The 53,793-nt window shown below is 35.1% G+C and overlaps 3 protein-coding genes, 1 non-coding gene and 2 pseudogenes across 19 annotated transcripts; 3 read left to right on the top strand and 3 right to left on the bottom strand.

Moving 5' to 3' along the window:
• The first annotated feature begins 8,952 nt into the window (after positions 1-8,952).
• LOC112282517 (protein SUPPRESSOR OF GENE SILENCING 3 homolog) lies at positions 8,953-14,289 on the top strand. 2 transcript variants are annotated; one of them, XM_024520182.3, is made up of 9 exons: positions 8,953-10,120; positions 10,270-10,332; positions 10,887-10,901; positions 11,057-11,689; positions 11,904-12,451; positions 12,588-12,885; positions 13,006-13,229; positions 13,374-13,549; positions 13,788-14,289. In XM_024520182.3, exons 2-9 carry the CDS (start codon positions 10,299-10,301, stop codon positions 14,005-14,007), a joined length of 2,148 nt encoding a protein of 715 aa, XP_024375950.1. In that variant the 5' UTR covers positions 8,953-10,120; positions 10,270-10,298; the 3' UTR covers positions 14,008-14,289. The 2 variants fall into 2 exon arrangements, with proteins under 2 accessions (XP_024375950.1, XP_024375949.1); XM_024520181.3 differs by having other exon boundaries at positions 10,887-10,931.
• Positions 14,290-22,718: 8,429 nt separating this feature from the next.
• Positions 22,719-22,800, bottom strand: TRNAS-GCU (transfer RNA serine (anticodon GCU)). The gene has a single exon. It is a non-coding gene; the product is annotated as a tRNA-Ser (tRNA).
• A 161-nt stretch (positions 22,801-22,961) lies between these two features.
• On the bottom strand, positions 22,962-23,253 carry LOC112283039 (small nucleolar RNA U3; annotated as a pseudogene).
• Positions 23,254-25,017: 1,764 nt separating this feature from the next.
• On the bottom strand, positions 25,018-31,518 carry LOC112282307 (uncharacterized). 5 transcript variants are annotated; one of them, XM_090250496.1, is made up of 12 exons: positions 29,850-31,518; positions 29,002-29,167; positions 28,742-28,853; positions 28,199-28,294; positions 27,781-27,937; positions 27,208-27,679; positions 26,957-27,081; positions 26,602-26,838; positions 26,276-26,483; positions 26,016-26,112; positions 25,635-25,804; positions 25,018-25,412 (listed from the first exon to the last, which is right to left on the bottom strand). In XM_090250496.1, the coding sequence occupies exons 6-11, from the start codon at positions 27,439-27,441 to the stop codon at positions 25,722-25,724; spliced, it is 984 nt and encodes a 327-aa protein (XP_090106622.1). In that variant the 5' UTR covers positions 27,442-27,679; positions 27,781-27,937; positions 28,199-28,294; positions 28,742-28,853; positions 29,002-29,167; positions 29,850-31,518; the 3' UTR covers positions 25,018-25,412; positions 25,635-25,721. The 5 variants fall into 5 exon arrangements, with proteins under 5 accessions (XP_090106622.1, XP_090106623.1, XP_024375522.1 ...); XM_090250497.1 differs by having other exon boundaries at positions 29,023-29,167; XM_024519754.3 differs by having other exon boundaries at positions 28,742-29,167.
• Positions 31,519-34,883: 3,365 nt separating this feature from the next.
• LOC112282942 (casein kinase II subunit beta-1) lies at positions 34,884-38,316 on the top strand. 11 transcript variants are annotated; one of them, XM_090250493.1, is made up of 7 exons: positions 34,884-35,114; positions 35,411-35,550; positions 35,835-36,147; positions 36,749-36,967; positions 37,388-37,497; positions 37,626-37,791; positions 38,047-38,316. In XM_090250493.1, exons 3-7 carry the CDS (start codon positions 35,889-35,891, stop codon positions 38,181-38,183), a joined length of 891 nt encoding a protein of 296 aa, XP_090106619.1. In that variant the 5' UTR covers positions 34,884-35,114; positions 35,411-35,550; positions 35,835-35,888; the 3' UTR covers positions 38,184-38,316. The 11 variants fall into 11 exon arrangements, with proteins under 11 accessions (XP_090106619.1, XP_090106617.1, XP_090106618.1 ...); XM_090250491.1 differs by having other exon boundaries at positions 36,740-36,967; XM_090250492.1 differs by having other exon boundaries at positions 35,832-36,147.
• A 1,773-nt stretch (positions 38,317-40,089) lies between these two features.
• Positions 40,090-40,806, top strand: LOC112282330 (chlorophyll a-b binding protein, chloroplastic-like; annotated as a pseudogene).
• Positions 40,807-53,793: the final 12,987 nt, after the last annotated feature.

The following is a 53,793-nucleotide window of genomic DNA, read 5'->3' as shown; positions in this document are numbered from 1 at the left end:
TTGTCCCACCTTTGCCGTGAATCCAGCACCTTTTCAACCTCGTATTCCTCGTGGTTCTCGATCTCAATACTAGAAGGTGGACATTACACTCTTCTAGGAAAAGACGACTCTCGATAAGGCTCCAACAGAGAAACATGAAAGACTGGATGTACCTTCATAGAAGCCGATAATTCCAGACGGTACGCCACTGGATTGATTTGCTTCTGGATGATAAATGGTTCCAATCTTCGATAGTCCAACTTATCACATGGTCGCTTGGTCTTGATATTCCGTCTAAGAAGCCATGCTTTATCTCCAATTTTGAAAGTAGGTGCTTGATTTCGAAATCTATCTACAGACGCCTTGTAGGATTCTTGAGCGGATTGTAATTGAAGCTTCAACGTATTTTGAAGCTTTGATAGTTATTTCGCAAATCCTTCAGCTGTTGGATTGTTATTTGCTGATGAACTTAATAAATCAAGCTTCGGATGATAGCCATAGTTGGAAAAGAATGGTGTGTATTGAATCGACGCATAGAGGGTGTTGTTATATGCAAACTCGGCTAGCGGCAGATATGTGGTCCAATTGTCTTGCTGATAGTTGATGCTGCATCGTAAGTATTATTCCAAGATTTGGTTCACCCGTTCCGTTTGGCCATCAATTTGAGGATGAAAAGCCGAAGAAGGCTTGATATCCACCTTCAGTATCTCAAAGAGAGATCTCCAAAACTTTGATACAAACTGGATTCCTCAATCTGATACGATATCATCTGATAGTCCATGATATCGATACACATTATCGAGAAAGAGCCTTGCTGTGACTTCACTGGGTGATGTCTTCTTGCAAGGGACAAAGTGCGCCATCTTTGTAAGCCGATCTACCATGACAAAGATGCTGTCAAATGAATTCGATGATGGCAGGTTCATGATGAAGTCCATGGAAATTGAAGACCATGGTCGACGTGGAATCGGCAATGGCTGTAGGAGTCCATAAGTACGATGCCGAGGATTCTTAGATCTTGAACAGATGTCATAGGAGAAGACAAAAACTTTCACATCCTTCTACATTTGGGGCCACTAAAAATCTCAAGAAATAAGCTCCAAGGTCTTGCTGAATCCAAAATATCCCGCTGCTAGAAAATCGTGGCGAGATTAAAGAACTCGGAGTCGTACTGGTCCTTTTGGGATATATAATCGCTCCTCAAAATATAAAAGATCTACCTCCACCTTGAACTTGTCGTCATTGGTACGCTGCTTAATATCAATGGTTATTGAATCTTCAATGGTTACGACACATACGTGATTCAGGAAGTCAGCATCAATTGGCACAATAGTAGCGCAAAGCCGAAATTGCTCTGGCTTCAACAACGTCATACATTGTTGATCAAACACTGCTTCTCCAGCCTTTGGTACAAGATACGATCTCCTCGATAAGGCATCAAATAGTCCTTGCTGCTTTCCAGGTTGATAAGTGATAACAAAATCAAACCTAGATAGCAACATACTCCACCGAGCTTGACGTCGATTTAGAACTCGAGCAGACATGAAATACTCCAAATTCTTGTGATCTGTATATACGGTCACTGGGTGTGCAGTTCCTTCAAGAAAATGATGCCATTCTTGGAAAGAATCCACTATAGCAAGAAGTTTTTTATCGTAGATCTCATAATTGATTTCAGTAGTAGAAAACTTTCGAGAATACAATGCAACCAGATAGAGCTTCTTGCCTTCTCCCATTTGTGAAAGTACAACTCCCAAAGCAAAATCCGAAGCATCAGTTTCTGAATAAAAGGCCTTTGTAAGGTTTGGATGTATCAAGATTGGAGCTGTAGTAAATGCGATCTTCAGGTCTTGAAACGCCTTCTCCGCTAGAGGTCTCCATTCTAGCTTATCCTTGTATGTCAACCGAGTGAGAGGAGCAGCAACTTGAGAATAATTCTTGATGAAGATCCGATAGAAGTTGGCAAAACCAAGAAAGCATTATACATCTCTAACCGTCTTCGAAACCTCCCAGGACACGATTGCTTCCACCTTCTTGGGATCCATCTTCAAGCCTTCCGTAGTCACAACGAATCCTAAAAACTCCATTTCTATTTGGTGAAATAAACACTTCTCCAACTTGGCATATAGTCCTCGCTCGCGTAGTTTCTCCAAGACCAAACGAACGTGCTTTTCATGCTCTTCCTCATTTTTGGAGAATATCAAAATATCATCCAAATATATGACAACAAAATCGTCAAGGTGCTCTTAAAAAATGTCATTCATCATATGTTAAAAGACCATTGGAGCATTGATAAGACCAAAGGACATGACATTATACTCAAAATGGCCATACCTTGTACGGAACGTTGTCTTCCACTCATCTCCTTCCTTCATTCGTATGAGGTTATAAGCTTCTCTTTGATCAATTTTTGTAAAGATCCTTGCACGTCCAAGTTGTTCTAAGAGACCAGAAATCAAGGGTAATGGATAAGATTCTTCTTTGTTACCTTATTGAGGCCTCGATAGTCCACGCACATCTGCAATGAGCCATCTTTCTTCTTCACAAATAAGATGGGTGCTCCAGCTGACGATTTTGAATGACGGATGAAGTTCTTGGCTAGATTCTCATCGATGTACTTCTGCAACTCCGCCAACTCTATCTGCGATAGATTGTAGATTGGGCCAAAAGGCGGTTGTGCTCCTTCCTCTAAGTCTATGGCGCAATCATATGGTCAATGTTCTGGTAGCATGTCGGCATTTTTTTTTTGAAATACGTCTTTAAAATCCTTATATTGCTCCAATATACTTGTTGTCGAGATCTTCTCCCTGGTAGTTGGAGCTGCATAAATGACAAATGGTGTGCCTTCCTTGGACGATCTTATAAACGCTCTTGCTCCAATAAATAAGGATTTCTCTATTCGGGGTTTTCTACTAGGCTTACTCTTGGGTGGTTTTATGAGAAAGGTCATCTTCTGTAATCTCTAATCTATGGATGGGTTATGCTTTTTTAACCAAGAAAGATCGAAAATAACAGGATTTGATGGGGTTCTAATAATATTGAATATAATATAACTACTATGGCCCTTAAAGGTCACTTCTATAGGTTCTGATTCATGGGTGACACTACTTGACAATAAAGGTCGCCCATCTTTGACCTCAACGTGAATAAGTTCGGATTTTTGTACTAAATGAATCTTATGATGCTTTATAAATTCTTCGTCTAAGAAACAAGCAGATGCTCGTGAATCTAATAATGCTAAGGTTCTCAATTTCTGAGGGCCAATAAGCAAAGGGATTATAAAGCAAAGGGTAGGTTGAGCGGAAAGAAAGGAACCTGGTTGTTGTTGCGATGTTTCACTGTCCAGCCGCACGGTTCCTATTGTGGCTGGGAATCCTCGTTTTCCTGAACAAACGCACCCCTAGTCTTGATAATACGTCGATTTTGCTTCTTGGGATAGTTTCTAACTTTGTGGCCTTCTTCACCACAATACAAGCATAGATCTTCCTCCATACGCCGCTTTTTTTCTTCTAGAGTAAGAGATTTGACATGTACTGCATCAATTTGCATATTTTCTACCTCTGAATGTGAATTCACATTGCTTGTCGACATAGTTGGGGCGTGGCAAACCATATGTTGTTTTGAATGTTGGTCTTGGCGGTGTTGGAATAGGTGGTTATCGCACTTCATAGCTTGGCTAATAGCTTTGTTGAGCGTTTGCGGATTAGAAAGAGTTAACAGCAAAATCTTCACATCATCTCTTAAATTCCAATAGAATTGACTCATCAACGCTTCTTCATCCCAATTGATGTCGCATGCTAATTGCTTGAAGTTCGATGCATAGACTGATATAGAGCGCATCCCTTGTCGTAGTGATCAGATCTTTGTTGTAGTCCATTGAACCTTGTCGTATTTACTAAATGCTTCCGCAAACGCCTCCAAAAAGATTTCAAAGTTGTTTAGTATGGACGATCGTTTCTCAAACAAAGGAGAAAATCATGATAGAACTTGCCCTGTAAGTAAGGTTCCAACCAGTCCAACATGTGATTCCTCTGTTGAATAGTGTTCGGGCTGTAAAACTATTATTAACCTGATTTGATTGACGAATCCTCGAAACTTGGAACACGTACCATCGAACTTATCCGGAAGGCTAACTCGGAGCTCCTTACGTTATAGAACCAACGGTGCTTGTCGAACCTGAGGCAAAGTTGTTTCTCCAAGTACAAAAGTTTGAGGTTGGTGCAACCTAGATTGTGCCATCCCAGATGCTCCATCATTATGAAGCCTTGCCACGACTCCTTCAATCTCTGCAGTTCTTTGCGATAACGTAGCGAGGGCATTCATGATAGTATCCAACTTGGACTCCGAACTTTTTGTCATACTGATGTCTTGGCCCTCGGCCATTCTAAGAGAAGGACAGAAATGACTACAAGAAGACAATATTGGTTTAGAGGAGGGTACTCCGCAACCTCTAAAATGCCTTAAGAGCTTCAAGAAAAGGGATAATCCACTCTCTCCAAGAAGAATAAGACTCCAATATTATAACAAAAGAAGTATAAGTTTAGAGAAGGATAATCCATAGCCTCTAAAATGCTAGTACACTTCCAAGCAGAGGGGTAATCCACACTCTAACGAGGAAGAAACTAGCTCTAATATTTGAGGTGAGTGAAGTCTCGACAAACTATCACGGACATAGAAATACAGCCGCGAGATCTAAGAAGAAGTTCAAGAAGAACTGGCAAGAAGTAGATTAATTAGATGAATACAAGAACAACACCAGAGAGGTGAGCTAGAGCTCCAAGAGATGTGTTGTTGAAACTGAAGAACTCTTCATCATCGATTCCAATATATACTCCTATTTAGGAAGCTTCTCAAGCAACTTCTACCAACTAGGAAGCTTCTAGAAGGTTCCAGAGACTTGCTTTTAGAAGGTTCCAGAGACTTGCTTCTAGAAGGTTCTAAGGACTATATCCCTAATATCTTCTATCAACTAAGAATCTTTTAGAAGGTTCCAAAGACTTGTTTCTAGAAGGTTCTAGAAACTTGTCTCTAGAAGGTTCTAAAGACTATATCCCTAACACCTTCCAATACTCTATAATTAATTTTGGCATATTGATATATGGTCGAGCACAATGGATCACTTGTACACTAGATAAAAAAATTATAGGCTTTTTAAACTTGTATTCTTCTAATAAGAATTGGAGAGAGATAAGTTTTTTTTAAAAAAAATCAATAATAGTATCATAGAAGGTGATTTGTGATTGATTAGTCGTAATTTTAATATGATTGAATATCCTTAGGATAGAAGTAAGAAAATAAAAAAAAAAAACTTACAATAGACAAATATGAAGCTTAAGACACTTTAATATTCAAGCTTAGTTTTATGGATACTTAGCTTTTAAATGACTTTAAATATCCAATTTTATTATTATTCTCATAATTTAGTAAATAAAAGGACCATATACTTGTTTTAGTTTAACTAAATTGTATTTATACAAGTGATAGGGTCAAGGCAAGGAGAGGCTAAGTCTAAATTTTAGGTGGATATGAAACTCTCTTGGACCATCTCTTACTCTTGATCATACTCTCTAAGCTCAACGACCACCATACAAAAATTAAAAAATTTTAATTTAATAATTCTTCTCTAAAAGATTTGACATTTTTTAATTCATTTCAAGAGAATTTGCTTAAAAAACCTTCATTTGCCTAAAGAGATTAGAAATGGCTAATATGGCTTATCCAAGCACTAGCTCAGATCAAATTATTTTGCTAACAAGGCAATACTAGACGAATCAAAGTTGCAAAAAAATATGTATAATATCTCTACTCTACTTTCATCTTTGTTAAAAAAATTATTGCAATATAACTTGATAAATCTTTTTTTCTACAAAGTCCATAACAAGGCCATTCAAGAACTTCTAAAAATAAATATGAAGGCAAAAACATAAAAATTGTTATACTTTTTAGTCAAATAGTCTTAATTTGAGGATGGAATGAAGGAATTTTTGTTGAAAGTATAAAAGATTAAAACAACACCTCCCATCCAACAAAGCAATGAGAAGTAATATACCACAAAGGTGATAATATCTAGTTATGAAAATGGATACTATAAAGCATTAAAGTCTTATATCTATCATATTATTTAACTAACCCAACATGCTTCTTAAAATATAGAAGTATTATTGATAATATTTTCTTAGTCTTTGAAATAATGGACTAGGCTATTAAATCTTGTCAACTTTTAGTTATATTTTTACTAGATTTTAAAAAGACATATATTAGAATAGAATAATACTTTCTAAAAGAAACTAGATTAAAAATGGGATTTGATTTCTAGTGGTTCTTTTAGACCAAATCTTTCTATATTGACTCTTAGCACTTTATAAGGCTCAATATAGTTATTAGCCAATCTTTTAAATTTATTTGATTTATTAGATAAGGTTTTTTTTTTTTTCATTTTTTTTTTTACTTGTTCATAGCAGATTGTCAAAGTTATAGTCTAAAAAGTGACTTAGATATAAAAGAATTCTTTCTTCTTAGATGTTCTAAAATCATAGATTAGAAATTTGTAGATAATAGAAATTTAGATAATCTTAACAAAATCAAGATTATACTTGATATTTTCTTATTAATAGGAAGAATTTAAATTACTTAGAATAAATCTCACGTTATTTGAATTTCAAATAATTTAATGTCATTTTGTTGGAATAAAGTAAATTTTATGTGGCTTGCTTTTGGAAAAACTCTTATTATGTAGGTCTCTAAGTGGAGTTAAGGATTCTAGCAAAAATCCAATTTGAGGCAGCTTTGAAGATATTGAAGCAAAAACTTGCTTATCAGGAAATAATAAATTTTTTTCTAATAAGTTGAGTGTTGATTGCCAAATAGGTTTTGCTAGTTTGAATTTGATATGTAGATTCTAATTAGACTCTACACCTACATTCTATCAACAAGGTGCAAACCTTACTTCAAAAGTACATTTGTTGAAGAAAGTTTAAAAAACAAGCTTACAAAGCTAAAGTTGCATAGATGTCATTAATCCTCTTCTAAAAATTGAGAAGACTAAAGCTACTTGATCATGAACTATAAATACAAGCCTCATTGGAGTCAAAGACATGAATTAAAAGAAGATGCATAAACCTAAAAAATCTATATTAAAAAAAAAACGACAAAATAGTAATAAAGTAGTATGTATATTAAAAAGAAACTAGAATGGCTATTGCCAAAAGAAGCTTGGTCTTTTAGACTTAATCTTGTGCCATTGGAATATGATCCAATCCCTTATTTTTCTCGAGTATAAATAGGTGGCCTCAAAGACACCTATTAGGCTTTTTCAAAATTTATATCAGCTTAATGGGCAACACATAGGCGCCAAATACATTCAACTCCATCCAAATTTCTTTTACAAGCATTCCAGACCTTTGTAGGACATCACATGGTTGGAATTACGCTCTACAAGAGTTACCACAACAAATGGAAATCTTAAAATGACAACAATTAATCCACCAAAGAAATATTTTAGCCGCATCTGGTTATTTGGGTTGGTCCAAGACTCGACCTTCAATCTCCTTGAATAGCAATGGACTCCACTGACTCCTCTTCATACCACAGTTTTTTTAAACTAATCAACCTGCAAAGGCTACATGATTGCCTTAGCAATTAAACCATAAGCTACTTCCATGCAAATTAAACAACAAAAGCTTGAGTTGTCTCAAGGGGAGACAACTAGATTTATCACTTTGATATGAGATAAAAATAAGCCAGGCAGGTTGCAGACATTCTTATGGCAAATCAACTCAGGAGGACTGCCTACAAGAAGTTGGTGCAAGGTAATGGGATCTCCTGCTACTTGCATTTGCTTCAACAGGTGATCAAAGAAATCCTTGAGCATTGACTTAGAGGATGCAAATTTGCATGGTGAGTTTGGAAGGCATATGACTGAGCTTAGAGGACACTCCATTGCCCCCCCAATTCAAGCATGGAGAGAGTTAATTACCTGTATACCCCCAAAAACCTAACACCCCACAAGGGCATATCACCTCAACACCAGGCCCTTTGCACCTAAGGGTTATGAGCAGCCATCTTATGGCACCTCTGGTGTGCTAAATGCTGCTTGGTGTTCTCATAAGAACACATCAATGCTTATTGTATATGTCATCTAGCCAAGAAGGAAACCATCTTTGCTGGCATAGCTAATAGAAACCACATTCTGAGTCATTTATATATATATATATATATATATATACATACATGTGGTGAAACCAAAAAGGCAAAAATCATTCTTGCCTTTGAGGACACCTGGTGTTCTCAAGACATTTTTTTTTGTTCAGGAGGATTATTCTCTCCTGGACGGCACCTATCCCCCACACATTCATCTGCCAACCAGTGAATGGGACCCAGATTGAGCTGTGTCATATTTCTTTATATAAAACACATTTACTTTTATAAATTAAAAATAAAAAATCCACAGTTCATGTGGAAGTTCAAGGGGATAACTTGGCCATCCCCAAACACCACCTACAGTCTAAATTCGAGACCAGCATCAATATCACATGCCTGAAAATTGGAAAGCTTCAAAAGTGATACCATGACATGGACACCAGTTTAAATTGAACCACAAATAGAACTATTTACTCTCACTAAACCCAACTCAGGATGGGACGGGGGTGCCCTCACCACTACGCAGTTGCCACCTGGGAAACTACCACCAAAAAAACCATGCCACGTGTCCAGATAGCATCTAAGGGTTTGACCGTTCGTCGTCGTCGTCGTTCCGTCGTCGTTAGGAGGGGGGGGTTCTAGTCAAAGGCCACCATCAATCTCACGGGACCCGTTTTCGTTCGACGCGACGGATCGCCACGAGAGAGGGAGGATCCGTCGATCGTCATCGCCCACATCCAGGCACGAGCATCTCGCTTGCAAGCTCTGCGTCCGTCGCATGGGAATCCCAAGGAAGGCAAGCAGGCAAGCAAGCAAGCCTGGGATGACACAAATCCTGGGCTTAACCTAGTTAGTGTGGAACGAGGATCCGGATGACTGACTGATTGACTGACTATTTGAGCGTCTTCTCCCTCCCTCCCTGCTTCCCTCCTCTAGGTTGGCGGTATCTTAGGCGGCTGTTTGTCTCTGTCCGACTGCAAAGGTGTCGGTCCTCCGCTAGATTTTTATCGTAATCACGCGCCGGGGACGGGGGTTGGGGGAGTGGCGAGGGAGCAAGGGTTTTCGTGGGGATGTGTTGAAAGGCAAACGCTTTGGTGTTGGTGAGAGATTAGTGAGCTGCGGAAAAGGTGGTCTGCGTGTTCGTTTGCCTTCGTGATTCGGATCGAGTGGCCTTGAGTGTTCGTTTCCGTGTGGCAGATAGTTTTGTGTTACATTGCGGTGATGGTGGCATCTGTCTGGTAGAGTCTTCTTCTTTCTCGTGAGTAGCGGCAATGGACGTGAGGTTGTTTTAGTGGGTGGTGTTACAGTTTGCAAGATACTCTCTCTTTACAGTCTCCGCGATCCTTTGTAAATGGAGCTTATTTTCTGCCCACGGTGCTCTGGGGTTTTTGGGCAGCTGTTTTGAACCACCATTTGTTTTTGGAGAACCTTTTGATCGGTATTGGAATCTTTTGAAGTAGATCACTTTGTTGTCTCAAGGTTTCGTCGTGTAATCCCCATTGCCTTTGCATCACAATAGGAATCTTTACCTTGGTTCTTCGATTACCTCCACTTGGTCGGCACTACAGTACCGCCAGTTACCAATTAGTGCCCCCCCCCCCCCCCAACAGTTTCTGCACACATCTTCCAAGTTCCGATCACCCTATTTCTTCTTCCAAGTTGAGGTGCCTCTGTTGGTCTCCCAGCTTGTGCTCTCTCTCGAACTCTGTCAAAGCAATGCTGTCGTCCTCTCCAGCGTTTGTCACTGTGTGCAGGGGCCGGCCATTAGTACAGCGTGTCCCCAATTCTCACCTACTTAATGTGTGACCCGGTTGGTCTTTGATCCGCGCGTTGTGCCAGTACTCTTGATCTTCTCCCGCAATATTCAAGCTTCTCTTTTCAATACTCATCGTCGCAGTGATCGAGACACAATTTCATTGTGCTCGCACTTTAAAGCTTCTATTCTGACAACCAAATTTGGCACTTTTTTTCTTTTTATATATACTTCTCCAACTGTTTCGAGGTTAGTACGTTGCGATCATTTTCCCTTTGAAGTACTTCACATGCAAGGGTTAATTGCTAGCCTGTGTCCCGTAGGTGACTCATGTTAGGGTTGAATGGACAAAACTCTTCTGAGTGTTGCTTAGAGTCTCATATCTTTTGTATGAACAGGCAGTGGAAGTGAACAAAGAGCGCCCACAATGGCAGGTGCTAGTGGTTCTGCGTCAACCGGAAGTAAGATTTGATCCCTAATAACCAATGGTTTTTTTTTTTTTTTTTTTTTTGTTAATTAATTTATTTTAAATTGACGGAGAGAAAGGAATCCTGATCACGTCTAATTTTGCACTGTTCAAAACTGTTGGTGGATTTGCCTGTATGGATACAAAGTTAAACTGTGCTCTTCATTCTGTTTCAAGGTGTTTCTTCATTTTCTGTTTGGGGTACTTGTGAGCTGAGAGATGGATGAGAGCTCTACCGCCAGTCTTTACAGCTCTAGGGCATACATTACCGCACAGAGGTTTTGGTTGTTGCAGCTTTCGTCTTTAGAGAAGCGTCTCGTATAGGACGAAGCCATCACTTAAGTACTTCATTATGAATCTGGACATGGATGTTAAAATTGTGATGGGTTACGAAACATGAGCTCTTGGTGTTGTAGTTATAGAAGATCTTGAGAATTCCATAACCTTTGGGATGTCTGTTGGAGTAATGTCGTCGAAACTGTTGCAGTGATTAATCGGTCACTCTGTTTTCGTGTATGTCTACCTAAATCGCTGTGGTCTTTCCTTCAGATGGTGGAAATTATGGTGCGGATTCGAACTGGACGATGAACTCTGGTATTGGATATATTCAGGGCATTTGCACTTCGAGTCAGAAATAAGTGTGTTGAAACAAATGGACGAAATAGGATAATATTTGGTGCTATCCACCGCAATCATTCTGATTATAGTCCACTTTGCAGGACCATCTCACGTAACCAACGGATGGGACGACCCAGTTGATGGCTGGCAGTTCCAACCCGCGTACAACAGTTCCTATGGAGACAAGAACGGAAAAAGCCTTTATGATAACGCATCTAACAGATCAGGCTCGTCTTCTAAAGCGAGGTCACGTAAGGGAAACTCAATGAATAGGCAAGACTCTGGTTCCCCTCAGTCTGGAAGAGGTGGAGGAAGACAAGGATCGAACAGGAACAACGGCGGCTCTGAGAGGAGCCCTGGACAGGGTGAAGCAGGTAGAGGAGGAAGAGGAGGAAGAGGGCGTCGAGGAGAAGGACGAGGAGGAAGAGGTAAATTCAACGGAGGAAGAGGTGAATTCAATGGAGAAAGAGGTGCATCCAACAAACCTCAAGGTGGTTGGGGTCAGCATAATAACTTCAGGCAGTACGAGGCAGCGCCGAATGCGGATTACGGTGGAAGAGGAGGGTGGGATGGTCAAGGGCCGCTTTTGAGTCCTGAAAATGGTTGGCAGCAGGTTAGTAGTAAGAGTAGGAATGGTTCAGAAAGCTCTTCTCGAAGTGGGGCTCCAGGCATCACCAATAAAGCCTGGCATCAGGGGGCCAAGGCATCGACACAACTCGTTTCTGGGTCATCAAGTGAGTAGCCTTACTGCTCTGATGATGAGCTGGTTTTGTGTAGTTAAAGTTGCCAGTTTTGAAACTGGGTTCTTCTGATTGTGTTGTCAGTTGACAGCTTTCTGCTGGCTTATTAGCTGAATATTCTTTTTGTAAATAGCTGGTCATCTGTGTCGCCCATGAGCTCAGTTAGTACGTAATAGCCTATTTTCTGTGGCTTTTTCCTGTTTGGCAGGTAATCTTTATCAGCAAGGTGACACTGGGACCGACTTAGCGTTGGAGTATCCAGCCAGTCCTTACTCGGATAGCCAGTGCTCTGACTTGGATCATGTAGAGGACGATAGTGACGATGGTTTCTTCAGTGATGATTCTTTTGCACAGGAGAGCCATGAGGACCAGAAGAAGATCAAGTGGTTCCGCGACTTCTTTCAGGACCTTGACAGCATGACAGACGCCCAGCTCAACGAGCATGACCGGCAATGGCATTGTCCTGCTTGCAAGGGCGGTCCCGGTGCGATCGACTGGTTCCGAGGCCTGGTTCCTCTCGCTACCCATGCACGCACCATGAGATCCAGGCGAGTCAAGCTCCACCGCAAATTCGCAGAGATTTTGGAGGAGGAGCTACGCATTCGGCGATCGGCACAACCGAACGTTGAATTGCAGAGCACGTTTGGGAAATGGAATGGACTTAGCGAGGATACTGAGTCGCAACAGAAAATGATAATATGGCCTCCGATTCTGGTCATCCAGAATACTCAGCTGGAGCAAGACGACGAAGGAAAGGTGCGTACTGAATCAGTCAAGTTAGCCTTGCTTGTTAACAAATACAAGAGAATGATAAAGCATAGAAGGTGATAGAGAACAGAGGGATGTAAAGGAATTGATTGACATGTGGTGAGTTTATTTGCGCTTGATACAGTGGATTGGAATGGGAAACAAGGAGCTTGTAGACATGTTCAAGGACTACAATCCGCTGAAGCCCCGCCATGCGTATGGACCCCAGGGTCACCGTGGTATGAGCCTGCTCATCTTCCCGGATTCACCTATTGGTTACCATGATGCAGTGCGTCTTGCTACTCATTTTGCGAATTCACGGAGAGGTAGAGATGACTGGCAACGTCCCGGTAAGATCCTGTTTAAACCAGGAGGCGAGCGGATTTTGTATGGGTACTTAGCAATTAAAGACGACCTGGATATCTTCAACAGACACAGCAGAGGTACTTGATTCATCTCCTTTGTTAAATTGACAACTCTGCTAATCTTGTAGGATAATAGTCTTTGTTTGGTTAGTTTATAACTGTTGATTAGTGTTTATTGGATCATACATTGATGAACAGGGAAGACGCTGTTGAAGTATGAGTTGAGGAAGCTCCAGCAAGTGGTACTGGAACCAATGCAGCGCATGGAACAGCAGAATCAACTGATACAATCACTTCAGATCGAACAAAACACTCTTAAGAAGTCTGTATCTGAGACATCGAAAAACTTACAGCTCCGTGAGGAAGAGCTGCAAATTTTGTGGGACCGGCAAGGGAAGCAGCATGCAGAGAACAAGCGTGAGGTGATGATTTAGTGAAAAGTTTTGGCGGCTATTAAGGTTGTAGGGATATCTTTATTTGTGATTTATGATGAGCAGGTGTAAGATTTACAGAGAGTATATCGAGATGTTTACGGATCATAATCCATATTGTTTATATTGACACAGCTAGCTGACATGGAGGAGTTCTTTCAACAAGAAAGTGCTCAATGGGCAAATGAGGTTGCTGCCAAGGATAGTGAGTTGCAAAAGCTGAGAGACGACCTTCACAAGATTGCCTTGAACCAATCTCATGAACTGAATGTTCTACGTTCTAATCTTCCCAACATCGACCAGGATCCAGCGTAAGATTCTGGCTTTCCTTGTACTTCTATCATCGTTATATTAGTTTAAGATTGCTTGTCAAATCTTGTCATATTAAGCCATTACTTTACCGATGTCTCCGTTACTATCCTGCACAGTTAATCATTTACAACCTGTCAAAACTCGCCGAATTTAGTGGACTTTACCTTATAGGCAGTATTTGAAAAGTATATCTGGTGATGATTGGCATATGGTTGAGAACCTGGTTTTATTGTGCAGGATGGCCAATGAAATTTTACAAATGACAAAGAAAGTGGAAGGTAGTTTGCTGGAGGCTGAAGACTTTGAAAACAAGCTCAAGGAACTGGAACAAAAGCACCATGAGCGGCGTGTACAGTTTCAAAAGCAACAGCATGAAGCTGCCCTAACCTTCGAGCAGCAGATAAAAATAGAAATGACAGAGTTTCTTCACAGCTTTGAGAAGCAAATGCGCCAGTAAGGACGTTCTCTTGAAGCTGGAAGTTGTTGATACTACTTGAGATTTGAAAGGGTTCAGCAAGCCCTTCTCATGCAACTAGTGCTAGCTTCACCGTTATTCAGATGTGAAATTGAAGCCCTTCGCTGAGATTTTGTCACGGCCTTCTATCAGGAATTGGGCAAGCACTTCCAATCTGTGAATCGAAACATACGTTGCCAACCTGCTTTTCTCAAAGACGGATGTACCTCATATTTTCTTATCAATCCATTTGTTGACTAGCACTGTAGTTCAGATTTATTGTTATTTTTTGTTGCTTCTGTGGAATATTTGAAGGAGTATCCATGTGTGTTTTATTTTCAAGAAGTATTGTAATCACAATTTAAAAGTATCAAATTTGTAAAGATCATTATTGGATTAAATAATTGATTGATTAATTCATATTTGCCAAAGTGAATGTTTTCTCCTTAAACATTAACTGAAATTATCTCTAATGAATTCTACAAATCTATGTTTCTTTTGTTTAATCATACATTTTTAAGCAAGTAGGTTTAAAGTATACAAAGCTTGAAGTTGCAATGTTATGGTGAACAATTAAACTATCTAATCATGTCTTTACAACTTGGAATTTTCTTAGAATATATAGTTTAAAACTTATTCTAAAGAAGAAAACATAATATTAACAAACATTCTTATTAATATTAAGTATGTTTGTTAAAAATGAAAGTTTTCTACTTCTCTTTAAGAAATGTTTATGACACCAAAAAGCTAAATAGGATCCTAAAGACATACCAAGGACTTTCAACATTAAAACTTCAATATGAGTTCTTAATTAGATGTATATATATATATATATATATATATATATATATAAAGTTTTATAAAAATAAAAGTCTCAATTTAAAAAAATATAATATAATATAATATACTAAATAAATTTACATTTATACATCTAGTTTTTGTGTAAATACCAATAAATGCTTCTAATTTTAAATAAATTGGTACATAATATTATTCTTGTGTAATTAAATTACTTTGTGATATTAAATAGAAGATTCTTGGTTTTTGTTGATTTTAATACAATATCAATTTCTAATTGAATTTTTTTAAAAAATAAGGCATCTTCAAACAAAGTCTTAAAACAAATTATAATGTGTTGATATTAAAAATCTATATTAGAATTATGTTAAAATAAATAAGTAAATCAAAATAAAAGTAGAATAAATTATATTAGAGAAGATATTATATTAGGTAAGTTGCTACTGGTCAAAGAATTAGCTCTTGGTATATAAAAAGGCTAAGAAATAAGGTAGATGAATGAATAAAGGATCTTAAGGATATAAAAAATATGCTAAAGGCATATTGTTAAAGTAGATTGGATATCAATGGATTGTCTTCATAGAATGTTAGATGGATGTATTCATCAAAGGATGGAAGTTATCTATTAAGGCAACAGCCACCACTTATTAGTAATGAATGTTGGAAGTGAGAGATATCTTGTTTTATACTCTTTTTGTGTGCAATGTTGTTGATGCTATGTGTTCTTACTTCAAAGTTCTTTTGCTTCAATAGGTTATGGATCCACACACCTTTAGTTTTAAATTTTGAAGTTCTTTGAAGTCTTTCTTATTGTGAAGAGTAGATCTTACAGTTGTTGTTGATATTAAAGTTTGATGTCTTCTAAACCATCTTTTGCATCTAGTTGTTAATGTAATTTTTCTCTTACTTGTTAACTGCATTCATTATCTTCAAAGGTATCAACTACCTTAGAATGATGTTATAGAATACTAATATTATATTTCTTTGTTAAGTTACATCATTGGTGCACTAATATTATACTATTATGGCCTAAATTTCTTAAGATGTCTTCTTATAGTACTAAGAAGGCAATTGTGAGATTAAAAGTATTCTTGTGAGAGTTAAAAGTGATTAAAGAGTGAAAGCATTGATTTAATTACAAAAGAGGTATTTTGGATTTTTGAGACATTGTTGATAAAAGTGTCTCAAAGATCCAATAATGCTAATGTCAAGGTAAAAAAAAACTAAAAATATTGTAAAAAAAAGGGTTTTGACATGATTGCAATAAAACTTAATGATATCAATTTTTCACATGTATCATAACAAATGTTTAGTTGGAAGACAATGGCATGATATAACTCATTGGAATTGGCTCCATTGTGGTAGAGATTGTAATAAAAAACCAAATGAAAAGGATCAGATTGAAGGAAGTCTCACATGTGTCAAAAATGAGGAAAAACTTTTTTTCAATGAGCAAACTTTTATTGCATGATTGTAAGTTTCAATTTGGCATGAATAGATGTTTTGTGAAGACATTAAATAGACAACATGTTACTAAAGGCATAAGAGATAGAAACCTCTATTTTATCAATTGTAAGAAGGTAAATAAGAAGGTAATAAGGAGTAGTGACATTTCCTGAGTTTCTACAAAATCAAGATAAGTTTGGAATTTGACATCAACGATTTGATCATTTGAATGCCAAAAGTATGAAAGAGCTCTAATCCATGGTAAGTAGCTTAAATCTTAGTTAATTCAACTATAATGCCATAATACTTGCTTATAAAGATTATATCCAAGGCAAATAATAAAGGACTTCATTTCCAAGAGGAATTATAACATGTTCTAACAAATTATTGAAGATTGTGCATTTTGATATTTGTGGACCAATAAAGATACCATCAATTGGAGTAGCAAGGTACTTTGTTATATTTATTGATGATTTTTCAAGTAAAGTATGGATTTACATCCTCAAATCTAAGAGTAAATGCTTTTCAAGGTTTAAAGAATTTAAAGCACTTGTGGAGAAGCAATGTAAGTGCAAGATCAAAGTGTTGCCTATGGATAATGGATATGAGTATATATCAAAGCATTTTGATGAATTTTTGAAGAATCAAGGTATTGCAAGACTAACCTCTATTTTTTATATTCTACAACAAAATAAAGTTGTTGAAAGAGAAAATCATACCATTGCAGAAATATCAATGAATATGCTTCATGCTCATAACCTAGAGCATGAATATTGAGCGAAAGCTATGGTTATTGTAGTATATACAAGAAATAGATGCTTTATAAGAGCACTTAAATAAATAATTATACAAGGAGCTTGGAGTGGCAAGAAATCTTATATTTCATGGATGAGGATTTTTGGATGTATTACTTATACAAAGGTATCCAATTGTATGAGGTCCAAACTTAATGCAAAAGGTACAAAATATGTAGTTGCTAGATATTAAGAAGATACAAAAGTATATAGGCTTATGTGTTTAGAAATCAAGAAAATCATCAAGAATTGTGATGTAGAATTTTTGGAGTATAAGAATGCTTGTAAGCACTTAGAGATGTATCCAAGTAGGAGTAATGGTGTTTGTGGATACATCTTTAATTCTAACAAAGAAAGAAGAAAAAGATGATGACAATGAAGGTGGTGGAAATACAAATCAAGATAAAGAACCAAAGAAGGTAGATCAAAACATATCTACAATTGGTAGAACTAGCAATGAAGTCAATTAAAATGTTGAAGATGATGATGAATATTAACAATTAATTGCGAAGAAACAAGCTTTAAGAAAGAAAAAATTTGCAAGAAACTTTGGAGTACAAGAAGATGAATCTTTATCAAGTGAAAGAAAATAACTTTTGAGAGATAGAAAACAACTTGGTGAATGATAATAGAACCACATCTTTTTTTAAATAAGTGAAAAATAAACCAATGTTGCACTCTTTGTTAATTCATTGAGTTTTTGTAATACAATGAAGTCCTTGGATGCTATGAAATAAAAGAATACATAAGAAGAAGAATACAAATCACTTATAAACAATAGAACATAAAAAATGTCTCAACTTCTACCAAATCAATCTTCAATTGGTTATAAGTGGGTGTTTAGAACCAAGAAAGATACAATATATAGTATTATGAGATATAAGGCTACATTAGTTGCTAAAAGCTATTCATAAGTTGTTTGTATTGATTTCAATAAGATATTTGCTTTTATGGCCAAATTCACCACTATTAAAATCATTGTAATAATTGGGACAACAATGGACTTGGAGATGTATCAAATGGATGTAAAGATGGCTTTTTTAAATATAAAGTTAGAAGAAGACATCTATATAGACCAACCTCAAGGATGTTTTAAAAAAAAAATAGCATCTTGTTTGTAGGTTGAAAAAATCCTTATATATTCTCAAGCAATCACCAAAGGCATGGTATCAACATATTGATATATTCTTTGTAAATGAAGAATTTCAAAGAAGTAAGGTTGATCATTCTATGTTTATAATGCAATCAAATGAATTCATATTAATTATCATCTTTTATATTGATGATTTGATTATTTTAATCAATAATTTAAAAATAATGGATTAATTGAAGGTAAAATTAAAAAAAGAATATAGGATGAGTGATTTAGAAGAACTTTATTATTGTTTAAGAATAGAGTTTGTAAAAAATTATACTAAAAAGACCATTATAATGAGCCAAAGCAAGTGCATTGAAGAGGTGTTGAAACAATTCAATATAGAAGAGTTTAAGCCTATAGGTAGATCTTTGGAGGCCAATTTGAAGTTGATGAAGTTCACAGATGAAGAATTTTCTAAAGTTGAAGATCAAATGTAAGGTATTTTATATAAGGTAGCAGTGGACTCATTTATATATATAATTGTTGGCACAAAGATGGATCTTGGATATGTGATAAGTATTGTGAATCAATACAAGTCAAAGGCTAAACCAATTCATTGAGTAACCATCAAAAAGATCATGAAGTATTTAAAAGATGCTTTATATTTTAAACTATACCTTGAAGGTAATAACATTACTCTGTATAGTTATTCTAATGTAAATTAAGGTGGAGATACAAATAATAGAAGGTCAATAATAGGATATGTTTTTTTTGTTGAAATGAAAGCAATTTCATAGAATTTCAAGAAATAACCAATAATTATAAGGTCAAGAATGGAGGTGGAATATATGGCAGTAAGCCATGGTGTAATGGAAGCAATATGGCTAAGATATCTTTTGGAGGACATAACAGTAGTACAAATAGAAGAAACTTCAATGAGATGTGACAATCAAGAATATCTTGTATTTACAAAGAATCCAAAATATCATTCACAGATCAAGCACATTGACATTCAACATCATTTCATAAGGTAAAAAATTGAAATGAAAGTAATTGATATAAAGTATTATACAATAGAAGACATGCTTGCTCATTTCTTGTCAAAAGGCATTAATAAAGGATAGACATTATATGTTGACAAAAGCATTAGGATTGAAAGCCTTTAATCAATAATAAAGTGAGAGTATTAAAGTAAAAAGATAAAAATGAAAGTATAATAAGTTACATTGTATAAGATATTGTCATGGATATACGTATGTAAGCTAGTAATTACATGTATAAATAGATAGAAGTAAGTTAAACTAAGTAAAATTAAGTTAATTCTATAATATTTACTATCAAAGCTTCTTAGAAGCTTCATAGATGCTACATTGACTTTATAGGTGTCTTAAATTGACTTTTTGGATTAGAAATGTGGTCAACAAGTTGGCCATGTACCACACATGTTGTTAGCTTGAAAACCAAGCTAACTATGTGGCCCACACGTAGAAAAACTTGCCTTGTAAGTCAAGGCATGTGTCCTACAAAGTCAACACATATTGAGGTCCTATAGAACATCGCCACGTAGCCCCTAGTTAGATAGTATATATAGAGATAAGAGTGAAGCCTTCTTCACTCTTGTCAACTCTTTTCTTCCTTCCAATCTAGTTTCAAGAGTCTCTAATTTTCTTGGCTTTTGGCAATAGCCATTCCAGTTTCTTTCTTAATATACATATTAAGTTATTTCTATTTTATCATCTTTCTTTGAGAGAAGTCTCACTTATTTATTTATTTTTATCATGTTCTTATCTTTGACAGATATTATGTTAGGTAAGTTACTATTGATCAAAAGATTAACTCTTGGTATGTAAAAAGGTCAAGAGATAAGATAGATGAATGGACAATGGATCTTAAAGATATAGAGGATATGCTAAAAGTATATTTTTATAGTAGATAAGATATCAATGGATAGTCTTGATAGAACGTTAGATGGATGTATTCATCAAAAGATGGAAGTTGTCCATTAGGGCAATAGCCACCACCTATAAATAATGGATGTTGGAAGTAAGAGATATCTAACTCCATACTCTCTTTGTATGCAATCTTACTAATATTATATATTGTTACTTCAATTTTTTTCAATAAAATATTAAATAATATCTTTAAATTTGATATTATTAAGTACTTTAAATTTTAATTGTAATCTAAAAATAATATCTAAAATAAATACAATGTAAAATTAAGTTTTTTTTATATTAAGAAGATAATATTACAAATAAAGGATAATTAATCTATGAAGACAAAAATTCTACTCAAAAGAAATAATTGTTGTGATTTTTTATTAAAAACCTTATGTAACATCAAAAGAAAAAAAAATTTATTGTAAGTATCATTCATTGTCTTTTATTTTTATACTTATTCTCTTTTCTTCTTTATATAATTGCATCAACACAATTTAATTGTATATCCTTGTTGTTAGTCCATTTGAATATTTCATATTGCTTTGAATCCTTTTTTTTGCTAGTTCTTATGTTGATTCCATTTCTTCATCACAATTAATTTTTAATTTTCCATATTAAAATCCATATTGGAATTTATTTAATTCAAAATATCTTTAGCTTTACCATCCTTTCATCCCACATGTTATAAATTATACACTTTTTTAATATAACAACTATTAAATAATGCCAATAGTAATCAATTTAGCTTTTAATAGAGCATTTGGATATTCCAAATATACGTCACCTCTCTAACCTTTTATAATAGCACCATTATAAGAATCAAAGGTCTTCTTAATATTTACTTCTATTTTGAAAATAACCATATCACTCTAAAAAGATATATATATATATATATATATATATATATATATATTTTTCCTATTAAAAGTTTGTAAATCAATTCAAAATCCTTTAGATTAGAAAATCTTTTATAATGTCTATATTTTACTACTTACTCTCCAATATAATGCAATACTTGAAAGATTATGCATCTAACCTACTAAAAGTAATTAGACATAAATAAAAATAAAAACAAAAATAAAAATACAAAACACCTTGGTACATGAAAACAAAGAGAATAAGAGTTTTTTTAAAATTGCACGTAGTATACTTGCTTGGATTGTAGTTATTACCTTCTACTTTCTTCAATTACAGTTAATTTATATTCTGAAATATACTTAATATTATTTGAAGATAATACCTTAACAACTTTAGATTGGTATTTTTTAAAGACCACTTCAAGCTATAAAGTCTAAACTAATTATTTTAAATCTATTTTTATAAAATTTTATTTTATACTAATTTAATCAATCTTTTATTTATATTTATAAATTAGTAATAAATATCTTTTTTAATATAAATTTAAAAAATACTAAAAAAATTATAAAAATATTTTTGATCAATTTTAAATATTATATTTCTTCATGTCTTATTTCAATTATATAAATTTATTTATTATTTATATAAGAAATTATACCACAAGATTAAATTATTTAGCTTTTTCTATATTTTGTAGCTATTTGAACTCCTTTTGTTTTTATCAAACATTCCATTCACTTTGTCAAACTTTCATCTTTCATATCAACTTTTTACTCTTTGGATCAAATAGCATGTCTTTTGGGCTATGAAATTTTTAAATTACACTTTTGTTTCAATTTTCTTTTGCCACTTATTTCAAAAATAATCTCCAATATTGTTATAACTCCAAAACTTTATTACATTATGCCACCAACATAAATGCATGTTTGTATGTATAAAATGGCACACTTATAATCAATATATGATGATGATGTGCATGTATTGCAAACTTCATACAAAAAACCAATAATTAAAAAGATCCACTTCTACTAATGCAAAATCTTCAAAAATGATTATATTTATCTTAATTATATACTTATTGAATTTGTTTGTTTAGCATAAATGTGGTGTATGATATAAAAAGGCACTACAAATATTTCATTGCATCAAATGGCCATTGGCATAAGTAATAATATATATTAAATACTTAAAATGCCTATGAAGGTATTACATTCTATATTTATTCGAAGTACAAACTAAATATGAGCGTTCCATTAGATATTAGCACAGCTTTTGAAATTATATTTAGATAACTTGGATTAGATTAGAGTGGAGGTGGATGATTTGATTACAAACCTTTTTCTAAACAATGATGTTGTAATGTCATTTTCAATTTAATTTCTTTGCCATACATGTTATAATTTTTATTTTTGTGTGATGCATTGGTAAAGCCAGGCTTGCAAAGAAGGAAGCCATTTATTCATGTACATGTAGATACAAAAGAAGAAGAGATTTTACAACCAAGTGCATGATTGGAGGAAATAGAAAAATGGATGGAACTATGAATAAATGAGAGAGAGTGTGTTGGAAAAACGAAAGAGAGAAGTTAAATGAGTGGTATTGCAGGACAAGATGCAAAGGAGAGGGGGGAGGGGGAGGAAGAAAGAAAGAAGGAAAGGAAGGAGGAAGAGAAGAAGAGGTGAAGTGGCGGGGACAAGAACAAGGGCGACAAGGGCGTCAGTAAAGTAAAAAGAATGGGAGAGCGTTTCAGTCGCGGCAGTCCATGCATACGCTTATGCATGCTTCTAGGTGTCACTCAATCGTCGCCTAAGAGATTCGAACTCTTGCGGGGAAACCCCATGTACTTAGCAGGCACACGCCTTAACCACTCGGCCAAAGCGACTACGCTCATGTCGATCTCAGTACACCGTATAATATTAGGCAACTTCTGATTCCCTGGGCACCCGCCCGCAAACAAGACCGTCGACGAACAATACAAGCAGTAAGTAGTAGAAGAGAAAGGGGGAGAGATGTGCGGAGGGATTGAGAGAGTGGGGGAGGGTGGCCCCGTCAGAACGCTCTCCGGCCATCACCGCCCCCGGGAATATGAATATGAGAGAGGGCGGGACGCTCATCTGGCAGATGCTGCAGCTGCTGCTGGCTACACACAGTAGCCCATCCACCCCGCACATGAGTCCAGCAGGGCCACTGGTAACTGGCACAGCACCCGGTGCAGCGCAAACGCGCTCAAGCCGGGGAGCCCTGAATCATCGTCTGGGTTGAAGGTTTTGTTCGTGTTGGAGAGCAGAGTTCAGGTGTTCGGACTGTAGAACAGATCCTGTTCAAGTATAGTCGTGCCAGTCCCGTCTCACCCCCACCTCCATATCCCCGCCTTCCTCTTCTCCCCCAACTGCGATGGTGCAACTCCCCCACCCCCACCCCCACCCAAAAAAAAAAAAAAAAAAAAACAACTTCTGCTGCTCTCGCAACCCTCCCAAAATTACTAGTCTAATTTGGCAGGGAAGAAACTATAATGATTTGAAGCTTCTCTGTACTGTCATTAACATGACCTTTGTAGACTAACAGAGCCCTATTTCAGTCCAGGATATGTTTTGCGTTTGAACTGAAGATTGGGAAGAGATGAATACAGGAGTTCAACCAAGTATGACGAGATATGCAGCTTCACAAGCATTTATTAGAAGTACACACCATCCTTATTCTTCAACCCTACACTAGGAGTTATCCCTTCGTGAACCCCCCCCCCCCCAAATAAGAAAACCTCTGCTGCTCTCGCAACCCTCCCATTGTTTGACATCTTTTTATTCTACATCAGTTTTTAGAAAGCCTGTATTCTATGTTAAGCTGAATTTTTTATTGACATAATAGTTTACTATATATATAATAGGTGTATATAGAAATTTTTGAATAATTTTGCACGGTACTGATATGTTCTTGATTTTTTGCACACCGCGTTGTCATTTTAAGCAACTTCTTAATGTAGGTATGTAGCAGAGATATTTCGATTGGTGGAAACAATAACCAAATTCATAGTTTTCGTTTGAAAATTTTACTGGACTTGTTAAATAATGTTAGCTTGTGATTTTTTATTTTTTTGTTTTTTTGTTTTTTTATAAATCCACTGTAACTGTCCTAAATTTTTGTTGCTTGATAATTCATAAATTAGTGTCTAAAGAGAGTGTATTCTAACCAATTGAATTATATATTTGAATTAATTCTTTATTTATTGCAGAGCAACTATATATATACACAACTACTCATGTATGTATCTATTAAAACTTTAAAACTTAATCTTTTTATTCTGAACAAGTCAATATTTTTACCTGAGTTTAGTCAAGGATTTCATAACTATATTCGATGAGATTTCAATTTGTACTAAATTCCTTGTAAGATGAGTATGGTTGTCTAGAAATTTTTATTAGTATTCATTATTTCATCATTGCGTAATTACAAAAAACTTTATAGAAAAAAAGTAACACACACTTGAACATTTTTTTTGCCAAAAATTTATCAAACTAATAGAATAAATTGTATGTACAAAGTTCATTTTGTTTCACAATTGTAAAGTAATACATCTAAATGCAATGCTCAAAACTTGGAAAGGCTTGAAACCGAGGTGGTTGAAATATCTCCTTCATTGTGCTCATCCTAATGTAGCAAATTGAAATATCGTTGTCAAACGTTGATTATCAGCAACATTTCGGATGCTCTACAAATCCAATCAAGCTTTTTAAATCCACCAAGGAGCAAATATGTCCTAAGTTAACTTCAAAACCATCTGCTAACAACAAGCTTGTAAGAGCCAAGAATAACTCGTTTACAGTCCACCGTTGTGAAGATCATACCAAAACTAATCACCCTCTACACGATCTGTTCAGTAAAACGTACCATTCAAGTAGTATCCAATGCTTTAACGCATATGAGTAAGAATTCTGATAACGCTCTAGAGGGTGCGTTTCTACACTTTTCGAGGCACACACTGACACAACAACATAACTCACACTCACTGAGAAAGTTTCTACATTTTACTTACAATTTACATCACAACATATAACCGATGCCCGGTTATATTCCAGTAACTCGTGATGTTGAGATCTAGGCATCCGACAAACAGTGGTTTCCCTATTTTATTATCACGAGTCAACGTCACAAGGTCAAGGCGAACGGGGTAAGTACATTATGTGCCAATATTTGAATTTGGGATACAGTCTAATCTAATGCGGCAAGGTTATCATTGGCAGGACCATTGATCACAGTTCCATGGTGATCGAAGATGGATCCATGGCAAGGACAGTTGAAGACACCGTCAACTGGGTTCCACTTCACAACACATCCTAAATGGGGACATATAGCTGAGAACTTGTGTAGACAGCCTTTCTCGTCCTTGTAGACGGCCATTTTTCTCGCACCCGACTGAACAACGCACCCGCCACAAGGGGCAAGATCTTCGATATCCACACTGTCTGAACCTGCGAATGGCAGCAAGTCCTTGATGCCCTGCACCCGAAAAAGTTTCTGTGAGGAATATGAGCTTGTACGCTTCCGAATATAGACTAATCGACCAATAACAAATCATATTTATAGATCTTTGTTGTGTCTGCAAGGAGTTGCAATTTTCTGATAGTACTCAATTATAAAGTATCATGTTATGAAAGTGAGGAATATATTGATTATCTGAAGAATTAGAAAGCAGTGGGGGAGGAGAGAAGGAGTAATAACCTCAATGGTGTTCCAGATTCGAACTCCAGTGCCAGTAACAGTTTCTTTGGTGATTTTAGCTCTCCTTTTAGGAGAATAAACTTCAGCTCATGGATTATCCTTTTTAGTTATCATGTCTGTAATGAGTATTCCAGCAATGGTTCCAGAGGTTATACCTTGTCCACTGTCGCCTACATTTCCATAAAACCTGAAGTTTAGTCACGCTCATTCATGTCCATAAGGCTACTTATAAGACATTAGAAGTGTTTCATCACAGAGTGTAAAGTTCGCAGACTCTAGTGTTCAGAGTTCTAAGAAAAATATATATAAAGATGAGAATCGCAAGAAATAGGATAAACCCAAATAAGAAATGTTATAGAATAGTGTGTCAAGAATGCACACCCGTGACGACAAGCTGATCCCAAGCTATTAAATCACCAGTCTTGCCTGCCAACGGGTCAGGCCCGATCAATGGTACATAGCCCACGGGCTGATAAACCTGCAACGTAGACACCCAGATCTGATTGCATCACTTGCGTGAGGACATTTACAGAACTAAATCGTGCGTAGTCTTATTGCTTTTAAACCTATTTCCGTTTGTTCTACTCTGTCAGAGTGATCTGTCAAGCGAGAGTAATTTTCACATCAATCAAAATACTCACCTGACCAGTCCATTTGCAAATCACTTCACAAGCAGATGTCCACCGATCTTTAGCCCATTTCTCAAGGATGGAATAGGCATCAAGATATTCCACAGATTTCTTCCCCGCGTTGTGATACTCACCAGCCACGAGTAAGACGTCATAATCCTCCTTCTCCTCAATCCGAACAGTGTGACATGGAGTAGCTGTGTCCCACCACAGGGCTTTCCTGTTCACGGAGATTATGTATGTCAGCAACGCAACCAAATAAATATTCACCTTCAAATATATGTCCTTATGGAAAACATACACAATAATTCTGAAAATCATTGTCCTGTTGGACTTACTTTACAGATCCTTTTGGTAGCTTGAGGCCAATGGCGTAGTATAACTCCGGCTGCTGGAAGGAGTGAATGAGCTGTTCTCTATGAAGTGGTGTAAATGTAGCCAAAACCACATCTCCCCCTGTCACTACAATCCCATCCTCCGTGGTCACCTGATTGTTCTCAATCTTGCCGACTTTTGTTGTCTCGTGTATCTTCCCTCCCTTGGAAGCTACGGCTTTGGCAAGCCCATTGACATACCTGATGTGACAGTTTCAGAATCAACAAGCTTCGATGACATTCACGATTAGTGGTTTCAAGAACGCAACATTGAACTTTTAGAATCAGATTGAATAAGGAATTTTACACAGAAGCTTACTTGATGGGATCAAATTGTCCAGAATTCGGAAACCTCATGGCAGTGCCGATGCCTCCACTAGATGGATCTTTACCCAAATCTACCATGTCAACGTTGAGGCCAAGCTTCTTGCAAACATCAAATTCCTGTGTATCACATCTAGTACTTTGTTAAGCCACATTACCCAGCCAATATGAGAGGGTAATAAATCGCATTCTAACATTAAAATCCATTCATAGATACCTAAGAGTGAAATGTCGAATTTAACAAACCTTATGCAACTTGTCTCGAGTACCTACGGAGTCGTCGTGCGGATAGAGATATCCATCAACACGAGAAAAATTGCAGTTGATTTTCTCTTCATTCACAGTCTGCTCAATCCAGTCAATGGCCTTTGTGTAACCGTCAGCCACATATTTAGCATTCTGGAAACCATGAAATTTCTCCACCAAGTGATAATGGTCATCGAACCAAGGCATAATGTGAGCCGTCGACCTGCCTGCCATGCCGCACCAACTACTCGGGATTCGATTACTATGACACTTTTCCCTGCCTTCAGCAAATTATACGCAATGCTAAGCCCAGAGATGCCTGCTCCAACTACGATTACATCAAAACTCGCATCCTTCTGTAGCTTCGGAAATGTCACTTTTTGATCTTGTTGTTTCCATAAAGTCTCACGAAGTCCTGGCACTACTGTCCTGTCTGCAGCCTCCACGACGGGGCACTGCTAGCCATTGTTCTCTGCTTTGAACAATGACCACTTCGCTATTAGCAAAGTTGTTTTCACATCGAAGTCACAAAAACTGAGCCTACCGCACAATCGCATCATTTAGAATTCATACCTTACATTATATGGTCTTGAATGTTTCACGCCATCGCATCAGATCGATAGAAAGCTAGGCATTGTGACCCGTCTATGAGTAATTAAACTTGCACCAGCTGATAGCATTTGCCTTGGACTCAATCAGAACGGTAATGACGGCAATTACAGAAGAAGTCCTGTAAACCGTTGTTTTTTTGGTTTGAATAAGAAAAATGTGCGCATTTTGATGCTTTTCGGTTGCCATGAAATCAAATCAATTACTGAAATTTCTCGATATCGAATTCATGTGTCGGCACCAAACAACCCCATGAGTCGTACAACCGAGGATTTACAGATCTTCGACGAAAATGCCACACACTACCTCAGAAAAACACAACACTGCATATATACAATTACGTGGATTTGAAGACTCAAACTGCGATCAAAGAAACGCTTACAGTAAATTGTCGGCTCATAAACACTTCTGGACGAGTTGTTGAATCTGCTAATGCACTCAAATTGCTTGTTTCTATTATCCCAAACTTGGAGAAATCCTGTGCAAACAAACCAAAAACACACAAGTTTTTTCATTCAGCTCGCATGAAAGAATAGAATGAGCACATTCTGAGCTCAATTGCAGATCACCAGGTTTATCCTCGCGTTTAAAGATGCCAACGTTCAATGTCAACCAGACTGAGAAGCAACGCCTACGTGAAATTACCAGATCCCACCCATAAACCCATGCATGAATACTAACCAACCAGCTTAATACGAACTTAAAATTCATATTTTCCACATTTGGAGTTCTCAAAGAAGTGACAAGCAAAAGAGGAACATGACCCTGAAGGTCGATGATTTCTAACAAGCAGGCCAAACCGAAACTACACAGTGGTTACAATTTTTATTTTTTATTTTTTAAAAAAACAAACAAACAAACAAACAAACATGTGAGTTATCACACGTCGTTGTCCGAATTATCCAATCGAGAGTAAGTGTAGTACCGTGATGGTACAGATCCTGCTGAACAGACAAAGCTGATTTTGCGAAAAACGCCTTACGCACGACGAGGACTTCGCGGAAGCTAGCATTCCACCCAACCTACTCCCTTCAAACCTAAGCATCGAAAGAGAACATCAAACTAGAAACACAGCCCTAAAAGGCTGACAAATCCACGAGCAATTTCATGTACAAGCTTTGACAGCCATACAGACAAAGAGCGAGCGAGAGAGAATCAATCCTGCGAGGCCAACTGAACACTCACAACCTCGTCGTAAGCACACACCCATCTGGAATTGCAGACCAGGTAAAGATGCCGAGCTTCACAACCACGTGTCACTACCGGTGAGATTTCATGAGAGCAGGGAGCATTCAGACTCAGCAGGCTCTCGGCACGAAGCAACAAAAAAGCAAGGAAGCTGGAGCTGGAGCTGCATGCAAACAGACACAGTCAGTCAGTCAGTCAGTCAGTCATGCGGGTAACGAAACTGGATCCAAACTTCGCCACGAAACCCATGTCGCTGGCAATGCCATTATTCACGGGTCCAGAAGAAAAGGTAATTCGACACAATCGATCTCTCTCTCTCTCTCTCTCTCTCAGCTCAGCTTTCGGCCATGGAATGAGGCGCAGCCGACGACACTCCAAGCTCCCTTTGCGACTCGAAGGGGGCGGTGATGGGGTTGTAAACACAAATTCATAAGATGAGTGTTCACAACCTCGTCGTAAACACAAATTCATAAGATTTCTGCAGCGTCCCGCTCAACGAATCACAAATCTGTTAACTTGCTTTTCTGATCGCAATCCTTTTCTGAAACCCATGATTGAAATCCTTCAACTATTGTTTAGTGTACAACGTGGGGCATACTGATTTAGCGTGACTATGAGCCACTGTTGGCTTCGTCTGCTGCCAGTGATGATAGTACTGAAGTATAGCATAGCAGCTGATGATGAGTTGGCTGCAATCGCTGCAGCAGTGCTTACAGCTGAAGACGGTGCCGAGATTGGTGCTTGGATCGTCACTATTGATTCTACAGGGAGCTCGATAATATTGGTGTTTCTTGCGGTTTTCTGATCCACTTGACACAAATATATGGGTTTTAGTGTCCAACTACCTTGGTGCTTGATTGTTGTACTCTCTGCTTGATGATTTCTTCACACGAGAACGACTGGTCGGTGCTACTCCCACACGGTAGTCAACGGCATTTGTTACTTCAGAAGTCCATCGATGCGGCACAGTCTTGGTCTGTTGCATCCGCGATTGTTCTGTCCGCAAACACTTTCAGTAAACCTGGAAGTTTGAATTGGCATTCTCAGTGGCATAGTGCGGGTTGAACTTCTAACTTGGCTATTAAAGTAGGCCGTAATGAACAGTGTGAAACGCGCTCACAATCTCTGGACCTTTCCGCCGACTAATCTGCAGAATGTGGTTAGCTAAATATGTAAAAACAGGTACACGCTGCTCCTCTATGGAGCCTTGAAACTATGAAGTCCAGGTGTCTACAATTTCCTTCGCCTTCTTGCGGTGAAATATGCACCTATGGGAGAGAGCTGAAGCAAGTCAAGCTTTCCAAGAGAATTGCGCTTCGAAATGAGCAATCCTTATATGAATCTAAAAATATGATGTTAACAAACAGATTCACTGTAAAATGGACATCAAATATAATCCCAAGTTACGTGCACAGGCTTGTAGGGAAACTTTCAATGCTTTTCTGCGAAGCATTGAGCTTCTCTGCTAATGTTGCTTCTATAAAAACCCCATAGACAGTGTTCCTTCCATCACAGATTCAAGATGCTTTCTCGAGGGTCTTGGTCTTCCCATGCCTGAAAATTAATCATCGCAAAATTTCCTTTCCAACGAAGCGTTCACAAATGTAGATAACAAATCTTGATGTTGGATGCACAAACGTATTTCTGAACCACTTTGTATAGGGTCATGGATATAGAACATACCAAAAAATCCCACGTATTCACAATTATTTGTGGGCATTTCGGCCAGCACAATCATAGTCTTCAGTGTCAAGATGAGAGAATTACAGCTGCAGATCATGTTGCGCCCCCTAAGGATGAATCCATTACGATGGCATTCCAAAGGAAAACAGAAGAAGAAATTTTAAAATAATAATTAAATAAAATCAGACCCCTCGGTCCTCTGAGGAATTCAGTATAAACAGAAAACGACAGGCGAGATGCCTACAGTGTAAGAGAGCTAGTGCGATGAGCAACGATAATTGCGCTGAGGCGGGTCCTAGGGGAAAAACATATAGAGTGTAATCCCACAGTCTCAATTGAAATAATTGAAGTAATTGCTAATTAAAGTAGACGGGAATACTCCGCCGGCCAAATAATGTAACAATTTCAAAGCTGCCTAGTGGTGTCATCTACTCATTTCGTCTACGACAACAAGTCAGCGCTGTAATCCGCCAAACTTGAAAAAACTGCAGGTCACGAGACAAAAATTACAAGTTTCTAGAAAGAAGAACCTCGTCACACAACTCACACAACCAGAGCTGCATCCATCTATTAGCACCCTCCACCGCTATAAACGTCATGTCCTCTCAAAAGCGAAACACGCATGATTCGAAATCACAAATCCGAAATCCAAACTACGAGATCCGAATACTGAAAAAACTCTCGGCAGCGCCGGTATCCACAAATCCCCCCCGTGAGAGAGCTCGCACAACTAAGAACAATGCGATCACAACTAAGATTCCCTGCAATCTACAGAAATTATTCACGGAAGGCCAACCCCGTGCAATGGTCGGTACAATTCGTAGAAAACGGCACTGCATGAAGGGAGGGAGGGAGTGGAGTTTTGGCGGGAGAGACAGGCGCTCCCACCACACTCCCCGCGCTCACTCCCACTTCCCCCGCCATCTCAGGTTAGGGCTTTGTTCTCGAATATGGGAACGCACGCCATTTGAATTCTGAGGTGGGAACGTCCGGAACTGGTGGCGATGGTCTTGTTCCCATGTGGGAACTTACACAGTTCGTTGAGACTAGTGGCATTCAGTATTATATTGTCTTATTTATCTAATGTATATATCCCTATATATATATATATATATATATACACATACATCGGAATATATTTTTATCTTTTAACCGCCTTTCACACTGTCACAACACACGAGAGCAAATACAAAACCCAATCATGCTTTGACAAAAATTGCTAATAACTAAATATATTTGTATATTTATTTTTTTATTTGAGTTGGAGTTGAAAATTTCAAATTCAAGAGCATCTTACTGGTGATGAAATTCTACTTAAAACATGGGACGTGGAGATGGATAAGAAGATTAGAATGAATTCTAGGTTAAACAAATAGTTACAAAGTAGATTGTATTATGTTTTTTTATATATAAATATACAATTACACCAACAACCATGCTTTTCTTTCTTTAATGATGAAGTATATGAAGCCTATCTCAAGCTTGTTGTAAGAAGATAAGAAGACAAAAAAGAATTTTTAACTGAGTATTGCAATTCATATTGTGATTCCAATAGCAAACCTTGAGGCTTGTAAGGCAAATATTGACAAATCATATGATTCTCTTCACAAGACGATAATCATTACTTCTCTACACACCTTTCTTTAAAACAATAATATATGATAAAATCTAAGCTAGAAAATGTAATCTAGACTTTGAAGGAATTTGACTCACATATTATTTTCTATCTACAACAATTGCAATTGAAGCAAGAAACTACATGCATACACAAAAACAAATCAACATGCAATTCTTAGAAGCTCCACTACTATAACAACTCAAAATACTCTCAAAAATTGCATATCTATGTGATATCAATGCATTTACTTGTATCAAAGTCGTAAAACAAAACAATTACTCACTCAAAGAGTTGGTGGGAAATTCTTATTCTTGGCTTCAACATTGAGGTTTTAGAAAGGCAATAAGGGCTTGAAAGATGAAATGAAAGATACCTTGATAGTGCATGCTTATGAGAGTGCACTAAAGATAGAGGTTTTAATAACAAGTGCCAAAAAAAAAACATCTATCACTAGTGATCTATGAAAATTGCCAAAGAACCACCAATACAAAGGACACATTTATTTATTTATTTACTTAGTTTTCCAGGGAGCTCTATTCATGGAGGCCCCTTGACCATATCCATTGACTAGGCACTAGGACAATCAAAGGGGTTGCCGCCCCTTGTAACCTCTTTGCATTTCTTTCACGTGGTAGGATTTACATAACAATATTCAACCAATCAAAAGCATCTAATTTTTTGTGGTGTGCATATAATAATATGATGTGTTCATGTAGCAACTTAGGTGCACTTAACAAACAAACAAATATATATATATATATATATATAAATTATGAAATGAGACTATAACTTATAATTGTATTAATTGAAGTAAATGACAATAGCTTGTTTACAAATATTTAGTAATTAAAGGAATATATAAATAAATAGATTATATTTTTTGATTTGAAAAGACAATAGAATAAAGTTTAAACTCTATGCTAAAATCTTGTATATTAATATGTGAGGGACATTTGAACTTATAATAATAGTCATTGAAGTATAGTCGTTGAAGGGTTAAGCAATATTTTAAAGTTAAATATAAAATAATGGTAATAAAAATTTCAAGAAGTATTTTTAAAATTTAGTTATAAAAGATATTTTTAATAAAATACATCTAATAAAAATATAAATAGTAAAGAATATGTCTTGTAATCATGCAAAATTTTAAGCAATTACATGTATATTAGCTAATAAAGATTTTACAGTAAAAAAAAATTAAATCCTTCAAAAAATACTATACATAATTATTACAAATATATTTGGAAATATGTATTTGAAATTAGTAGTTAAGGTTACAATGAATTTATAGTATTTACTCAAACCTAATTTGATTGTAAAATGATTCATAATATTTAAAATAAACTATATGTATATCTCTTTAAAATTATGTATTAATTTTAGAATAATTATAGTATTAAATTTTTTAAACTATTGTGTTTTCTATCTTACTTTTATAGTTATACATAGATATAATCAATAATTAGCCATATTGAATATTTTATTATATATACTAATAAACTATACTTTGATAAAAGTTTTATACATTAAAAGATTGTTGGGTTTTAAAAATTTTCAAGGAAGTAATTCATTAATCATTATAATTTTTTATTATGTGTATGTATATAAACCAATTAAAAACATAGTAAAGACATAAATTTAAAAAAGCATAATCTAATTATTTTCACTTTTTCTAGTTCATTTTTATGAAAGCATGGTGTGACACAAATTTATAATAACGAAAAAACTGAAAAAAATATTTTCTAGTTATTATAAAATCTTGTAATAAAGGTTATCCAGTAACGACAACTTCCACTATATACTATACATACACCATACAAATACGTAGAATATAGACCACACAACAACTATAGTGTACCTGGCGAAGGAGAGAGTGGGAACGAGGTGAGGGGAGGAACAAACGGGGAAGGAAGGAAGCTACAGTAGCAGCTGCAGCAGCAAGAGGAGAGAGACGAGCAGCAGCTAGGGGGAACGAACGAACGAATGGGACACCGACAGACAAACAGACTGACTGACTATCCAGACACACACACACACAGAGAGACGGAAGTGGGTTACGAGGAGGGGGAGGAGAGAGAGCGAGAGAGGTATATCGCTGCCGACACATACATGCTCAGAAAGAAAGAGAGCGAGACAGAAAGAGAGATAAGAGAGAAAGAGAGAAGAGTGCAGCCTCCTCCGACCCCACCCTGTGCTTGATTGATTCACTTATTTATTCCCCCCTGCCCACCGCTGGATACGCTCCTCCTCCCCCCACCCAATCCACGGCAGCCAGGGCATCCTCGCCACTTTACAGCCCCCTCCCTGCCCGCCCCCTCCCCTGCCCTTCCCTTGCCCGGCCATGGCAAAGGAAGGGCGGGGGGAGGGAGGAGCATCTTGTCTGCTTCTTCTGCTCCTCCTCCTCGTCCTCCTCTCTTGTGCTACTTCCTCCTTCCCGCGTCTTTTTGTTTTGTATTTGGGTTTCTTTTCTTTTGGTTGCTCTTCTTCTTCTTCTTCTTCTCCGTTCCTCTTTCTTCTCTTACTCAGCAGCCAGCCACTATACCCGTCTCGCTCGCGCGCTCTCTCTCTCTCCCCGCACCCCACCCCCACCCTCTCCCACTAGCCTTCGCTTTCCTGGGAGCGGGTCGGCTGCTGGTGTTGCTGGTGCTGCTCTGCCGCCGTTGCCGTCGCGGCCATTCTGGGTTGGGATTGGCACGAGGGCCACTTCTCTCTTTCTTCTCTGCTCAAATCCCAACACAGCTTCAGAGCCACCCTCGGGTGCTTTCCAAGACAGACGTCACCCGAACCCGCCATCCATTTTGATCCTGAGGTGGGACGCGTTTTAGGGTTGTGGTTTCTCTGTGCTGTTGTGGGTTCAGGGTTTTCACTTGGTTGGGAGCGATTGTAATTCGAATGGCTTGTTTGTCGTTCGAATTTTCGAATTTTTTGAATATTCATCTATTATTTTCAAAACAAGCCTTTTTTCTAAATTTTTATAGGTTAGTTGTTCTTCGTTTCTTAAGAGGGTTTGAGCTGGGTTGGGGCGGTTGATGTATTCTAGGTTTGAGATTGTTGATTCATTGGGGTTGGGGAGGTTGGGATTGGATGTGCGGGGTTATTGTGTAGGGTTGATTTGAGGAGCTTTGTGAAGCGTTCGGGTTAGGGTTAAGGGAGGGCGAGGATGCTGGAGAGGTTGGTATGTAAAGGAGTTTGGATTCTACAAGGGAGAAAAACGCAGAAGGCTGGTGGAGTGGGCTAGTGCAGGGGTAAGTAGAGGGGCTGTTAGTGCTGTAGAGATCCTGACTGAAGAGCAATTTACAAATGGCGGAGTGAATTGACCTGGTTCCTTCTGTTGACGGCGTTTTTGAATTCTTCTAGAGTTTGGTGCTGATGAATCTGCGGTTGTATTACCTTCTGTTTTCGTGACATTGATCTATAGATGATATTTGTGCCTTCATGGCAAAGATCTGCTGCATCTGTACAAATATTTGAGCGAAGCAAGTAAAGCTGCAGTTTTCTGACATGTGTTTGGTTATTAGAGGTGCAGCAGCTCTTCTTTTGGAGGTGTAAGAAGCATTGCTAACACCTTCACCCGGAAGAGAATATGTATAAAGATCGGAGCTCATCTCTGGCAACAGAGGCTAGAGGTGGGAATGTGAGGGGCGAATTGTACCGCGACGTGACTGACAACAAAAAACGATTCGAGGGTGGAATTCCACTCCTTCAACCTCCTTCAACCTCTAAAGGACTAATTGGCAGGGAGAAAGATCGAATAGCTGCCGCCGCTTCTAAGACTCAAACCAGTCGCAACGCTGCACTTGAGGCGAGGCCCACTCTGGAGAAGGCTAAGTATCCAGAAGATGGTGAGCTTTCCTGATGCAAGCTTACTTGCATAGTACTATCCAGTTTGCATGCAGGCTGCCTCACACGAACTTTCATGAATTCATCTTCAATTCTATCCAATTTTTTGTGCTTAGAATCTACTTTGTTTCGATATCTGTGCCTTATCTCTTGTCTGGCTTGAATTGAGAGCTTGCAGTTGAAATCCGTTCTCTCCTACTGCATATGTAAGTCATGAGACATTTATAGGAATAGCGTCTGTTACATGGTTTGTGTTTTCCTTAATCATCAGGAACTGAAGGTCTGCGTGCTGAATTTGCTAGATACCCTCCCCTGCCTTCTTATACTCCACCCTGTCTTATTACATTCCCAGGGGCAGTTTTTATTTGTAGTCCTCTCTATGTTTGCTCCTCGGAGAGTTTTGATTGCCTCGCACTTCCTTCTAATCTGTATTAGCTTTACGCCCCACTATTGTCTTAGCATTTCTTTCTTGTATATTATTTTCCACTCTTTACTGTTGTTGATTTGAACTAACCCGTGAGGCTGGAAATACTCATTGCATCTCACTTTCAAACGCAATCACCTGCTTACAGTCCAAGGCGATTGTCTATGTAGTGGCTGCAGAGGACTCAGAGTCGGAAAGCGAGGATTCTGATGTGAGTGCATCTGATGGAGAGGATACTTCTTGGATCTCCTGGTTCTGCGGCTTGAGGGGCAATGAGTTTTTCTGCGAGGTTGATGATGAGTACATTCAGGACGACTTCAATCTAAGCGGCTTAAGCAGTCAAGTTCCCTATTATGATTATGCGCTTGACCTGATCTTGGATGTGGAATCCCCTAGTGGTAAGATTTTCATCGTTCAACCCTTTGATTAAGTTGTTCAACGTCTACTTTTTTATGGGCTGAAAAACTTTTCTAGTCAAGTGGTTAATTTCTTCACATGGCGCTTCGCATTAGAAGTCTCAAATTCTGTAGATGCATTCCTTTTGAATGTGAGCTAGCTCTTGTTACTGCTTGGTTATCTTTTATATAAGACATAGAAGGAATTAGCTTGTATATTGAGTTCACTGTAGTATAAGTTTTCTTCGATTCATTTTTGCAGGCATTATTAAACGTATGGTACTCGAAAGAATACAGTGTCAATCTTTTCGTACTGGTCGTATATTTTCAGTGCAGTTTTACTGTAAAAGTGAAATTTTTGGTTTGTTTGCCAACATTCCGTTACTGAACAAGGATGTGTGTTTTATGTCTCTGCAAATATAGATGACATGCTAACTGAGGAGCAGAATGAATTGGTAGAGTCCGCTGCCGAGATGTTGTATGGGTTGATCCACGTCCGCTATATCTTAACCAGCAAAGGAATGAATGCAATGGTACATTTCCTATCTTGGTTTGATATGCCTTCTGCCTCAAGATATATTGATAAGACGATGAAGTTAGTTTTGTTTCCTTAAGTCTTTTTCTTCACATACTATTTTTCTGATTCTACATTGTTGCGCAGCTTGAAAAATGTAAGAATGTTGACTTTGGTCGATGTCCTCGTGTCTACTGCTCTGGACAACCGTGTTTGCCCATGGGTCAGTCAGACGTTCCTCGAACAAGTACTGTGAAGATATATTGTCCAAAGTGTGAAGACATATATTACCCTCGATCAAAATATCAGGGCAGTATCCTTTTCAATTGAAAATTGTTTTGTGGTTGATTTTTGTTTTATACGTCACATATACTAGTTATTTATTAATCTAGCTGGCATTTCTTTCGAGAAACTGTATCGTGCATAGTTTTTAGAGGTTTCCATACTTACCGTGGATGGATTGACTGTTATGACCAGTATCATATTCTTAATAGCTGTACGAATTCATGTCTAGAATATCTAATGTTTTATATCAGGCCTATGTTGAAAAACTTAACTTTAACTACAGACATCGACGGTGCATATTTTGGCACTACATTTCCACATCTGTTTCTGATGACATACCCCTACATCAAGCCTTCAAAGCCGACTCAGAGTTACACACCGAGAATTTTTGGTTTTAAACTTCACAAGAGTGCAAGGTAGATGATCTCCAGCCTTTAGGCTTTGTTTCATTCGCGGTGAAGGATCGACTTATGAACCGCAATGTATGTGACTTCGAGAAATTTGGTTAAAATTTGGCTCCAATGTGGAGGTTGTGTCAGAGAACTTCAGTGATTGATATGGTGCAGGGGTTTCAGAATGGTTGGATGGAATACAAATGTGTGGTAATTTGATTGAATTGTTTGCTCTACTTGCTTTCGTGGAAGTATGGTGCTGATTTATCGCGTTTGGCTATTATTGTCGTCGTCGTCGTGTGTGTATATGTATATGTTTATATATTCTGTTTAGATTGACCATGCCAATATGAATTCAGATCTTTATCTTTTTGTGTTGTTCTATACTTTGATTTCTTACATCTGGAAAGCAGCGTGGGGTCCACTTCATTGAGATTGGTTAATTAGTGTGCTTCTCGTCTTCTACACTGTATTCTTTTGGGTTCAGGTTCCTGACGTAGCTATTGTGCCTGTGTTGAAGCAACATGCCCTAAGGAAGTGTTTGTGATATGTGATATCTTTGAGACACATATCACTAAATTTTTCAACTGTGATGATCTTGAAGTTGTAGTTTGTGAGATATGGTACGCTAGAAATGTGTAGGTGTGTCTTCTAGCGATGCTAACTTTTTACGTGTGACTTGAAGATCATTATCGATATTATGATTTTGTTAAAAGTTATTACATCAACTCAGCGCTCCGAAGTTGATTTCTGAGCATGATCAAATGTGACACGATGCATGTATTGTTATATGCTAACTTGAGGTGGACCAAGACTTCTAACTGGTTGCACCGTCTTCATCATTCCAAAATGTTACGTCGACTTCATTGGTGTATCTAAGGTCGACTCAGCTCGTTCATGGTGAGAAGTGTAGCACTGTGGAGTATCCATAATCAATGGACACAGATCTTTTTGGTTAAGCCGAGAACCGTAGGATTGAAATATGTGATGTACGTAAAGGGGTCTCATTGTTCGGCATTTTGTGAGGCGATGTTATTTTCAAAAGAGCGTGTGTCCAAGAAACTCTAATGGTCAATCTACTTACAAGTGATATAATTATTGTTCGTGGGATATATGAACCACGTTAAGATAAAAATGTTTCTTGATGGGGCAATCCATTCCAAATCCAAATCGTTGTCTTGAGCTCATTGACAAGCTTGACCAATCTCTGCCCGGCCATGGCAGAGAAGTTCATGGTTGCAGCCATGTTGAAAGAGACTGCAGATAAAACCAGAAAACAGCAACTGTCAGAAGAAGATATTCTACCCTTATTTTGCAGTGTTATCAGAGAATTACACAAAATGTGTGATATGCTACTGGATTCACTAACAACGAAACATATAGACCCGGACCATGTTCATTGCTTGTAACACAACAATTTGATCTTTGAATGTATTGCCCCCTCTGAAAACCTTCTGATCTTGACACGGTCTAAGTCTCGCACAAACTATCAATATATTTTCTTTGTGAATATTGACCTTGAACTATCATTATATCACTTGTAAGAAGATTGACCATTAGAGTTTCTTGGACACACGCCCTTTTGAAAATAACATCGCCTCACAAAATGCCATACAATAAGATTTCCCTACGTACATTGCATATTTCAGTCCTACGGTTTTCGGCTCACGTAAAAAGATCTATGTCCATTGTTCACGAATACTCCACATTTCTACACTTCTTACCATGAAGGATCTGAGTTGACCTTTGATATACAAAAGGAGCCAACGTTATATTTTGGAATGATAAGACGGTATAAGATCTCATACCAGTGCAACCACTTAGAAGTCTTGGTCCACCTCATATTAGCATATAACAATACATGCATCACTGCGTATATCAACATTGATTCTCTGTCTGTGTGGTACTCAACGTAGTCAATTATTCGACGCTTAATTTGCTCAATCCTTATGTCTGAAACTTATCCATGCTGTACAAGTGGCGCGCCGACAGACCCGTGCATCAGGGCCCTTCCTCTGGTGAGACCCCCTCATACCACACCGGCCACTGCTAGCGACACTACAGGATTTTCCTCTGATCCTGAGACCTTCGCCCGCAACAGGCAGGTTTAGGTTATTCACGCTCGTTTGGCCAGGTTTGAAGCATTGGGTCGTGCTACTCCTATGCTTTTGGCCAAAAATGGTATGAAGTTTGGCGAGGCTGTGTGGTTCAATGCCGCATCTCAGATCTTCAGTGACCTCTTCGGCAACTCAAGACTTGTGAGCGCTCAAAGCATTTTGGGCCTGTCAGGTGATTCTCATGGGAGCCGTCGAGAAGTACCGTGTTGCTGGTGGACCTTTGGGTGAGGTGACCGATCCAATTTACCCAGGTGGCTCTTTCCATCCCTTATATTTAGCCAATGATCTCGACATCTCGCTGAGTTGAAGGTGAAGGAGATCAAGAACGGTTGTTTGACAATGTATTCCACGTTCGGATTCTTTGTTCAGGCTATCGTCACTGGAAAGAGACCCTTGGAGAACCTGAGCGACTATCTTGCAGATCCCGGTACCAACAACGCCTGGGCATACACCACCAACTTCACCCCCGAGAACTAGAATATGAACTTGGCGGTAATACTTGTACTATATAGTGTCATTGGTACTGTAAATGTGTATCTAAATCTCTGTTAATAAGACAAATAAAAACGGGCGGGCGACACCCTCCTATTTGATTCCTTGAGTAGAAAGTCGCAACCATATGAAGTCATTACGTACACACTTGATGCCTTATATGCTGTATCTGCCTGAAAGTTGTGTTTCTCCATTTGGGTTGAGTGCTTTGTGCGCAATAATTTTGATGAGCTCATATCTTCCTGTCGTCAATTATACGACAAAATGTTGCACGATGACTTCTCATCACTTAGGAAGGCTGTGTTTACTACAGGTGTAAGATCCGTTACCGTCTGTGAAGAATACAACGAATACATATAAAAAACTCTTCTGTCTATTCTTATTGAAACATTTACATGTGATACTTGATTCACCTGTTATTCAAAATTTTACATCTTTCACTTCTCTTTGATGAAAACCGCAACTAAATGATGAATTTTGCGGATTAGCAATGAATTTGTCCTCATAAAGTTCATTCATGCTCGTGGCAACTTCTGTTTGCAATTTACAACTCCCAACTGTTTAGTACAAAACTGGATTACCCAAAGTGCTACGGCCTAGTCGTCTAGTAATCTATCGGTACTCGGCCCTGCGAATTGCATTTTATGTACTTGTCACTACCTGACATCTTACCACCCTCTCATTTCTCACGAGTTATTACAATAGCTACTGAGATAGTCGTGCATACCACCCAGAAACGTTTGAATCCAAAGCACTGTTTGCACACCTTAGTTCAATGGCTCATGTGATGCATATTTTTTTGCTTCAATTCGACCTGATAATACCTGTAGAATGTCTAGGTAGATATTTTTGAGTTGGTCCACATTCTAATAGAAGCAAAGTATGAAAAACTTAACCATGGGTGGTTTGAAAGGGTAGTCACAAAGATACTTGAGCATCAGATTAGAAGATAAATCCTCATAGACGACTTCATTACTCCCTTTGGTGGACCCTATCCATGAAAATACATAATCACCCTGTGGAAATGCAGAAATTTAGAATCTCCACTTATCTATTTAGTAGCAACCACACACATTGAGACCCTCATGAAAGAGTGAACAATGCAACATGAAGAACTGGTGCACAACATCAAGGACTCGAAAGAAAGTCTTTTACATCGAAAGGTATGACATACTCAGTATCCTTCTTTTAGTGCAAATCTTCTACCACAGATTCTACCCACCGTAGGAAGATAAATCTTACCAAAATTATTCTCCATGCATTGAAATAACAATTGCCAAGTAAGTCACTTGCCATGAAAGTTATTAACATAGATTGTAACCTTGAGAATACAGCAAACACACGGCGAGGTAAATGAAATACTTGCACGAAGTCGGTCTTGGAGTTATCACGTGCTGCTCAAGCTGCCTCATCAACACAGATGCCAATAGAGTCCCAATTATAGAGCTCCTGTTAATAGTTCTGTTCATCGATGCCAGTTCTCCTCTCCACTTCCCATGAGTCTAGTTAATCTCAAACTCATTTGCATTCATGAACTGCTCCTGCAACAATCCTTTTGACAGTGAACTGCCCTAAGTCTTACTGTGTGGTATAAGATCTGGAGGTCATGTTCCCGGAACTATGAAAGTTGGATGCCGACTTCTATGAACCCCATAATCTCTCAAATGGAGAATGTGAGAGATATCTACGCTCTTTTGATGCGATTACTTTAAGAGACGGTTGTGACTTATTAACAAGCTATTCCAAAATCTTTGATTCTCGAATGGTGTACTCGGTTGTCCAAGTTAAGTTCCTGGAATTTGAGTATCTCTTTATTCGACATGTGGTTGTAATCTCTTGCATTGTGTTAGCTGTTATTTTGCCCGATGGAGCTGTTATCTTGCACTGTCTGAACTGTGTAGTCCACTCCATTCCCGGTGAGTGCTGGCAAACCCTGTGTGGTTTTTCTATTTTGAATGGCTGGAGATGTGGATTTTACAGTATTTGTGCACGTCCCAATTCTGTAATGGTGATCTTCGTATGAGCATCAAGTATCTGCCACCGTAAGAGGACCTGACTGGGCTGTTTTCCTGGTAACACCAAAATGTTTTGGACGTGAAAGTGCTTAGAATCTTCTCTTCTTGTCACGAACTCGGTGAAAAGCTTGCATTGAAGTGTTGGTTTGTTTTCTATGTCTGCTCATTGAGCCAGTGATTTGGTCTTTTGGTTTTTGGAACTTGAGAAAAATGTGTTTCATATGTGCACAAAATTAAGCTATCTTCTATATTAGCCTTTTCTACCAAACTCCCTTTGAAGGTGTCAAATTTGGGGGGGTTTGGCAACATGTAATCCAAATAGCAACATGCACTCCAAGACTCAGCTGTATCCAATGCTATCTGCAAAACATTTGCACCATTATACTGCCATTCTTTGCAATTTTACATATTATTCACAGATACTTGTTAGAATAAAATTTCTTACTAACGTAAAATTTGTGTGCTATATCAAAATTTAACCTGATTGAAGTTCCTTAGTTATGAAGAATAGAGCAATATTGATTCCTCTTTTTTATTTCGTGGATGAAACACCCCTGAGTTTCTAACCTGCCTTCATTGCACTCGACTGCAGGTATGCAATCTTATTGTCTCTGACTTTATCTAGCCACATTGAAACTAGCTACTCGCCAGTTCTAAAGACTCAGAACTCCTGAATGAATCTGAATGGGATTAGTTCGATGACATTTTCATTGTATGACAGTTCTATACAATGAAAATGTATAGGAATTTCAGTATATAAAATAAGCTGAACATTGTGAATCCGAAATGAAATATAGATAAGAACAAAATGAATGTGAATTTGTAATCAAGCATTCTAATGTGAAATTCTATTCTTGTAAAAGTTTGTTACATATTTTTGATTATTCATGCTATTTGTTACATCAAACAAAATTTTGTTGTAAAATATATTTTAATGTAATAAATAATATAAATAATCAAAGCATGGAATAAAATCCATAGCCGAATAGCCATAATTTGTCATATCAATTTGTATTACATAAAATACAAATAGTCCTTCAATTGATCAATTCTCTTTTCCTTCTTTGATCAAAATATAGATAGAAAGTACTGCTAATGTCACCATATACCATAGTTTTTGCTTATATTGCCACAATTCTATAAAAATTTCAAGCAAATTTTAGTCAAAATTTTCTTTTTGTTGTTTCTACTACAACCATCTCATCATCTTTATATATATATATATATATATATATATATATTAGAATTATTATTCAATTTTTTGATTGAAATAAATATAAAAATAAATAAAAACTATAAAAATATATCAAGTAAGTAGAGGATTATGATGGCGGTAATAAAAATTGTAGTGGCATTAAAAATTCTTGTTAAGTATTTGAATTTCAAAGGATTAAAAAAATAACAAATTTTTTCATTGCTCAAATAAACTAAAAAATTACTTGAAGATAATATAATATTAAATTAGAATAGACATTGTCAAAGATAAGAAGACTAAAAAGTCTTAAAATAAGACTAAGGACTAAAAAACCATTGATAAGAGTGAAGAAGGCTTCTTTCTTGCATACATATATACTATCTAACTAAGAACTATATGTTGATGTTCTATAAGACCTTCAACATGTGTCTAATTTGCAAGAGACATGTCTTAACTTACAAGGCAAGTTTTTAATATGCGTGCTATATCATTAACTTTTACTATAAGCTACCTATATGTGCAACATATAGCTAATTTTTTGACAAAGTTTTTAACCTATCAATCAACTATAAAAATGTGTAAAATCAAATATGCATCTATGAAGCTTCTAAAAAGCTTTTTCATGAGATAATTTCAAATCTACATATATTTTTCTTCTATCTAATACTTTTTATGTAGATAAATATATATGTTCATGATATTACCTTCTCTTTTATGAATGAATTCCATAAGAAATAATTATTATATGTTGAAGAAGTCTAAGATATAGTAAATTATATTTGCCACATACTTTGATTTTTTTTCTCTTTGAAGATGATTGATAGGTCTTCTAAGCCATCAATACTATCCCATAATAGAAAGAGAAGACCACCTTATTATTTAATCATTTTTGAAGCTTTTGTAATTTTTTTCAAAATAAAAAATTTAAAATATCTTAACAAATTGTTCTTACCTCCAATAAAATAAAAAAATATTAGAAGTCTTTTTCAAAGTTGTGATATCAAACACATTGTATCTTTCTATCTATTCAAATAAAAACATATCATTTTTGAGGATCTTTATCTCTATTATGTTGTCTTGAAGGTTGTAATAATCATAATATCTTATTTGATAAGTTAGTAAATGATAGCGCTTGAATTAAATTTGATAATTGTTGATTTTTCCATCTCTTTAGTATCATAAATATACAAAAATTACAAATAAAGCTAGAAGGTAGAATATTATCTTCTTTTGATCTTATTTCTTTTATAACAAAGATTTTCTATTCTTTATCTTTATTTTGATAGATGTCAATGAAAAACATCAACTTTCTTTGGTGCATTTGCAAGATTCTTTGTTGACTTCTATGTAAATTCACTAATATCATATCCATGCCAATGAACAAGATGTTTTAATCTATTTCAAGGTCGCCTTGAGTCTAAGACTTCTTTTACCTTAAATTCTTAATTATTATCTACTTCTATAGGAAGAAGTAGCATTTGTCTTATTTCGAAGATATTTACTATCTTACATGATTCAAAAAGAGATATATAGATTATGGGATGGATCTTCATAGACTCTAATAGATATAATTAATAAGCAATTGGATTGATTTATTTACAAATAGAAAATAGTCTAAGCCTATGATAATCTAACTTGTTACAAAAACAGTTAGTCTTGATATTGCAAGAAAGAAATCATATCTTATTGCTAATGTGGAATTGGCATTGCTCTTTTTAATAGGCATCCATGTTGATTCTTTATTTTTCTTGAGCTTCTTTCAATAGTATCTTAATTATTATATATATTTCAAAAATAATTTGTTAAATCTTTTATCACAAGATTATCAACTTTTATAAAGTCAAAAGCATCAAATTATGGATGATAACTATAATTAACAAAAAAAGATATTTTTTGCATTGAAGAATGTATTATGTTATTATAAGCAAACTCTACCAATGAAAAAAAAAGTTATTCAATTATCTTGTTGATAGTTGATGATACACCTCAAATATTGCTCCAAAACTTGATTTATTTACTTCATATGTTCATTAATTTGAAGATAGAAAGCCAAAGATAACTTTATATCTATCTTTAGAATCTTAAAAAAATTCTCTAATATCTTAATACAAATTGAGTCTCCCTATCCAATATAATATCTATGAATAATCCATAATAGTGATAAATATTGTCAAGAAAAAATTTAATTATTTCTTTACTTGTGATAGATTTTGTACATGGTACAAAATATGCCATTTTTATAAAATAATCTATTATAATAAATATAGAATCATAAAATATTAAGACTTAAAGTTCCATGATAAAATCTATAGAAACAAAAGATTATGATTGTTCTAAAATAAATAATGGCTGAAAAAATCTATAAGATCAGTGATAAAGTTTTTTGATCTTAAAAAAAATTTATGTGATTCTACAAAGTCTTTGATTGCCTTTTATATTTAAGGCCACCAAAAATCTTTGGATATTATTTCTAAAATCTTATTGTATCCAAAATATTTAGTTATTGGAAAGTCATGACAAGTTTAAAGAATATATAATCATGATTTATCTTTTAGAATATATAATTTTTCTTTAAAATAGAATAGATTATTTTTGATCTTGAACTTTGAAGTATCATGAGACTTAAAAGAATTATTCTTAATATCATGAATAAGAGGATCAAAGGAGATACTCAATTAAATTTACTTGAAAAAGATTGAAACAATAGTCAATGTTGATTTCATTCCTCAAAGATGAAAATGCTTTAGCTTTAAGAAAATTATTCTTTATTGATTAAAAGCTACATCTTCTTCTTTTCGAGCAAGATAAGAACATTCAAAAATTATGTCTAACAAATCTTGTTATTTTTTGGATCAATAAGTAATTTGAAATCAAATCTTAATAAAGATATGCTTCAACAGAGTTAATAATGATTCAAAATACATATTGATATGAAATACTTGAAAAACTTGTAATATATATATATATATATATATATATATATATATATAATGATTGAATTAAAAGCACTTTCTAATCAATGATGCTACTTTTGAAATAAATCCATAATTATAAATAATTCTTTTTTATAAATCTCATAGTTGATTTCAATCATTGAATTTTTTTTGGAATAAAAAGATATTGGGTGGAGTTTGTCATCTCCTTCTACTTGTGATAATATTACACCTACAACAAAGTTTGATGCATCTATTGCTATAAAAAAATACCTTTAAAAAGTTAATGATATAGAAGATTAATATATAAATAAATGTTGACTTTAAGCCTTCAAAAAGATATTTTGGATTCTTTGCTCTACTCAAGTTTGTCTTTATATATCAAAATAGAAGAAGAGTTGCAATTTGAAAAAAAAATTGATGAAGATTTGATAATGATTAATAAATTCTAAAAAATATTACACTTTTTTGACTATTTTTAGGATCTTCCAATCCATGAGAGTCTAAACTTTCTTAGGATCCATCACAAGGCCATCATTTGAAATAATTTATTCTAAGAAGTAAACGTGAGTAATGTGAAATATATACTTTTTTCATCTTAAAATATAATCATAAATCTCTTAATTTTTGTAATACTTGACAAATATGAAGTTCATGTTCTTTTGTATTTTTAGAATAGATTAAAATATTATCTAGATAATAGATAATAAAGATATTATTATGATCTTTAATTGCTATACCTAAAAGAATTATTTCATAAATAATATCTCTAAAGAGAAATAAATGACCATCTATGACTTCTACATGCACGGATTTATTTTTCTTAATTATAGATATTTCTTGTTTTTTAACAAAAGCTTCATCTATAAAAACAATTTAAGGCTCTTAAATCTAATAAGATAAAGATTTTGTGATTTTTTGGTCGTAAATCAACTTCTATTGTAAAACGAGATGAAAGATCTGAGAAAAGAATAGGACTTTTATTAGGTGTTACATAAGTTTTCAACCACATGGTTCTTATTGTAGTTAGAAAAACTTGTTTTTTTGATACATCATCTTCTTTGGCAACTATGCTCCTCATTTTGTGATTACATTATTTTTTGGGACAATGTTGAGCAGTGTCTTTAATTCTCCATAATATAAGCATAATTTTTCTTCATAACGTTGAATCTTTTTTCACTCAATAAGAAGTTTAAAATATACCATATTAATTTGCATAGGTTTCAATCTTAATAAATAAGCTTTTGCAAACTTAAGAATTATTGCCATAACTTGATTTGTACTTCTAAAACCAAATTTTTTTCTTAGCATCTTTCAAAGAGTCAATTGTTGTATAGAATGACTTAAGCAATAAATTGCTCCAATGAGTCTATTCTTAGAATTTTCAACAATAAATCTTTAATATTATCTTTCAATTCATATCAAAATTTATTGATAAGGGTATTATCATTCCAATCCACATCACAAGTAAGATTTTAGAATTTTGTAGCATATATGGTTGGTGAACATGATCTTTGTCATAAAGATAGAAATTTGGTCTCTACTTTTGTTTTTTGATTACTTTTTCCAAATGTGGCCATAAGAACTTCTAAGAATAAATTCAAATCATAAAAGAATCATAAATCATTTACTATAAAAGGTATAAACCAAGAAAGAGTACTGCTAGATAGATAAACACCTATGAATCTAACTTCAATAAATTTATTAAGGTATTGGAAAAGATACAATCTTAAAATAAATTTTACTTATTATAGATATCTTCAAAACTTTGATCTTATTTTGTCAAACTTCTCTAACATACTTATTCTTAGCTCTTTTATACTTGTAGAGATAAGGCTTTTCATATTTAATTGTAAACTTGACCTACTTATTTTTCTTAATTACACAACTTCTTGATGTAGACTCTAAATCTCATTGTTGATTTCTTCTATAGGCATAGAAATAATACTTCCATGATTTGTATTAAAAATACATGAGATTTTCATCCTAAATATATTGACAAGCTTATGGAGATTTGCAATAGTTGCAAATCTATTGTTACTTCCATTGTGAGTAGCATCTATAATTTTTCCTTCTATACATGACTCAAATAAACTCATAAGTCAAATTAGAGGAGGATAATATACAACCTCTAATACTAAATGAAAATTTCTATAAAGAGGAGTAGTCTATTCTCTTTAAAGAAAAAAATCAATGTTTAAAAAATTAAAAGTTAATTTAAAGGTGGATACTTTGCAACTTTTAAAATACAATAATAGAAGTGAAATAATCCATTGACTTCTAAAACAAAATAAGAATAATAAGTTAAGACTTTTGTCAAACTATCAATGATATGAATTTCAAAGAATTAAAAATTCAATAAATTTTTGTGTCATTCAAACTAAAAAATCACTCAAAGATGATATGATATTAAACTAGAATAGCTACTACAAAAGATAAGAAGATTAGAAAGTCTTGAAATAAGACTAAAGACTATTAAAACATTGAAAAAAAGTAAAGAAGGCTTCTCTCTTGCTTACATATATATTGTTTAACTATGAAATATGTGGCAACATTCTATAAAACCTCCAATATGTATTCAATTTATAGAACATATGTCTTAAATTGCAAGGCAACTTTCTTATATACATGCCACATTATTAGCTTGTACTACAAGTTACCTATATATGTAATATATAGCTAACTTGTTGACAAATTTTTTTAACCTACCAATCAACTATAAACATATATAAAATCAAATATGCATCTATAAAATATCTAAGAAGCTTTTTTATAAGATAATATGCAATCCATCTATATTTATTTTTTATCTAATACTTCTTATCTATATAAATATGTATATTTATGATAATATCCTATATATATATATTAAAAATATAATATAAGCAATGCATTAACTTAATTAAAAGTTATAAAAGATAATTTAATTCCTAATATCTTAGTATATGGAGTAAAAGTTATTACTTGAAGTAAGCATAGTTACTTCTTAATCTACTATACTTTTATATATTATTAATTTATTATATATTTTTTAAATTTATTATTATATATATATATATATATATATATATATACATATATATATATTAAATTGATCCCATATTTTATTAAATCAGTCTATCTAACAAAACCATAATGATATTCCTCCCATTTCTAGTCTATATTCTCTACATTTTTAACTCCCATTCTCATTCGTAGCCCCTTTCTTCTATTATATTTCCATCTTTTTTACTCTTAATACCTATCTCCTATTTTTTTAATTCTTCTTCTATTACACACATATATATTTACTCTAATATTTACTTATATGATTAAGTAAAAGTAAGTAAAAGTAGATTTATTTTATAATATTTTTAAAAAAACCTTCATAGAAGCTTCATAAATACTGCTTTGTCTTTACATATATTTGTAGTTGATTGGTAGGTTAAAAACTTAGTCAATAAGTTAATCATGTATTGATAGCTTATGGAACAAGCTAACTATGTGGTGTATATGTAAAAAAGTTGTCTTGCAAATTAAGATATGTGTTTTGCAAAGTCAATATGTTTTGAAGGTCCTATAGGACATTGCTATGTAGCTCCTAGTTAAGAATATATATGGAGGCAAGAGTGAAGCCTTCTTCACTCTTGTCAATGCCTTTTTAGTCTTTAGTCTTATTTCAAGATTTTTTAGTCTTCTTGTTTTTTGTAATAGCCATTCTAATTTAATACCATATCATCTTTGAATGACTTTCTAGTTCTTTTGAGTGACACAAGAATATATTAAGGATTTCTTTTTTTGAGATTCATGTCCTTGATAGTTTGGCAAGAATAATAACTTACTGTTTCTATCTTGTTTTAGAAATGAGTGGATTATCTGACTTCTATTGTTGTATTTTGAAGGTTGCAAATTACCCACCTTTAAATATATAATCTTATTTTTTAATACTAATTGTTTTCTTAAAGAGAGTAGATTATCTCTCTTTATAAAATATTTCATTTGATATTAAAGATTGCAGATTATCCTCTTTTAATTTAATTTTTTGAATTTATTTGAGTTGTCTATAGAAAGAATGATTATGGATGTTACTCTTAGTAGAAGTGAAAATAGATTTATAATTATTACAGATCTTCATGAATTTTTTAATATTCTAAGAGTAAAAATTTCATGTATTTCTAATGTAAATCATAGAAGTACTATTTCTATGCTTATGGAAGAAGTTCATAGTTTATGTCAATAAGTTGTGCAGTTAAATGAAGCAAGTAGATTAACGTCACAACCAAATCTAAAGAATTTTGCTTTCATAAGTATAATGAGAACAAAGATTAATATGCTTAAAAAGTTTAATAGAATAAGATGAAAATTTTGAAGATTTTTACAATAAGTCAAGTTCTATTTGAAATTCCATCCCTTCCAATATCTTGATGGATTTATTCAAGTTGGATTCATAAGTGCAGTTCTATCAGGAAGTGCTCTTTTTTGGTTTGCACCTTTAATAGAAAAGAATTTGCAACTCCTTTATGATTTGAATTCATTTCTAGAAGTGTTTACAACATTATTTGGAGAAAGTGATCGAGAAACAGTAGCAAAGACCAAGTTCTTATCTTTACGTCAAAGATCATAGTCAGCTACCATATATGCTACTGAATTCTAAAACCTTGTTTGCAACATAGATTGGAATGATAAAGCCCTTATCAAACAATTTTGATTTGGAGTGAAGGATAATATCAAAGATTTATTATCAACGATGTTAAAGGCAAAATCTTTGGAATAATTTATTACTCAAGCCATTGCATGCCACAATTGATTATTTAAAAGACATCAAGAAAAAAGACTCGATTAAAAAAGAACAAGTCAAATAATGATAACAATTCTCAAATTTTTAAAAACTTATTTATCAAAGCTAGAACTAATGCAAATTGATACGATACATTTTAAATCTCTCACAAACCAAGAAAAGACTTAATATTATCAAGAAGGCTTATGTTTATATTATAGAGAAGCTAAACACATTGTTCAATATTATCCAAAGAAACAACACAACTACAAAATAAGAAGCATGGTTGCTAAAAAAGACATTATATTGAAAAACAAGTTTTTTCAAATATAATAGAGACCATGCAATTGAAATCTTGTGTAACTCCTAATAAAGGTCGTATTTTCTCTTCAAATCCTTTATCTTATTTTATAACAAAAATTTATTTAGGACCAAAAAATCATAAAATCTTATCTTTATTAGATTTAGGAGCCTCAACATGTTTTATAGACAAAGATTTTTTCAAAAAACAAGAAATATTGTTACTCAAAAAAATTGAATCCGTACATGTAGAAGTCATAGATGATTGTTTGTTATCTTCTAGAAATATTACGCATGAAATTATTTCTTTAGATCTAGCAATTAAAGATCATAATAGCATAATAATATTTAATATAATAAGATTTTTATCTAATTTGGTTATTTTAAGATTATATTGGTTAAAAAAATTATATTGATTAAATTGATTAAAATTCCATTAGTCAAATATTCTTTCTGTTCAATAGCTTTCTATTCTAAAATTTTTTTTTAGCAATTGAGATTAATTATGAGATCCATAATAAAGAACTTCTTGTAATTGTCGATTAATATTAAGAATAATATCATTATCTAGAAGGCGCTTAAAGTCCAATCACTATATATACTAATCACAAGAACCTTAAGTACTTCATGTCGACACATGTTTTGAATCGTTGCCAAGCTTGTTGGAGCATGTCTTTATCAAAATCACTTATTAGTCCAAAAAAAAATAAGATTTGTTAGACGTCTTTTCTACACATTCTTATCTTATACCAAAAGAAAGAAATGCATCTTTTGATCAAAAAAGAGTGATTTTCTTAAAGCCAGAGCATTTTTATCTTTGAATAATAAAATCAACATTGATTGTCGATTCAACCTTTATCAAGAAAATTTAATCAAATATATCCTCTGATCTTCTTATCCATGATATCAAAAATAATTCTTCTAAATCTTAAGATACTTCTAAATTTAAGTTCAAAAATAACTTATTTTATTTTAAAATATGATTATATATTCTAAAAGGCAAGGCATGATTACATGTTCTTTAAACTCATTATGACTTTCCAATAGATGGACATTTTGGATACAACAAGACTTTGGAGCTAACATTGAGAGATTTTTGGTGGCCTCAAATGTGAAAGCTAGTCAAAGACTTTATATAATCATGTGATATTTATTTAAGATCCAAAACTCCTAGCCATTGACTTTATAGACTTCTTCAGCCATTACCTATTCTAAAACAACCATGGTCTTTTATTTCTATGGATTTTATCATAGATTTTTCAATTTCAAATTCATGTGATTTTATATTTTGGATAATAGATTTTTTTACAAAGATGGCACATTTTGTACTATATACAAAATCTATCACAGGTGAAGAAAGGACTAATCTTTTTCATGACAATATTTATTTTTATTATAGATTGTCTAAGGATATTATATAAGATAAAGAGATTCAATTTATATCAAGATTTTGGAGAACCCTTTTTAAGATTTTAAAGGTAGATATAAAGCTCTCTTTGATTTTTAATTGTCAAACTAATGGGCAAACAGAAAGAGTAAATCAAATTTTGGAGCAATATTTGAGGTGTACTATCAATTATCATCAAAATGATTAGAAAACTCTTTTTTTATTAATAGAGTTTGCTTATAATAAATTAGTACACTCTTCTACTCAACAAATAACTTTCTTTGCTAATTATGATTATCATCCATAATTTAATACTTTTGAATTTTTAAAAGTTGATAATCTTGTAGTAGAAGATTTCATAAATCGATTGTTAGAGTTACTTGTAATAAAAAAAGAAAAATTAAAGGGAGCTTAAGAAGAAAAAAAGATCAATAGAGATGCCT

The sequence above is a fragment of the Physcomitrium patens genome, chromosome 5 (assembly GCF_059467195.1).
Source record: "Physcomitrium patens ecotype Gransden chromosome 5, ASM5946719v1, whole genome shotgun sequence".
NCBI lineage: Eukaryota > Viridiplantae > Streptophyta > Bryopsida > Funariales > Funariaceae > Physcomitrium > Physcomitrium patens.
The sequence above is the reverse complement of the archived record's forward strand: the minus strand, read 5'-3'. Positions and strand labels throughout refer to the sequence as shown.

What these genes read in the sequence shown, in the direction of transcription:
- LOC112282942 (XM_024521153.3), top strand. Translation starts at nt 35,889, where the DNA reads ATGTATAAAGATCGGAGCTCATCTCTGGCAACAGAGGCTAGAGGTGGG. An exon ending in GGATGTGGAATCCCCTAGTG is followed by an intron (nt 36,968 to 37,387) that starts GTAAGATTTTCA and finishes CTGCAAATATAG; the next exon opens with ATGACATGCTAACTGAGGAG. An exon ending in GCAAAGGAATGAATGCAATG is followed by an intron (nt 37,498 to 37,625) that starts GTACATTTCCTA and finishes ATTGTTGCGCAG; the next exon opens with CTTGAAAAATGTAAGAATGT.
- LOC112282517 (XM_024520181.3), top strand. Translation starts at nt 10,299, where the DNA reads ATGGCAGGTGCTAGTGGTTCTGCGTCAACCGGAA. An exon ending in ACTCGTTTCTGGGTCATCAA is followed by an intron (nt 11,690 to 11,903) that starts GTGAGTAGCCTT and finishes CCTGTTTGGCAG; the next exon opens with GTAATCTTTATCAGCAAGGT. An exon ending in AGCAAGACGACGAAGGAAAG is followed by an intron (nt 12,452 to 12,587) that starts GTGCGTACTGAA and finishes CGCTTGATACAG; the next exon opens with TGGATTGGAATGGGAAACAA.
- LOC112282307 (XM_024519754.3), bottom strand. Translation starts at nt 27,441, where the DNA reads ATGGCAGGCAGGTCGACGGCTCACATTATGCCTTGGTTCGATGACCAT. An exon ending in CTACCAAAAGGATCTGTAAA is followed by an intron (nt 26,484 to 26,601) that starts GTAAGTCCAACA and finishes CTCCGTGAACAG; the next exon opens with GAAAGCCCTGTGGTGGGACA. An exon ending in GGATCAGCTTGTCGTCACGG is followed by an intron (nt 25,805 to 26,015) that starts GTGTGCATTCTT and finishes ATGGAAATGTAG; the next exon opens with GCGACAGTGGACAAGGTATA.